At 38.5% G+C, this 50969-nt stretch overlaps 2 protein-coding genes across 3 annotated transcripts; one reads left to right on the forward strand and one right to left on the reverse strand.

Moving 5' to 3' along the window:
- The first annotated feature begins 5975 nt into the window (after positions 1-5975).
- Positions 5976-7737, forward strand: ankrd34ba (ankyrin repeat domain 34Ba). The gene has a single exon (XM_053646233.1). It carries the CDS (start codon positions 6097-6099, stop codon positions 7735-7737), a length of 1641 nt encoding a protein of 546 aa, XP_053502208.1. The 5' UTR covers positions 5976-6096.
- Positions 7738-17132: 9395 nt separating this feature from the next.
- zfyve16 (zinc finger, FYVE domain containing 16) lies at positions 17133-47305 on the reverse strand. 2 transcript variants are annotated; one of them, XM_053645228.1, is made up of 18 exons: positions 47160-47305; positions 46377-46475; positions 40621-42647; positions 38237-38333; positions 31891-32067; positions 31552-31691; positions 31028-31238; positions 27868-27990; positions 27592-27747; positions 27257-27481; positions 23052-23134; positions 21519-21623; positions 21277-21427; positions 21080-21160; positions 20612-20777; positions 20231-20336; positions 19952-20128; positions 17133-19697 (listed from the first exon to the last, which is right to left on the reverse strand). In XM_053645228.1, exons 2-18 carry the CDS (start codon positions 46444-46446, stop codon positions 19539-19541), a joined length of 4254 nt encoding a protein of 1417 aa, XP_053501203.1. In that variant the 5' UTR covers positions 46447-46475; positions 47160-47305; the 3' UTR covers positions 17133-19538. The 2 variants fall into 2 exon arrangements, with proteins under 2 accessions (XP_053501203.1, XP_053501202.1); XM_053645227.1 differs by having other exon boundaries at positions 31546-31691.
- Between the last annotated feature and the right edge of the window lie 3664 nt (positions 47306-50969).

Raw genomic sequence — 50969 nt, forward strand, 5'->3', positions numbered from 1 at the left:
CACTTATGGCTCATGGGTCCAAGAATTTAATTATGAGGCAGGTATCAGCAAACTACCATGTAAAATTCCTCATTAGTGAAATTTATTTTTTAAATAGTCTTGAAAGCAAATGTTTCTATAAAATGCAGCTGATTCCATCTTAAATAATCCCTTGGTTCTTTGTGCACAACCAACAATAAAAAGCAAAAATGCTATGGGTGGTTGCCATAGTGATGGCATTGCAAAGTTCATCAAAACTACAGCTCACTTTTCCATCAGCCTGTGATGAATATATGTAAAACATTCCTTCCTTTTGGGGGCTAATAAGGGTACATAAATCTTAATATTAAGTGTATGTTTGTGCATGTACTACATAAAGCACTATGTAGTTATTTCTGTTTATTTATTTATTTATTTATTTATCATCTGTTTAGCTGATGAACATTTAGATACTTATATTTGGAAGACTCTCTTATCCAAAGCCACAGGTGGCAAATGAAGCAAAATCAAGGCACAAAATTGAGCATTTGAGGGTTGAATGCCTTGAGTTAAAGGACTCAGCAGAGGCTCTCTGGTACTTCTGGGAGTAGAACTCACAGCCAGTCACTAGCACAGAATCTTAATGACCGAGCTACCATAATATTTTTGGACACAAAAAACATTATGAAGAACACCCACACTTATGAACACTTCTCATCAGACAGGGAAATAATTTTCAATCTAATCTCTTATCTAATCTCACATTACCAATCAACATTTCCTTTTCCAGTTAATAAATGTATTCTTTTAACAGAATTGTCTAGGGGTAGTGCAGGAACATAATATTTACAAATATTCATTCAAAGAAGAAACGTCAGATAAATGAATGGTACATTTAAACCAGAAAATTGTGCAACATGGTGCTTTCTCTGTTGTTTTTCATCTCTCCCTCCCAAACAGCTTGTGTGAGTAATCTCTACATTGTCACTCGGATCTGACCAACGTCACACCTGCTATTTACGCACCCACTCTTGCATTAACTCAACAGTCAGACAACCAGCCTGGCCAAGCAGCATTAACACAACTAATACAGCATCAATACAGCTACACTTCTGCACAAGATGTCAGGGTGAGTACTACTATACTGCATGCCTTTTTCACGTTTGTAATATTTTTGTCAATTATATTTCCCCCTCTTTCCCTTATTAGATTATTAGAACCAGTATTTTAAAAGAAAACATTCTGTGCAAGCCTGTGCAACCAAACGTGTTATTTATCCTCTAAACCTTCCTGTTAGCTGAGCATGTTGAGAGAGCATTTTTGAAAAGCTGTACCTTGATGAGAATAGAAACATTCGACGACCTCTTCAGAACCTCAAGTGCAAAATGAATATGCCTTTTAACACATTATGCATACGTGTTTCTCCACATACAGTCTTGCTTGAGGACTGTCATCTTGTATATGACATGCTGCTGCCAAATTCTTTGTTCTGACTGGGGAGGATTGCACACAGCCACTTGACTCTTTACTTATGGACCACTTGCCTATGTGATTCTCAGACTTCCCACAAGCCTGCAAACAAAGCCTTTCTCCTTGGAGCACAGCAGAACATTGCTGACAGGGACAGGAGTTGCTGCTGCCACATTCATGCAATGCACATGTGCTCCATGGTAACTGTGCACTCACAGCTAACAGCAACGCTTTTCTATAGCTATCATGCCTCCTGCTTTTCCATTGCATTTCACAATAATAAGATCTTGTGATGCCATAGGTGGCTATACACATAGTACTTCGCACATCTCATTTACTATGTGTTCTATGTAACCAATTTACAAAATGTTCTACACACATACAGGCTAACATACATGTTATTATTCTAGCTCTGCATATCTCTCATGACTGAATCTTTGATAACCCTAATTAAAAATAAAGGGCTTTAATGTATTTTTAAAAAAATCATTCTGGAGTCAGAATCAGATAATTTAAAGAAAATTGTCGAAAATTATTGTTAAGCATAGAAATCATTTTGTTGGATAATCATGGTGGATAATCATACAGTGTGGTTACACATCCCTCCACCTGAATTAAGGCTGGTTGCAGGAAAACCAACAAAAGCCCTCAGCCATGTTTGCCATGTGAAAGAAGACAGCCATTACTGATTCTTTGACAAGGGCAGCTGTGCAAGGAAGACTGAAACATAACTTTCTTTCTTAAGCTTTCGTTATAGAAGACACATTACATTGATAGAATGCCAAAACCAGTGTGGAAAGAATAAGCCTATAAATTGTTTTGGCTATTTTATTCTAGATTTTAGTGTATTATAGTAATATTATAGTGAAACAGGTGAGATGTCCGGTATGACAAAAGATCTCCTTGATTGAATAAACTGTGGAACCTACCTAATTGGAATACAAGGCCATGTTCACCAAGCAGACAAATGTGCACTTTTATTTATTTATTTATTTATTTATTTATTTATTTACAATTGCATGTTGGCCATTAGAAATAGACCAAGTGGTGAACCAGGTGCTTGAGTTGCATAGGAATACAAATGAGAAGCCTTTCACATATTTGGCAATCATGCTTTTTATTTTTCTTTTCTATTTGCATTTATTTAAATTCCTAATTGTGTACCAATGCCTAAATGCAATTCAAATATTTACCAAAAAACACTTGCAGAATCTCATTATAGTATCTGTTCTGCAACATGGCTTTAGCTAAGACTTGGTGAATAATTCACAAAATTTCCTATCTTAACAAATTTAACAAAAGATTTGTCATCTTCAGCCCAAGTGTTTAGACACATTTTACAAAATAATGTACTGATCTTAGACATGATGTTATGCAAGCATTGCATGCAGTACTGAGAGAGTACCTGTGAGGCCAGCAAGCACAATAGGCTTTAGAGTGAAAAAATGCTTTATGGCCTCAAGGTTTTTGCCTAAGCCTACTGAATTAACAGAATCTTGGGGGAAAAATTAACTGCAGAGAAACATTGATTGGCAGTCCTAAATCTGGCTGAATCTGTTTAAAGGCTAGGTTTGTCAAATTTCATACAAAACTGTCCTAAATATCATTAGAATTGAGTGCTTATCTGGCTTTTACTCACACAACAGAGTAACGGCTAGATATCTATGTATTAGATTGGAGTAGACACAAAAATTATTTGTCTTTGTGCAGTCAGGACTGACATCTGCTCTGTTTGGGATACAATCACCTATTTTTTTTTATTTCTGTAATGAATATGAAAAAGAACTACTATATAAATTATATGGCCAAAAGGTATTTGAACACCTGGCCAATTACATCCATATGTGCTTGTTGAACATTCCATTCCAGATTTAGTCCCCTCTTTGCTGTTAGAATAACCTCCTCTGTTCTGGAAAAACATTCCTGTAGATTTTGGCACGTGGCTGATGGTTTTTGTGCTTATTCAGCCACTAAGAGTATTAGTGAGGTCCAGTACTTATGTCAGACGAAAAGGCCTTGTGCGCAATCAATGTTCCAATTCATGCCAAAGATGTTGAGTGGGGCTGAAGTCAAGGCTCTGTGCAGGCCACTCATGTTCTTCTGCACCAACCTCCATGTCTTCACAGACCTCACTTTGTGCACAGGGGCACCTTAGTTCTTGTAAAGCAGAATTCTTAATGCTAAAACATTGTAGACAAGTATGTTATTCAAAATTTGTAGCAACAGTTTGGGGAAGGCCCACATATGAGTGGATGTTCAGGTGTCCACATACTTTCAGCCATATGGTGTAGCAAAAATGATTCTGAGAACTTACTCTCTTTCTCTAAACTCACAAGACAAAACTACCATCTTGTCACCTATGTAGTGTGATAAACTGGACAATGTCAATCAATAGCAATGTATTTCCCATTCTGTACATTCTTTATCCCCCTAACAAAGTTGGAGTGGAGGAAAATAGATCTGAAGATCAGAGAGGGTGGGTGTCAGATCAGCAATTACTATCTAGCATATACAGAAGCCTGAAGAACTGGCCACCAACCAGCCAACAGCAGCAACAAAAAATAAAACACATTACTGCACGTTTAGTACATATTCAGTGCCCTCCACTAATATTGGCACCCTTGGTAAATATGAGCAAAGAAGGCTGTGAAAAATTGTCTTTATTGTTTAACTTTTATGTCTTTTGTTCACAAAATTCATAAAAATACTCTGCTCTCAGAGATATCAAACAATTGCGAACAAAGCACAGGTTTATCAAAAAATATCTTTGTTAAATATAGGTGTGCAACCATTATTGGCACCCTTTTAATCAATACTTTGTGCTACCTCCCTTTGCCAAGATAATAGCTTGGAGTTTTCTCCTATAATGCCTTATAAGGTTGGAGAATTCATGGCAAGGGATCTGAGACCATTCCTCCATACAGAATCTCTCCAGATCCTTCAAATTTTGAGGTCCATGCTGGTGCACACTCTTCTTCAGTTCACCACACAGGTTTTCTATGGGTTTAAGTCAGAGGACTGGGATGGTCATGGCAGAACCTTGATTTTGTGGTCAGTAAACCCTTTTTGTGTTGATTTTGATCTATGTTTTGGATCATTGTCCTGCTGGAAGATCCAACCACGGCCCTTTTTAAGCTTTCTGGCAGAGGCAGTCAGATTTTCATTTAATATCTGATATTGGATAGTCCATGATGCCATGAATCCTGACAAAATGTCCAGGTCCTCTGGCAGAAAAACAGCCCCAAAACATTAAAGAGCCACCAACATATTTAACCATGGGCATGAGGTACTTTTCCATATGGCTACCTCTGTGTGCGCCAAAACCACCTCTGGAGTTTTTATGGCCAAAAAGCTCTATTTTGGTTTCATCTGACCATAGAACCCGATCCCATGTGAAGTTCCAGTAGTGTCTGGCAAACTGAAGATGCTTGAGTTTGTTTTTGGATGAGAGTAGAGGCTTTTTTCTTGAAACCCTTCCAAACAACTTGTGGAGATGTAGGATTGTAGTTTTGGAGACGTTCTGCAATTCTGAACTGCAACTTCTGCAATTCTCCAGCTGTGATCCTTGGAGATTTTTTGGCCACTCAAACCATCCTCTTCACAGTGCATTGAGACAATATAGACACATACTCTCTTCCAGGTTGATTCATAACATTTCCAGTTGACTGGAACTTCTTAATTATTGCCCTGATGGTGGAAATGTGCATTTTCAATGCTTGTGCTATTTTCTTATCGCCACTTCCCATTTTGTGAAGTTCAACAACCTTTTGCTGCACATCACTACATTCCTTGGTCTTACCCATTGTTATGAATGACTAAAGGAATGTGGCCTGTGTTACCTCACATTTATACACCTGTGTAATAGGAAGTCATGGTTGAACAATTTCCTGTTCCTAGTCACCCAGGTGTACTTCAATACACTTGAATATACTTCAAATTTATTTTTCTCATATGAATTCATAGGGGTGCCAATAATTGTTGCACACCTATATTTAACAAATATTTTTTATAAACCCGTGTTGTGTTTGCAATTGTTTGATCTCCATGAGAGCAGAGTATTTTTGTGAATTTTTCAACAAATTATCAAAAGGTTAAACAATAAAGACAAATTTTCACCGCCTTTTTGCTCATATTTACCAAGGGTGCCAATATTAGTGGAAGACATTCTATATACTTTAATACATTCATTTTTCTTAGGTAACTGATGTATCCTGGTCAGGGTAACCTGATTCTGAGACCATCTTGCTCCATCACAGGAAAAAAATCTCACTGATTTCATCATAGTGTAGCTATTTTTCCTAGTTTACCAAAATTGAACTCTCATAGCTACAGTATATGTAGTCTTTCAGAAGAAAGCAGCAATTAGACATAATTCAGAAATGAGGACGACACATATTTAAGATATCTTGGGTATGTTAAAAAACATTTGTAATAAAATAAGTGTAGAAAACTCGTGTCAATCTGATTAGGTGAAAACAATTACATTTATTTAGTAACAAAACTGAAGGGCAAAATTAATCTACCTAATGTAAGAGGTTAAGTATGGGGACCAAATGATGAAAAATTAAGTAATGCAAATATTTGTAAATAAACTGTGTATCTTCTTACAGACTTTGCAATGGCAACATTGTTGTCTTCTGGCAGGTGTGAAAGACCGTAGAAGAAGCAATGATGAATGGTGTGCAGAGTGTTCAAACAGACAGTAACTCTCTGCTCAAAGCAGTCTATCTGGGCCGACTCCGCCTGACACGCCTCCTCCTAGAGGGCGGGTCTTACATAAATGAGAGCAATGAGCACGGGGAGACACCCCTGATGATTGCCTGTAAAAGCAGATACTCTGACACTCAGGGGGTTCCAAAGGAAAAGATGGTGGGGTATCTTCTGGAGAGTGGTGCTGATCCAAACATACAGGACAAAAGTGGCAAGACTGCTCTGATGCATGCCTGCCTAGAGCAAGCAGGACCTGAGGTGGTGTCCCTACTCCTGGATAGTGGGGCTGATCCCTGTCTGGAGGACCACATAGGCTCCTCTGCTCTGATCCATGCCATTAATTCCAATGATGAGGAAACATTGAAGCTGCTAATAGATGCTTTCAAGGCTAAAGGTAAAGAGGTCATTATCATCACCACAGACAGACTTGTCTGCGGAAGGCAGATGGCCAAACAGTATCTTAAAGTTCCTTCACTGCCAGAACTAGACCAGTGGAATACGTTGAATTGCTCTTCGATACCTTGTGCTTCTCCTTCTGAGATTCACCTTAGCACATCGCCCCAGGAGACACTTTCCTCCAGCTTCTCAGATCATATGTTCTCTTTCCAGGACTTGCAGATCATGGCCAACTCTCAGACAACCCCTCCCTCTCATCAGCCACCTTTGGTAAACAGGAGACTGAACAAGGTCCACCATCTGCAGAGACTACACTCAGAACCATGGCTGAAGGTCCCCCAATCCTTACTATCACAACAACAAGCCAAAGGTAACTCTCAAAAGGAAGCACTGCATGACATAACACCTGAGGAAGAACTTGCTTTCAGCATCAACAGAAGACTGGATTTTGACCGTCCTCTTTCATGTCAGGTCAACACTGACCTCAAAGAAGCATCTAGCTTGAGCCAGTCTCAGCATCAAGAAAACAACACAAGTAATCATGGAAATTTAAGACCAGAGGGAACACTGTCTCACAACATGTCCTTCAATGGTTTATCTTCACTCTACTCTCTGTCCCACCCAGATCTTCACTCCAAAAGCAGTGAATTCTTAACATCAGAGAATGACCCTAACCTGGCAGTGTCCAGTCTTATCAACATCATCCAACGTAGAAAACTTGGAATAGACCATTACAGCTCTGATTCACAGCTTTCAGTGTCGGGTAACTCCCCAGCAGATGGTAAAAAACAGCTTAACAATAGGCAACTATTGACTTCACGATCATCCACTTTGATAAGCTCAGAAGAGTCCACTGAAAGCACTTTACTGGGAAGCATGCACAAGAGGCACCCAACCAACCTAGAGAGGAGGGGATCAGGGGCTCTTCTCACAGATTTAGCACTCAACCCTCGACCAGGCTTTCTACCACCACTGAATCATCATGCCTTAATCCCACAAATTACTGGAGCAAGCAGCTCTAGTGCTATCTGCTCCAGCAACAAGCCAACATGTGGTTTGGTGACAGGGATAAGGCAGTATCTACCCACAGCTCCTGCTGGCTTACCAAAGGATCTCAAGACCAGAAGAATGCTGATGAGAAGGCACTCCATGCAGCCTGAACAAATCAAACAGCTAGGTAACTTTAAGGAGATCTTTGGTTAATGATATTGGAAATGTAGAGCACTGTAATGTAATATATAATGTAGTGGACTGTACAAATGAAAACATACTAAAGGTTCAGGCATTTGATTTTTTTTAAATGTATGAACAGTACTACGGCATCATAATAAATTGAGGTATGGATTGCAAGTTTCATATATTGCTATCAGCTTTATGCTGCAGGTAGGACAATGCCTGAACTCCAGTCCCAAACAATTTATACACTGATCATTGTCCATCAGAGCCTAGCATTATAAAAGCATTACAGTCTCACCCTGAATGTTCAGCAGTTGGTAATCTATAACAATTCTCAAGTCATGAGTATATGAATGTATAAAAATATGAAATTAGTTACTCTGTGATCACAGTACTCATGGTTTTGCAAGACAGAATTTGGAACTACGCTTTAAGATCTAAATGAAAATCTTACACGAATTAACACAGTTCTGTCTTTTTCTGGTCAATAGTTCCTATTCCCAGTGCAAAGGACTATATAATTTGGGTTACATGACAAGATAATCTCCTAATAAATCAGAAATGTGTACTGCTTGGGGTTAAAAATTAATAATAAGAGAGCAAATGCACCAATGCTGCATCATTGATAGAGTTATAGTCTACAAAATCGTGCTATTTCTATGAACATTTATAGTGAATTAGACCATAACAATGTTTTTTGCAATGTTTTTTTTTTCTTTTCCCCACTCTGTGCACTAACTTTGACATGAAACAATAAACATGATCTATAATTAGAGGATATTTACATTGTGTGAACCATATAAGAGTTGTAATCTTCACAATAACCCCACTTAATGTAATCAGGAATATTGTCAAATTTGTGGAGGTTTTCATTTTCAAATGAGAACCTTGGTATAAAATATACTAGTTGAATAATAAGCTCAATTATTCTGACTAATATTTTGCTGTTTGTTAATATGGATTTTGGTAAATTTGATTTTTCAATGTGTAAACCAACCATGGTCAATCTTAGAGTTAATCAGAAACTGTGAACAAAATTATTTTCTGTAATATTTCTATTAAAAAATATTATATAATTTTCATCATCCCTTTAAGACGTTAATACATAAGTTACTTTTTTTCTGTGAGTATTGTCAGGTTTCTCTCAAATAAATGTTTTCAAATGCTGCTTTGAGATCTACCTACTTGCACACCACAGTTCCAGCTCTACATTTAAACATGTTCATATTAAACAGATTATCTTAAGAGCCTTTATGACCTAGCTCAGGTGATGGAACAAAACTGCACAGTAAATTGCTTTGGATACCAGCCATATAAATATCTAAGAGGCGCACTGCACTATGAAATTAACTAAATCCAACTAGGTGAATGTGCATTGTAAGCCAACAAACTTTGCAGTATTTATTTCATTGAAAATATTGATACATGCATGATCAATAGCTTAATTTAACCAATTTAATTATATACATAGGCAAGGCCACAAAATTTGTGCTAAAAAATGAAAATCATGATATACACCAATCAGCCATAACATTAAATCCACCTGTCTAATATTGTGTAGATCCCCCTTGTGCTGCCAAAACAGCTCTGACCAGTCGATGCATGGACTCCACATGAACACTGAAGGTGTGCTGTGATATCTGGCATCAAGATGTTAGCAGTAGATCCTTTAAGTCCTGTAAGTTGCAAGGCACATCCAACAGATGCCTGATCTGATTGAGATTTGGGGAATTTGGAGGCCAAGTCAACACAGTGAACTCAATGTCATGTGTCTTAATGGCCACTGTCATTAGGGAATATGTTGCCATGAAGGGGTGTACTTGGTCTGCAGCAATGTTTAGGTAGGTTGCATGTCTCAAAGTAATATCCATATGAATGCCAGGACCCTAGGTTTCCCAGCAGAACATTGCCCAGAGCATCACACTGCTGGTTTGCCTTCTTCCCATAGTGCACCCTAGTGCCATCTCTTCCCAACATGTAAAAGAAAACGTGATTCATCAGACCAGGCCACCTTCTTCCATTGCTTCATGGTTCTGTTCTGATGCTCACGTACCCATTGTAGGCGCTTTCGGTGGTGGACAGGGGTCAGCATGGGTACTCTGACCGGTCTGTGGTAAGGAAGCCCCATATGCTACAGTACTACAGTGCTAAAGTAGCTCTTCTGTGGGATCATACCAGACATACTAGCCTTTGCTCCTCACACACATCAATAAGCCTTGGGTGGCCTTGAATCTGTTGCCGGTTCACCAACTATCCTTGGAAAACTTTTGGTAGGTACTAACCACTGCATGCCCTGAACACCCCAAAAGATTTGCTGTTTTGGAGATGCTCTGACCCATACGTCTAGCCATCACAATTTCGCTAAGATCCTTATGTTTGCCCATTTTTCCTGCTTCCAACACATCAACTTTGAGAACTGAAAGTTCACTTGAAGCCTAATATACAGTCCCCTCCATAACTTTTGGAATGGCAAGGCCAATTCATTTGGGTTCAAGATGAATATTTGGATGAGAGTTCAGGATTTCAGCTTTTATTTTTTTTTTACTTTTCTATCAGCCCACCTGATTTTTAGGCAAGCAAAGGTATAGTAACAGGTACGTCTTGAATTAAATGAAAGTAAATAACACTTAATATTTGGTTGCATATCCCTTGTTTGCAATAACTGTATCAAGCCTGAAACTCACTGAAATCATCAAATTAATGGTTTCTTCTTTTGTGCTGCTTTTCCAGGCTTTTACTGGAGCTTCTTTCAGTTGTTGTTTGTTTTGGGGGGTTTCTTCCTTCAGTCTCCTCTTCAGGAGGTGAAATTCATGCTCAAATAGCTTAAGGTCTAGTGACTGACTTGGCCGGTCTAAAACCTTCCACTTTCTCCCTCAATAGTTCTTTGTTGAGTCGGCAGTGTGTTTTGGATCACTGTGGCTCATCTCTGCATTTCTTTGCAAATTCCAATCTGGCATTCCAATTTTTACTGCAGGTGTTTGCATCTTGTGGTTTGGCCTCGATATTTCTACTCTTGAAGGCTTCTTCAAATGGTGAATTATACCTTCAACCCTACATTGTGGCGGTTGTTGATGACGTTACTGACTGTTGTTGTGGGGTTTTTCTTCACAGCTCTCACAATATTTCTGTCATCAGCTGTTGTTTTCCTTGGCCGACCCATTCGGTGTCAGCTGTTCAATACACCAGTGGTTTCTTTCTTTTTCAATATTTTTGCATGCCTACAAATTCTGTAGTCTGATACAAAACATGCTATTTTTTTTATACGTTTAACACATCTACATATAAGTACAAGGAAATAAAAGCTGAAATTCTAAACTCTCTTCTCATGTTCATCTTTTGATCTCAAACCCAAATGTCTTCAGTCTACAACAAAAAAAAAATGAATTGGCCTTGCCGTTCCAATAGTTTTGGAGGGGACTGTACCTCACCCCTTGACAGGTGCCATTGTAATGAGATAATCAATGTTAATCACTTCACCTGTCAGCAGGTATGGGAGGGTTACTTTAAAAATGTATTCCGTTAAAGTTACAAATTACTTCAGAAAAATTTAATCAGTAACGTAATCCAAGTATCACAATATGAATGTAATGCAATCTTATTACTTTTGGATTACTTCAAGGCCACCTATAAAAATAAATTCAAGCGAAAAGCTGTATGATCTAAAAGACTTTTATTTAGAGCTTATTTTAAGCTTAAAACATGTTCAATATTTGGGTTGTGTTAATAAAATGAATAAATAAATAAAAGATCAGTCAATGAAGCAGGTAACATTACATCACAAAAGCAAAACATTGTTACTATGAATGCAGACTTTAATACACTGAAAAAGGCACACTATTACACATACAGTTGCAATCAAATTTATTAAACCCCCATTGCAAATCAGGTTTCTTGTCAAAATTATTTACAGACTTTGTTTGTAATGAACAAATCAAACAAAAGCAACTAAAACAGTTAAACTATGTGATTTCCCCAAATTCAACTGAAAATGCAACTTATAATGATTTCTCCAGTTTCTAAATTATTCAACCCCCGGAATAGACTCTCTCACAATAACACAAGTATACAAAACAAGTGTTGTCTCAAGCACATCTGATGCAACTAATCAAGTGCTTCATTAGCTGCACCAGGTGTGCTTGAGCTGGAACACATGAAATACCTGAACTGGCTAGGGGTAGAAAATGTATGGAATACCTGGATGTGTGTGTACTGGGGGAAATAAGTATTGAACGCATCAACATTTTTTCAGCAAATATATTTCCAATGAGGTTATTCACATGGAATTTTCACCAGACATCAGTATTAACTCAAGAACTATGGAAACATAAAGAATTCACAACATTGAAGTCCATAAATAAAGTTATGTGTAATAAAGTGGAATGACACAGGAAAAAAGTATTGAACATGCTAATGAAAAACAGTTCTCCAAGGCAAGGTAAGGCAAGGAACCAGCTGAAATCCATAAATAATTATAAAGTAATTATACCTCCTATCTCTGCAAATTAATATCAGCTGGGTTAGTAAATTGATGGTCTATAAAAAGGCTTTTCGTTACCAAGGTGTCACACAAGAAATGATCTCATGATTGTTAAAAGCAACGAGCTCTCCCAAGACCTTTGCAACCTTATTGTTGTGAAACATATCGATGGAATCGGATACAGACATATTTCAAAACTTCTGAATCTTCCAGTAAGCACCATTGGGGCCATTATCCCTAGGTGGAAGCAACATTAATTGGCCAGGCACAGGAGCTCCTCGCAAGATTTCTGACCAGGGAGTCAGGAGAGTAGCCCAAGATCCAAGGACCATTCGGAAAGAGCTCCAGAAACACTTGGAGACAGCAGGTGCCATACTCACAGAGAAAACAATAGGCAATGCACTCCACTGCTCACGCTCACCCCACAAGACTCCATTACTAAAGAAAAGGCATGTTGAAGCTCATTTAAAATTTGCTACAACTCATTTGGACAAGCCTATGAAATACTGGGAGAGTGTAGTCTGGTCAAATGAGAGCAAAATTGAACTTTCTGCCTATCATACTACACACCATGTTTGGAGAAGAAATGGTACTGTCATCACCCTATAAACACTATACCAACAGTGAAGTTTGGAGGTGTAAGCATCATAGCGTGGGGCTGTTTTTCATCGCATGGTACTGGCAGACTTCATATAATTGAAGGAACGATGAACGGAGCCCTTTACCGGGAGATTCTTGATAAGAATCTGCTGCCATCCACCAGGATGAAGAAGATGAGATGTGGGTGGACTTCCAGCAGGACAACGATCCAAAGAATACAGCAAAGGAAACTCTCAATTGCTTTCAGAGAAAAAAAAATCAAGGTGTTAGAATGGCTCAATCACCTGACTTGAATCTAACTGAACAAGATTTAAAGACAAAATGTTTAGAAGAATGGGCCAATATCACACCTGAATACTGTGGCCGATTAATTTCTTCATACAGGAAGCGTCTTGAAGCCGTCATTACAAACAAAACGCTTCTCCACTAAGTATTAAATACATTTCAGTTATCGTGTTCAGTACACGTGTCATGTGTCATTCCACTTTATTACACACAACTTCATTTATGGACTTTAATGTTTAGATTTCTTTACATGTGTGGATTTCTTGAGTTAATACCAAAGTCTTGTGAAAATTTCATGTCAATAGCCTCATTGGAAATATGTTTACTGAAAAAAAATGTTGACGTGTTTACTTATTTCCTCCACTGCATATATAATATGCAGTGGGGGAAATAAGTAGTTATATATATACATATATACACAGTATCTCACAAAAGTGAGTACACCCCTCACATTTTTGTAAATATTTGATTATATCTTTTCATGTGACAACACTGAAGAAATTACACTTTGCTACAATGTAAAGTAGTGAGTGTGCAGCTTGTATAACAGTGTAAATTTGCTGTCCCCTCAAAATAACTCAACACACAGCCATTAATGTCTAAACCGCTGGCAACAAAAGTGAGTACACCCCTAAGTGAAAATGTCCAAATTGGGCCCAAAGTGTCAATATTTTGTGTGGCCACCATTATTTTCCAGCACTGCCTTAACCCTCTTGGGCATGGAGTTCACCAGAGCTTCACAGGTTGCCACTGGAGTCTTCTTCCACTCCTCCATGACGACATCACAGAGCTGGTGGATGTTAGAGACCTTGTGCTCCTCCACCTTCCATTTGAGGATGCCCCACAGATGCTCAATATGGTTTAGGTCTGGAGACAAGCTTGGCCAGTCCATCACCTTCACCCTCAGCTTCTTTAGCAAGGCAAAAGACGTTATCATGCTGGAATACTGCCCTGCGGCCCAGTCTCCGAAGGGAGGGGATCATGCTCTGCTTCAGTACGTCACCGTACATGTTGGTATTCATGGTTCCCTCAATGAACTGTAGCTCCCCAGTGGTGGCAGCACTCATGCAGCCACAGACCATGACACTCCCACCACCATGCTTGACTGTAGGCAAGACACACTTGTCTTTGTACTCCTCACCTGGTTGCCGCCACACACGCTTGACACCATCTGAACCAAATAAGTTTATCTTGGTCTCATCAAACCACAGGACAAGTCGACCATGGCCAGGCCTGTTCTGAGTGGAACCTGTCCTGTTAAACCGCTGTATGGTCTTGGCCACAGTGCTGCAGCTCAGTGTCAGGGTCTTGGCAATCTTCTTATAGCCTAGGTCATCTTTATCTAGAGCAACAATTCTTTTTTTCAGACCCTCAGAGAGTTCTTTGCCATGAGGTGCCATGCTGAACTTCCAGTGACCAGTATGAGGGAGTGTGAGAGCGATGACAAAATTTAACACACCTGCTCCCCATTCACACCTGAGACCTTGTAACACTAACAAGTCACATGACACCGGGGAGGTAAAATGGCTAATTGGGCCAAATTTGGACATTTTCACTTAGGGGTGTACTCACTTTTGTTGCCAGCGGTTTAGACATTAATGGCTGTGTGTTGAGTTATTTTGAGGGGACAGCAAATTTACACTGTTATACAAGCTGTACACTCACTACTTTACGTTGTAGCAAAGTGTCATTTCTTCAGCGTTGTCACATTAAAAGATATAATCAAATATTTACAAAAATGTGAGGGGTGTACTCACTTTTGTTAGATACTGTATATAGTAAATAATAAATATAATATATATAATAAATAATTTATATATATTTACATAAATGCTTTACACCACTCTATCCGCCACCTGGCATTGTGCATAGTGATCTTAGGCCTGTGTGCAGGTGCTCGGCTATGCCAACCCATTTTTATGAGGCTCCCAACACATAATTCTTGTGCTAATATTATTTCAAGAGGCAGCTTGAAACTCTGTAGTGAGTGATGCAACAGAAGCAAGATGATTTTTAATGGCTACACACTTCAGCACTCAATGGCCCAGCTCTGTGTCTTCATGGCCTACTGCAGCAGTCACCCTCTTCATTGAGATCTACCTTCCTGTAGGTTTCATCTTCAACCAAAATCAAACACACCAGTTTTAGTTGATCAAGAACTTCTTAAGGCAATGGTTAGATAGTGAGGCATGATTACGGCTGTAGCTAAAGTCTTCAGAAAGGTAGATCTCCAGGAACAGGGTTGGTGACCGCTGTTCTACCACATTGTGGCTGAGCTGTTTTTGCTCCTAGATGCTTCCATTTCACAATAATAGCACTTATAGTTGACCGGGGCAAATCTAGCAGAGCAGAAATTTCATGAACTGATTTCTAGCAAAGGTGGAATCCTATGATTGTGCCACGTTTAAAATCACTGAGCTCTTCAGTATGACCCATTCTACTGCCAATATTTGTCTATGGAGTTTGCAGGGCTATGTGCTTGATTTTATGCCCCTGTTAACAATGGGTATGACAAACACCTGAACTCAATAATTAGGAGAATAGTACACATATGGCCATATAGTGTATATGATACATGCAGTCGTGCTTGAAAGTTTGTGAATCCTTTCAAATTTTCAATTATTTCTGCATAAATATGACCTAAAACAATCAGAAAACATCTTCAGTCCTAAAAGTAGACAAAGAGAACCCATTAGATAAATGAGACAAAAAATATTATACTTAGTCATTTATTGAGGAAAATGATCCAATATTACATATCTGTGAGTGGCAAAAGTATATGAACCTTTGCTTTCAGTATCTGTTGTGACCCCCTTGTGCAGAAATAACTGTAACTAAATGTTTGCGGTAACTGTTGATCCGGCACATGGACTTGGAGGAATTTTTGGCCATTCCTCAGTACACAACAGCTTCAACTCTGGGATGTTGGTGGGTTTCCTCATATGAACTGCTTACTTCAGGTCCTTCCACAACATTTCTATTGGATTAAGGTCAGGACTTTGACTTGGACATTCCAAAATGTTAACTTTATTCTTTTGTAATCATTCTTTGGTAAAAACGACTTGTGTGCTTAGGGTCATTGTCTTGCTGCATGACCCACTTTCTCTTGAGATGAAGTTCACAGACAGATGTCCTGACATTTACCTTTACAGTTCGCTGGTATACTTCAGAATTCATTGTTCCATCAATGGTGGCAAACCACCTTGGCCCAGATGCAGTAAAACAGGCCCATACCATGATACTACCACCACGATGTTTCACAGATGGGATAAGGTTCTTATACTGGGATGCAATGTATGTTTTTTCTCCAAACATAATGCTTCTCATTTAAAGCAAAAAAATTATTTTGGTCTCATCCATCCATAAATCATTTCTCCAATAGCATTCTGGCTTGTCCATGTGATCATTAGCAAACTGCAGAAGGGCAGCAATGTTCTTTTTGGAGAGCTGTGGCTTTCTCCTTGCAACCCTGCCATGGACACCATTGTTGTTCAGTGTTCTCCTGATGGTGGACTCATGAACATTAACATTAGCCAGTGTGAGAGGGGCCTTTAGTTGCTTAGAAGTTACCCAGGCTTTCGTTGTGACCTCGCAGACTATTACACATCTTGCTCTTGCAGTGATCTTTGTTGGTCAACCACTCCAAGGGAAGGTAACAATGGTCTTGAATTTCCAATCTGTTCAGAGATGGTTTTGTAACCTTTTTGTAACTCTTTTTCTAAGGTCCTCAGAAATCTCCTTTGTCCATGCCATGATACACTTCCACAAACAAGATCAGACTTTGATAGATCCTTGTTCTTTAAATAAAACAGGGCGCTCATTTCGCACCTGATCGTCATCCCATTGATTGAAAACACCTGACTCTAATTTCACCTTCAAATCTCTAATCCTACAGTTCACATACTTTTACCACTCAGAGATATGTACTATTGGATCATTTTCCCTAATATCTCTCTCTCTCTCTCTCTCTCTAATATATATATATATATATATATATATATATATATATATATATATATATATATATATATATATATATATATATATATATATTAATTGGGTTCTACTTTGGGTTCTACTTTTAGGACTTAAATATCTAATGATATTTTAGATTATATTTATGCAGATACATAGAAAATTCTATAACTTTCTATAATTCACAAACTTTCAAGCACCACCATAAATATAGTTACATGTGATACATCACTAAACAGATACATATACAGCATTTTCATTTTTGCAAGTTCTAAAATATTAATCTGTTTATTGATGATTTATCAATTAAATCAACATTATACATGGTGAGAAAAATAATTTAAACCACCCCAAACTCAACCTCCAGATATAAATGAGCAGAACTTCATATAAGATGCATTACATCTTAAACTATCCATAACAATGATCTGTATTTACATAGTATTAATTTTGCATGTATTTAGTATGCTGGATACTGACAAACCCGTATCAGGAAAAAAATGGGGAAAAAAAACACAACACGACCTTTCCCAAGTAACCCACCAATAATAAAATAAAACTGTACATATAAAAAAAAATGCACACACAATTTAATTATTTAATTTGGCAGGCTCTTTTATATGGGCTCATGAAGAGAGACAGTTCCTAGAAATTATGATGTAGAATTATACACCATCTAATGACAATCGTCTTCAGGCAAAAATCACAAACTGAAAATGAGTATATACATTACATGAAATCTAATAAGAATATACAATCACTTCTTGGTCATTAAGTTTATGTTATGAAAGTGCATATTCTGTATTTTGGAACCTGTTGATGGCTGGCATCCAAGAACTTAATTTTATGCTGGTTTTCTCCTTTCTCTGGACTTACTCAATAAATTAGCTCAATGAGTTCTCATAATGCAAATGATTCTCTTTTCACTGTAAGCCACCACAGAAATGAGCAAAAAAATCAAAAACTCATTGGCACTTTTTTTTTTTTTTAAACTTCCCCCAATGTGATTGGTGTCTATTGATTTTTCATTCATTTTGTAATGCAAATAAGGCCTAATATATTTTGTTTAATAATATACTATAGTGTTCTCTTCCCTTTTAAAACTGTATAAAAAAAAAAAAAAAAAAAACCTGTAATAGTTAGCTTGTCAGCAGTATGAGTAGCTCTTTCTCACAATCTTGCTTACATGTCCTCACACACAAAATCAATCTGCTGTGTAAACCATTATTTCACTGGATGTCAGTGTTTGTCTTGTGTGCCACCGAGAGGAATAAGATGCCATTCATGGCTCTTGCAAAACAAAAATTTTCATACTTATACAAGCCAACTTCAAGTTTAGGCTGTTTCAGCATCTGGCAAGTTGGTGTAACAACAAAAATCTTTCTGCTTGCAGAATTATATATTGGAGTAATATGGTAATACTGTAATGTTGGGACAAAAAGAAATACAAAATGTGTCATATTATAAAGTCAGCAAGGTCTTAAAAGATCAGACCAGAGGATTTATGAGAGCTACATTATTTATCACTTCAATTGATATGACTCAAATCAAATACATATTCACTAAAACAATTTAAAACAGCCTTTATGAAAAAATAATAGATCATTTAATTTAAAATATTTGTGGTTTGTAGTGTTAAGGTATGGAGTTGGTTTTGAAAATTTTGTTCCACTTTAATTAGCCTACTATTAAATAGAATACTGCATACTGCAATAGAATAGGAGCAAAATGCTATTTCTAATTGAGCAAATTATGCAATTTTTATTTTATTATTATTATTAATGCTTTATTCGACAATGTGTAATGGATGAGTATGACAAAGTTATGGTCCCCATAGGACTTGAGTTCAAAATCAGCTCTTTTGCAATGAGACTGCAAAACTAACATAATGGCCTATCAAAAATATAGTCTTTATTTAACATGTGTAACTATTGCAAAAATAGTCTTTAAGCTTAATAAAAGCTTAACAGAACTGAGAGATGAATCCATGTACAAATTTTGGAAAAATTTGAGAGCTCAATAACCCCTGTGTATTAAAGGAAGGGCCACATGTTGTATTTAAAGAGACGATGAACGTTCTTCATACAGAACACGGGATGAAATGAAGCTTCTTCCAAGAGTAACACCAAGAATGTACCAATGAAAAATCATACCGCAGATTCAAAAGCTACTGTCTCAAAAATCCTTCTGATTAAAGAATGTAGTGGCTCTCATTCTCTCTAATCTCACAGAAAATACTATTAATTTTATGTGTCCATAAAACATTAACAAACTGCATCCAGTATAGACACATTCAAATCCAATGTAATTCTTTAGAACTTTGATGAGCTCTGATATCAATTACAGCCAATTTGCACACTTACCAATACCTTGTCAAATTTTATCATGTCTACTCAGTTATTTGGCTGTGTTTGTCCAGCTTTGCTATTAATTGGTCTAAAGGAGGGACAACATCCCTGTCGATGGAGGGCTCTGCTCTCATGCTTCACACTCACAGGGCCTGTGTAATATAGAAGAACAACTCCATGTCCATGGCTTGGTGTGGGACACAGGAGCTTCCACCGTGAATAACAGGTATCAGAGCTCCATCTAACTCATTCATATATTTCTGAGGCAGAAGGCTTCCGCCTGAACCGGCCTGGTACTCAACCTAGAGAGGAAAAACCAGTAAATTTATATAAAATATAAATTACAAGGAGAAATTACTGCTGATTAATAGTGCTGTTGGCCGCAATGTTAAAGCATGTCATATCAACGTTAAATTAATATCCTGCATAGGCAATGCAATATCAAAGCAATCCACACTACTACAAAGTCATATAACATTGCAGCATTTCTTGTCTTGTTAGAAAATGGGCTATAAATCATCTTTTTACAGTTTACTTTACTTAAGACAACAGTTACCATGTCAGTATCAGTAGAGACTCGAAGTGCAAGATGGTTAAATCCATTTGCAATGAGGACAGAGAGGTGAGGACACAGCGCTGCACAGCTGGCAGTGGCAATCTCTCTCTGGAACTGAGAGCAGGAGGAGAAAACGGCAGACTGGGAGCAGTCTGGAGTCTTCAGAAGGTAAAAGACCTTGTTGGAAGAAGTGGGGGAAAAAGATCAGGTAAATCTGGAGTCACATTGGGCTTTTTCCCTCATTAGGGCTTATGTAGCCTAAATTCCATGAGGACCCACCTCTGTGCACTTGATAGACCGCCCATCCATCTCAAACTCGGAGTCCTGCTGGATGTGGATACTGGTTACACCCTCTAGCGACTTCCCATCTATAGGGCTCATGATGCTGAAAATACAGCACACATACAGGTGGGTCACTGAATGGATTGAACTTTCTTCTAAATAAACTGTGCAAGCAATGTGATTCTGAAGCTGTAGGAGGTAAAACCATAGAGTATACTTAATCCATGTGTTTGACACAGACTCTGTTAATGCACCTAGCAATCATGAAAACCATTCTAGTAGAACTGGACAAACTACTCAAGGAGACCAGCAGTGGATTTACCACAAGCTCTCAATTAGTATTGATCTGCGTGAAATTTAGCAGACCATTTACATTACCCTGTATTGATGGGAGCCGTCCAGTCTATCCAGCGTATGTTGACATTTTCTCTGTCCTCTGGCGCCGTGTCAGTTTTTCCACAGGTGATTTGGAAATCTGTCTGATCCCGTAGGGCCTGGCGCAGAGCCTCCATTGTCTCCGGGGGGATTTGCACCATTAACCCATCTGAATGATTCCCAGATAGAGAAACAGGTATTCAATAGCTATTGATGGCTAGAGCTATAGATATTTAAATCAATTCCAAATGTACCCTTCAATAAAAACATTTAAAGGTACTAAAAATTATTACTCATAATGAATGCAAACAGGGGCTGTCTAATGCCATACAACACATATCCTGTCCTATCTAAATTAGATTTAACATGACGCCTCACATTAGCCAGAGCCTACATTTGTTTACCTCGTTATTGCACATGTGTATTTAAAGCTAGCCAAAGAAGACTCTTAAAGAGCCTTTGACACAGTACCTTCAACAATGCTAGATTTGGCAATATATCCTGAAGAGGCCTTCAGAGCACCATTAAAAACCACAAAGCTCGCTCCAGTTACTGAAAAAAAAAGAAAACATTAAATTAAGAAGTTGAATAGAATAGAAGTTGAACAATAGAATGTTACCTTAGGAAAGGACAAGCCTACATGTAGGAAAGTATTAAAACCATCTAACCTCTTCTGGTCTTTCCCTGAATGCTGTTGGCTTGTGTCTGGTAGCTTCCATCCTCATTTTGAACACAGATCAAGTGCGAGTCTGCTTCAGTACTGAAGCAAGCCCCAACGCTTATTACATGCTCGTTGGAAGAATTCACCACTTTCAGCATCTGCAAGTGACACATTGTTTAGCCTAACAATCAACTACCAAGGAATATTTTAGAATGATGTGAATGTATAAAAGTATTTTTGGGATACCACCTCATTAAACTTTGACTTGGGTATGTCAATATAGCTGTTGCCCACTTCCATGTGGATCCTCAGGTTGTCGACTACAGGCACACTGTACTGGTAGTTCCTCAGGTCCTGTGGTAAAATTAATAAATTACCGTTAACACCCGCATCAATTTCTAGGCAGTATGACTACAACTGACAGTCAAGATACTTTATATGGATTATAATTTAATACGTATTCATATACAAGTATTCCAATATGCTGTATGTACGTGAGCCATTAGTATGGAACTGATAGATTAGATCTGGGAAATATAAAGACTGGAGAAAAGGACCAATAGTCTTAAAAGCTAAAATAGGACAGACAGCAATCAACTGAATCGCTATTTAATTATCATTAATGAATTATTTTCTACATCACCTAAGACTAAAAGTGTTGACAACATAATTAAAGCTGAAGTATTGAACTTTTTTTGGTTAAAAATGAACAAAAATCAATTATTGAGCAAATACATAAAAAAAAATCAGTGTTCAAAACTATCTCCTTACCTTACCCTGATTCGCAACATTAAGCTTAAAATAACGATTTATAAATTGAGCTGTCGGGTCAGATTTTGAGGGAAATGTCAGCTGACGTCATTCGTCTTTGTGTGGTTACGTCACGTCCGTAAACAGGAAGAAGAAGACCCGGCTACTGTATCGCGTGTGTGGGTGCCAGGGATGGTGGAGTGTTTGTAGCTTGTACTTACAACAGTTGTTTAGAATTTAAACTTGTCACCTAGATGGCTGCTTTTGATCTGGATATATCTAAACAGCAATCATTGTTGACATCTGGGGAATCACCTGTTGTCAAAACTAGGAAGCCTTGAACTGCAGAGAGCCTACAGTCAAAAAGGGAAAGCGACAGAGCCCGTGCTAAAACGAGAATAAATATTGACATGGCTTTTGAGAGGTGGTGGCAACTCCAAGATCTGAACAGACTGAAGACTGACGCAGAGATGGCTTTTTTCTGTTGAACAGGTAAGACATTTCAGTGGCTCAATACGTAGCTAGCTAACTTTAGCGCACTTGTTCACTTGATTTAGCTAGGTATTGAGGTTCCTATGTTGTTTTTTTTGTTTTGTTTTGCTATGGTCAGTGTGGTAAATTGCAATTATTTTCTGCTAGCTATGAGAGAGAGAGAGAGCGCAATTCACCTCTAATCCAAGAAAACCGTATCCGCCGCCACCTCCGTTGTCAAGTACTGGAGCAAATATACAACCCATACGATACCTCAAACAATCGTATTCATCTGCGCAGAGGAGCAGTGCTGAAGCACAACCCACATAAAAATGAAAATATAAATAACTCTGCAAGTAACTTGCAATTTTGTGTTTCAAACAGAGATGGCGATAGAGGCCCAAAAGTTCAGTACTGCAGCTTTAAGTCCCTAAAATCTTTAATGACCATATGCTGGAATTGTGAGATATAGAGAAGTACTTTATGTGAAAGACTGTGTGGTTTGTGTCTCAGCAGTGGAAGATGATGTAAGGGAGTATGAAGTGTGAAGGTGGCACTTACTGCAAGTAGGTTCATGATGGTATGTCCTGTCTCTTTGAAGACAGATTCACGGAACCTGACACTAACCAAAGGACAGGGATATACTGGCAAGAAAAAAGGCAACATGTGGTGAAGAAGGTTGAAGGAAAAACAGGATTAAAACTTTAATAATTACGAGTTATGAGTGAACAATTAAAAATAATTCTGCCCAAAATGCATATATTTTTACCTGAATACAGAAATAAGGGAACATATGAGTATAGAGTGGTATCACGTGGTAAAACCTTTCGGTTTGCCAGAATTCAAACTAGCTTGGTAAAAAGGCACTGTCAGTGGACACAAAGGGAAGGAACAGCCGGACTTACAAGCAATTGTACTATATGTAGCCATCAACAACCATCCCAACACATTCTGAATTAATGCAAAGTGGCCGAGCTAAAAGTTAAAAACGCTCAGTATGTTCAGAGTGAAATTATAGAGCATAATTATATAGCGTGCTGGAAAATTAGTGTGCGGTGTTTTAAAAATTGTGTGGTTTGTGACAGGAAAGTTAAAAGGTATATATCCATTTTATTACACTGTGATAACTCCAGAAATGTCCCAGATCAGTTGCATTACTTCTCAGTTTATTTAGTCATAGCTCCTTGAATGTGTTTTGCTATAACTGATTATATGGAAAATCTGGCTGGATTAAAATGAACAACCCTACAGTATACAACAGAAGTGAGTGCACCCCTGTGTAAAGTCACTTAATAGTCAATTGATTCAAAATTGTAACACTTCTCGATAATTTCATTATTTCTAAGTTGATGAGTAGAGTATTTTCTCTTATGAACAATGAAGCAGTAAATCAGGAGGTACATAGTACCACTAATCAGTTCCACAGTGGCTGTCCTCCTAAAATGGTTGTCCTCCTAATGTGCGCTACTTGTACAATCTAGCTCTGAAAAACAGACGGGCAAGTGCTTCAGATTTGGCACAAGGGTTATCAGTGGAAATCTGAGTTTCTGTGACATCTCAGACAGTGTGAAGGACATTGCAAAACGTCAAACTATACAGAAGATATCCAATAAAAAAAACCCTTGCTTGCTCTTCGGCATAACACTGCAAAGATTTAACTTTGCTAAAGAACATGAAAAGAAGCCTGATGAATATTGGGAGCACATTCTTGTTCAGATGAGACCCAGATAAAATTTGTTCAGCTCAGCTATAGTCCAGCATGTTTGGCCTGAAACTGGCCTATCACAGTGAAGCACCGAGGTTGGAGTGTATCTATGTGCATCATGGCATGCACAAAGGAGATTTCTGAGGACCTCAGAAAAAGAGTTATTGATGCTTATTAGGCTTGGAAAAGGTTACAAACCCATTTCTAAACAGTTTGGACTACACCAGTCATACAGATTGTGTACAAATGGAGCAAATTCAAGACTATTGTTACCCTCCCCAGGAGTAGTCAAACAACAAGAGAAAGACATGTATTATAATAGTCCATGAGGTCACAAAGAAACCCTGAGTAACTTCTAAGTAACTAAAGGCCTCTCTCATATTGGCTAACGTTATGTTCATGAGTTCACCATCAGGAGAACCCTGAACAACAGTGATGTGCATGGCATTATTACAAGGAGAAAGCCACTGTTCTCGAAAAAATAACACTGCTGCCCTTCTGCAGTTTGCTAAAGATCACATGGACAAGCCAGAAGGCTACAGGAAAAATGTTTTGTGGATAGATGAGACCAAATTTGAACTTTAATGGTTTAAATGAGAAGTGTTATGTTTGGTAAAAAGAAAATACTGCATTCCAGCATAAGAACCTTATCCCATCTGTGAAACATACCACCAGGGTAATATTAAGGTTTGGGCCTGTTTTGCTGCATCTGGGCCAGGACAACTTGCCATCATTGAATTCTGAAGTATACCAGCGAATTCTAAAGGAAAATGTCAGGACATTTGTCCGTGAACTGAATCTCAAGAGAAGGTGGGTCATACAGAAAGACAATGACTCTAAAAATAAAGTTAATGTTTTGGAATGGCCAAGTCAAAGTCCTGACCTGAATCCAATAGAAATGTTGTGGAAGGACCTGAAGCAAGCAGTTCATGTGAGGAAACCCACCAACATCCCAGAGTTGAAGCTGTTCTATACTGAGGAATGGGCTAAAACTCCTCCAAGCCGATGTGCAGGACTGATCAACAGTTACTGGAAATGTTTAGTTGCAGTTATTGCAGCTCAAGGGGGTGACACCAGACATGTTACTCATGTATGTAATACTGGATCATTTTCATCAAAAAATGACTAAGTATAATATTTTTGTCTCATTTGTTTAATTGGGTTCTCTTTATCTACTTCTAAAAATGAAATCTTGTTTTAGTTCATATTTATGCAGAAACATAGAAAATTCTTGCTTTCTAGCACCATTGTATCAGGCAGCAAGTGAACAGTCAGTTCACGAAGGTGATGGTTGATGTGTTGGAAGTAGGAAAATTGGGCAAGCAAAAGGATCTGAACGAATTTGACATGCGCCAAATTGTGATGGCTAGACAACTTGGTCAGAGCATTTGCAAAACTGCAGGTCTTGTGGGGTGTTCTGCAGTGGTTAGTACCTATCAAAAGTGGTTCAAGGAAGGACAACCGGTGAACTGGTGATGAAGCAGTGTAGCCACATGTGGCCCTGTTCACCACCGAAAGCACTTACAATGGGCAGCTGAGCACTGTGAATCATGCTTTCATCAACTTTTACATCAAGTGGATAGTCGAGTGCGTCACTTACTTGGGGAAGAGATGCACTACTATGTCACTTACCTGCACCAGGATCCACTATGGGAAGAAGTCAAGCTGACGTTTTGCTGTTCTGCTGGGAAACTTTGAGTCCTGGCATTCATGTGGCTGTTACTATCCTCTAATGGCAGTGGCCTCTTTCAGCAGGATAATGTGCCCTGCCACACTGCAAAAATTGTACAGGAAGGGTTTGAAGAACATGACAGAGTTCAAGGTGTTGTCTTGGCCTCCAAATTCCCCAGAGCTCAATCCGATCGAGGATCTGTGGGCTGTGCTGGACAAACAAGTCCGATCCATGGAGGCCCCACCTCTCAACTTACGGGACTTAAAAGAACTGCTGCTACATCTTGGTGCCAGATACCACAACGCTCCTTCAGAGATCTTGTGGAGTCCATGCCTAGATGGGTCAGAACTGTTCTGGTGGCACAAGGGGGACCTACACAACATTAGGCAGGTGGTTTTAATGTCATGGCTGATTGGTGTATATGGCACCATGAATGCCTGTGTATATACTGGCCAAAATGCTGGCTGACAAGGGGACTCCCGGTCTCCAGAAGTGTGGCAGAAGACGAATATTCCAGCATAATAATGATCCAAACCACAATGCCAAAATCATGCAAGAGTTTCTAAAGAAGAAAAAAGTGAGAACTATGACCTGGTGCCTGAGTTGTCACCTGATTTGAATCCAATAGAACACCGTTGAAAAAAAAATTGTCTCTGAAGTATGGCAGATCATCTGCCCAGAAATTTGTGCAACACTGGTATCCTCCATGCTGAGAAGGATTAGGTCTGTCATCAAAAATAAAGGTGGACATATGAAGTATTGAAAAAATGAAAGATTTGAATCTCAGTAATGAAAAGTGTTCTGATTTTAGTTGCTCTGAGTTTCCACTTTGGGGCCTGTATATATAATATAGTAAACCAAAACTGTTAGTTTTTATTTTACATAAGAGAAAATACCCTACTGTTCAACTTAGAAGTAATGCAATTACTGTAAGGTGATACAATTTTGAATCTTTTGACATTTAAGTGATATTGCACAGGGTTGTACTCACTTCTGTTGTATACTGTACATATTAAATTGTAGACTGTAAAATTGAGAAGCTCTATCCGTATTTCCTTCTCATATTTCCTGTACTTAGTGTTCATGAAGTTACTTACTGTATATACAGTATTGTTCATCATAAATTGAATGTTACCACATGTTTATCAATCGAGTGTTACTGTATATAATGTTTCATAACAAAGTGAATTACAGTATATATTGTATTCCTCTATATAGTTCTTATAATGAAGTGACTGTAGCATTCATAACAAAGTGACTATTCACAGTAACAGTGTTCATAACAGTGATTGTTACTGTATATACTGTAGAGTGTTCATAATTTGCAGAAGTGATCCAAGATGTTGGCTAATTTCAAAAGGAAAAACTGGGAGAATACGTGAGACTCACCACTACATTCTGCTCCCATACTGAGTACTAAGCGGAGGGGGAACACTTTGGCCCAGGGTACCTCCAATTTATGAACGAGGACCCCAAACAGGAAGGAGCTGTGAGGTAGGCCAAGACCCTCCGTAGGCTGAAAGCTCAGAGAAAGAAAGAGGAAGCCACCATGTTCCTTACTGCCCAGAAAACTGTCTGCAAACATCACATTGCCAAGTTCCTCAATATATTTCCCTGTAGTCAAAAGAGGTCATCAAAAACAAAACTCAGAAAGAGAACAGAAGCTGTAGAAACAACATGATCTTGATGTATTCTTTGTGCTCCGACAATTGCGAATAATATACCCTTCTGAGCATCTTGGTATATGTTTACATAAAGACTGAAGATGTCTCTAGGCACACTGTTCTCTTCAGGGAGACGCTCAATAATGAACGCCAGTTCTCTCTGACCGACTCCCTTAAGACCGTTAGAGCTCAAACACCAGCACTTCCGCCCACAATCTAAAACACAAATTCACAGTTTCAAAAAAAATTTAATAAAAAGAACAAGCATCGTGAGATAAATAAAGCAATCATGTATTCTGAGATATATTTCATTAATTCACTGCTCAAAAGACATACATGCAGTCAGCTTCACATTGACCAAGAGGTTGGCATTGAGCACAAATGTCAAAGGTCTTGGACCTCCTTCCTCTAAAAGCAGCATAATCTGACAGGAAGCAGGACGCTCCTCCACTAACAAATCTGCAACAGGGAGTAAAGTTACATGTTACCATGTATTGTATAGTACTTATTATTTATAAAAAAAAAAAAAAACCTTTACCTGTCTAATCAGTTCAATTTGATTACATTTTATTTGTATAGTGCTTTTAACAATGGACATTGTCACAGAAACATATAAACACAGGATACAGATTTTTAGTAATGTGAATTTATCTCTATTGAGCAAGCTGTTGGTGACGGTGGCAAGGAAAAACTCCCTAAGATGATATGAGGAAGAAACCTTGACGTTATTACCATCTGGGTAACATAGGATAGTGTGAAAGTAAAAGAAAGTTCATTATATGAAGTCTGTTTGTTGAACTAGTCCACTGTTCACTAAAGGAGACTTGAGTGCAAAATTATACGTGGTAATTGCAGTCCTAAGGCCACAGTAGTAACCGTAGTCCCAGCAACCACAGTGAGAATGTCCATGTGGAATTGAGGTCCAAAAGCATTTCCATGGTACTTCAAGAGGTACCATCCTCATCAAGCTCCAGGCTGCACTGCTTGGAGTCATCCACAGTGGCAGAATGTAGCCTCCAGTTGATGCAGTGATCAGTGTCTGTTAATTTCCCCTTTACATTTTGCACTTAAACAATGACTTATCTTCTTATTATATCTTATCCTATCTTTTAGCTTACTGTTATTAATTCAGATATACAATATATGCTATAAGCCTATTAATCTATAGGAACACATATCTACACAATGATGTTTGTTTCTATTAAGGATGCATCACTGCTGATATTGGTATAAGTATTGATAGGATACCATGCTCATTTACTCATAATTAGGGATGCACCGAATGTCGGCAACCGAAATTATTCAGCCGAAAATAGCAAAAAAAAGCATTTTCTGTCAGGAGTATTCTGTCACGTCGCGAGACGTAAGGGAGTAGAGTACGGAAGCAGGTAAAGACGTATTTATTTAAGGGCAGGCAGGCAAATCCAAATCGTAATCCAAAAAACTTAGTCAAGACAGGCAAAGGGAATCAAAGTCGCGGTCACAGAAAACAGAGTCAAAACACAAAACAAGAAACATGAACTAGTACTATGGACTGGGAGCGGAAAAACCAGCGGGGACTAAATGTACTAATCTATAGTTTAAACTGACTAAATCTATCAAGGAACATAACATTAACAACGTATCTAACTATACTATATCTACTATAATACTCTGCGAGGTGTACAGGGACGCGAGCGGTATATATCCCCAATATAATCAGCCGTATAGAACCGAATAGAACCATTTTTTGCACTCTTGTCAATGCACTTTTTTGTTGTAGGCTTCAGAGTGTTACATTCTTTCAGCAGTCAGTTATAGGCCTAACATAGGCTATTCAAGGGGGGCTCAAAGATGACCACGATGATTTTTATTTTACTCATTTATTTTTTTAAAGTTATATTGTGCCTTGTTGGTAGCCTATGTCTGCTGGATTGAAAAAAAATGTTCAGTGTTAAATAAATATTTTGAAATTGTAGTTTTTGTAATTGATTTTTTTCTTTGAAAAGCAAGACAAAATAGTAAAAAGCACATTTTGACTATTTAATTTATGCAATGGTGAAAAAAATGGCAAAATAAATGGAAAAAACACGAAAAAACGTGTTTGGTATTCGGTAAGTTTGCCATTATATTCGGTTTTGGCCAAGAACTTTCATTTTGGTGCATCCCTACTCATAATCATAAAAAATGCTCTGCTACCAGATACCACATGATACTATGGGGGCTTTCAGACCGGCAGTTTATTCCGAAATAAAGCATGGTTTGTATGAAAAATCGATAATGTGAAAGCTGTCGTGCGGACCGGGAATCGCACAGCGGTACTGAACAAAAGACTAACTGTAGGAAGTGGTCTGAGTTCGGTTGAACTGGAACTGTGCTGCTATTCCTGTGAACGCAACTCGTACTCTGGTCTGCACTTGCTCAAGAAGCAAAGTAGCCTGTGCATGTGTTTTAGCCGATGACGACATCATTAGGTTCCACAACACACGTGTACCAAATGAATTCCTTACAATCAGGCTCCTCAAAAAATACTGTTTGCGAGGATTAGAAAGCCACCTTCTCCTGGTCATCTGATGAATTATGCCATGCGACGCACATAGACAAGTGTCGTTCACTCTGCTGCACATAATAATTAAAATTTTGTAAAAAAAATTTAATATGGTGATGCACCCGGTTTCGATAGAATCAAGCAAGTCTGAAACTAGATCAATGCTGCGGGGGGCGCCGGGAACAATCGCACTCGGGTTTGGACTGCAGCAAGCATGCCCAGTGTGAAAACCACCCAAGTTACATAGTAGCATGATCATTAAAAATGAGCGCAAGGTGCAATGAATTGCGTGCATCAGTGTTATGCGAGCACTGAGTACTGAGACACATGGCTTGCCAGAGTCTACACATTGCTTGCAAGTCAAGGAGCAATTCACATCAGTGCCACAATATCTTAAACATAATCAAACAGCGTTCATTACCAGCAACCAATCAACACACCGCAGCAACCAACATTGCAGCAAAGGCTGGCTAGGCAAGAAAAAATGTCTACAGACAACACTAGGTGAGTGAAAATAATAGCTCTTACCCAGTGTATTGTTCTTAATAATAAGTCACTGGTAATTAGCAACAAGGGATTCATCACAAAGAAATCAATGAAAGTTGCTTTACTTACAGCTGTACAGAAGTGCTTTTCCAAAGCTAATGTTATAAAGAACAAGATTAGCATCCTACGTGCATGAACACACACACGTGCTTTCATGGCCACTATAGGGAAACATAACGTGAGCTACACCCATACATCATTACACCCCTGATGCCCCTGAATGTATGTACATGTACCTGAAAGAAGTGGTATCCATTCATCCCTAGTTTCATATATAATTGGCCTTGGGTGAGGTGTAATAACACTGAGTGTATTTCATATAATAGCGACATTTCTAGTATAAATTATCAAAACATACTGCAATATTACTGTTTTAACTACTGATGTGAACACACAGAAGGATTATAAAGTAGCTGTTCTCACCCCCTTCATCTTCCTCTCCTGTGGTGATAAGCAGCGGTGGCAGACCATCATCATCATCAGGCAGGAGACTCTGAGCCTGCTGCACACAGCTACCCAGGCCACAGAGTAACGCAAAGTCCCAGGGCCCACTGAGTGCCTTCCTTGGTGTCTCTGAACCAGTCTCAGAGCTTTGTGCCGAACTCTCATTTCCTTCTGGGAATTTGCTAGTAGGCTGAGGAAGATGACAAGCAGTTCAGATAGATCAGCAGACAACTGAACCTTTTTCTATTCTGCTGCCAATGTGACCTGGAAAGTGTGTATGCTTTTTTTCTTTCTTCTTTTTTTAAACATAGCCTCTATCCATACAGTTTTCTAGACACCAAGGTTACTCTGTGCCTGAAAATCTGCGCCATAAAGACAAACAGCTAGTGTTTATTCTGGTAATACTCATCAGTGACAGTATAAAACTATGACTACTAATATCTTCAATAAAATGAAACTTAACTTAGACAAATGTATTACTGCACAGCTTGTTTTACCCATACTGTGGGAGGGTCTGGCGTAACAGGGCTGGACTCCTGAGAGGATCTCCGTGGCTTTATGGAAAGCCTAGTGGTATCTGCCACCTCGCCATTAGGCAGTATTCCATCAGCAAACCAGACATGCTTCTGTTCTCTCGGGAATCCTAGCAAATTAATAATAACAATGTACATATAGATTTAGCTTACCATGAATTTGCCAAAAATGACAGAATCAACCTGATCTTAGCCCAGTTTATAATGAAATGTTTTTCCTCATACTGAGCTGGGGAGAGCCAGTTAAGACACAGCTGTTAAGCACCCTCAAAACTGGCTCACTGAAGCAGGATAGAAGTGTGTGCATACCATCATTACCAGGATGTTTGAGAACAGAAACTGGCACCATGACGGTGGGGGGTGGGGAGTTGAGGGTGCCTGCTGCTCGAGCCTGCTGCATGGGAGGAATCGTGGAGCAGTACTCGGATGGGATGTTAGGATTTGGACTAGGCCCGGTAGGGCTCATCATTCTCTCAAGGGCCTGAGCTGCAAAAATACAAAACCATCAATCAAAAACACACTCTGGGGATGCACCAATCCCACTTTTTTCATTTCCGTGCCATACTCAGTGCTCGAATTTAGGGGGAATGTGAGGGGTGGCATCCCCCTTGCTGAAAAAAAAATTACAAAAAGAATCCGCTCTGTAAAACCACCATCCACCCCACCATCCCCTTTAGATTAATATTAATATCGTATTATGTAAAACTTAAGTCAGGTTTTAGTCCCTAAAGTGTTGAGCTAATTTCTTATGCCACTGTTTAAGCAATCTGCACAGAAACCACTCAAGCCATCGCTAATAGCTCGACATCAGCACTCAAGCCACCATTAATGGCTCAGAAGCGGCACTTTTGATGGAAATTCTGGCCGTTTCTATCCAGTTATGGGATACATACTGAATGTGAGACTGTGAGGGACTGAGAGACAGCAATTCTGAGTGAGTGAGTGAGTGAGTGAGAGAGAGAGAGAGAGAGAGAGAGAGAGAGGGGGGGGGGGGGGGGATGCATTCCATTTGGAAATTATCACCTTATTCCCTTTGAAGTTTTTACCATCCCCTATGAGAGCTTTGGAGTGCTGAAAATTGTGGGGCTCAAAAATAATGGTCATTTGGAACTCACTTTTAAAGTATTTTTTTTTTTTTAATAAAAACTCTGTTTAGAATGACTTTAGAGCATGGCAATAATGATTTGACTATAAACCCTTCAAAGTGCCCTCCGAAGGCATCGTTCAGGTCTTTGGTAGATAGGGAGAGTGTGTGTATGTGTGAGAGAGAGAGAAAGAGAGAGAGAGAGAGAGAGAGCGCTATTTTTTGTTTTATTTTTATTATGTTTATTATCAGCACCAGATTACATTTCAGCAATAAGCTACCCAACACTGCTGTACAGGAAGTACATATGATGCTTGGTTTAATTATTTGGGTTAAAAAAGCAGAGCTAACATTGGTTAATATGTATTGACGCCAACAGTATTCAATAAACTATTCCATAAACAGGTCTATAAACTTAACAATAAAGATGGCTTAATATAGATATTTAACTTTGACACAAATATTTTAAACAAAACAATTAACTAAACACACACAGTTACAGACAGTGCATTAAACTGGAAAACCATAGCAGACCATGGCATGTGATTATACATTAAGTAAGTAAAAGTTGCTTTTGAGATCTAGTGCCAGAGGTGGCATTCATAGCTGCTGACTCCAACCAAAGTGCTGAGTAAGCCTCGCCTTGCGGTATATTGATTAAGCATCATAGAACCTCATCGACTCGATCACGTTGGCACCAGTTCTGATGAGAATGAACACGTAAACCATAAGTATAAACAGAAAACACAACACAACAAAGACACTCAAATGACTCATGATGATAATGGCAACCTATGTCAGACACACTGCGTGTCCTTCAATCTTTAAATCTGACTGTCCTGAGCACAAGCAGTGGCGGAAGACGTTTTGCCAGTGACAAAGAGACTTCAAGGAACTTGTGTCATAAAGCCTAGACAGTATTTATAAATCTACTTGGCTTTTATATGATTAGCAATTTACCTTACCTTAACTATGACTCTGAATTTTCTTTCATCTTAGTCATGGTGTGCGTGTTCAGTTCAATCTCCCTGAAGCATTTCAGCATGAACTCAGCAAGGATTGAGAACGAGAGAGAGAGAGAAAGACAGAGCAGGCATTCTGTCGTCTCAGAGTCTCTTTCCAGATGGTGAGTGGCCCACTTTCATGCGATCATGCCGTGCTTCTTTCTGTCCCGGATCTAACCTCCACAATAACAATCATAGTCCCACCTTCCTCTCGCTATCAAATGCCTGCTAAGATGGACGAGTCTGTATTAAATGGCTGTCCTGGACTGAGAAACGACCGAAAGGAGCAGAGGGAGGTGACGTATGCCTTCCTGTCCTGACGCTAAAAAGGAGGGTGAGAGAGACTGTGTGTATGCGTGTGTGTGTGTGTGTGCGCGTGTGTCTGAATCTCTGCCCAAAGCTGAAGCAGAGAGTCTGCGAGCACTGTGCATCCCAGGTGGATCTATGCCACACACAGTCAAGGACAACTAGAGCCCAAAGGCACCACCCAGCAAATAAGTCTCTCTAATTTTCTGTCTTGCTCTCTCCCACGTGCCAGCACTGGTTATTAAATGTGCAAATGGACCTGTACTGACAGAAACCTTTTTGTAGACTCCACCTGACCTCATCAAAACAAACAAACATTCTTATTCATGACTACATTTTCACTGCACACAATAAAATGTTTCCCGGCAAACCAAAAGGGATAGGTTTGTGTTTACCACAATCTATTCTTTGTATCAGTTAGCAAATTAGCAAACTAACAAATTAGCACAGGCTATGAAAAACATATGCCTTATTGAAGCCATCAATGGCCCACCTAATGTTCTTGTATGTAAATTAATGAATCATTCTAGCAACTACAAATAGGGCTTGGTAATCAACGGCATGTGCCGCATTATAGGATCATTCTGCCATTTGTTTAGGTTCTTTGTTTATATACCTGTTCACTCTTACACACACACACACACACACACACACACACACAAAGCATTTTGAAGTGCAAGAGTTTGATTGATGGTGTGTAGAGTAGTGACCTGGATATGCTACTGTATGTCCTCTTACATTTCCTGAATTTTTTTCATATCTATATGTGTATCTTAAGTGTCTATTAATTTACATAATTTAAACATTTAATGTAGTGCATGTAGAAGATGAATAAGTACAGGATCTACAAGTAGCCAAAACACATTCGTTGAAACGGATACATGGAGTTACAGTGCCCTCGTTTTTCTCCACAGCGCCCTAGTGTGCGATTGATTAACACAAGTAACACAATTAACACAAATATACATGTTTAAGCATGCAGGTATATATTTAAGCATTAAATAAGCAAATATTAAGATAAGGGTGCAGTATTCTGTACACTTAATAGTTTACTGTTTTATTAACAGGAAAATGTTGGGCATGTATTACACTTGACAGTTTATTAGACTAAACAAATTGTGATTTACCTAAAAATCTCAGTAGATAGTGACAGAACCCATACATGATGGGTGTTAGAGACGTGGGATGATGGGGAAACCTTTTGCCTTGGCTAAATAAGCATCCACATCAGCATACAATTTCAATTCTCTCCAAACTTCAAATGTGAAATGTTACATACATAGGGAATATAACAATGGTTTTTACATTAGATATCAAAGAAATCTTATAATCTAATTTCACCTAACTATGTCTCAGTCGCACAAAGTGATATATATATATATATATATATATATATATATTTTGATGGGGATGTTTTTGCCATTTTCTTTAAAACTACTGAAGTAAATTCTATCAGTCAAAATACATTTGTATTTGCTATGTAGATTTTACAGTTTTATAAAATTAGGTATTTCCATACAAACCACTGAAAGGCAGAAAAAGTCAATATAGCCTACAGAAGCGTTACTGTATACTGTATTTTACCTCTGAAACATTCCTTTCTCTAGATTTTAGGTTCATATTTATTTCATATTTAGGTTCTGTGTCAAAAGCATGATCAAATACAAGCTCTGCAAACAATTTGATACTAAGTATAAAATCTAACAGTAGATGGAGCAAGTGTACCAAAAGAAATAAATAAACCAAATCTACAACTCGCTTGTTCTTAGGAAAGAACTGGACTTGTTTCTATGTTTCCGAATTTTGTTACATTTTAAATTCAGTTGTCAATTGAAATATACATCTACACAGTAATCTGAGCCTTAGCCAATGAAATAAATAAACAATACCAGTAAAGAACATTAGATATCTGCTATGACTGTCCTGGAGAGGAGGAATAGATTAAAAGGTTTTTTTATTCTATATTTCCACAGAACATATCAGTCAGCAACAGATTAGAACACTGGAAACAAATAGTTTCAGGTATTAAGAATAACTTTACATTTTATGAAGAAATATCATAATTTGATGATACGCTTTATTTCAGTTTAATTTTACCACCTGTAGTCATGTTTTCCTGCCACTGATATCTAGCAAAAAGGTTGTTTTTTAAAAAAAAAGAAAGAAAAAAAATATATCTTCACATAAGAATAAATGAGATACAACCCCAAATGGGCCCTTACTCACTAAGCATTACACTCCCTTTCAGTAAGTGCTTAATCCTGGTCAGGGTTGCGGTGGATCCGAAGCCTATCCTAGTAACCCTAGTGTTTTTTGAACAGTAGGGGGAGGAAACCGGAGAACTCAGAGGAAACCCATGTGGAGAGAACACGCACAGAAACTCTGCACAGATTCAGTGCAGAAAAGCTGTGGACCCTGGAGCTGTGAGGTGGCAATGCTACTCACAACACAACCATGACTAAGGAATTCATGATGGACAAAAATAATAAAGTAATAATTTTAAAAATGTTCGTAGTAAAAAAAAAAAACAAGGGGGGGGGGGCTAAAAATAAACATACTGTAGGTATGATGATGGGGCTATATTACAAAAACATTTTTTTATTCCACATTTTGGTGGTTTTTAGACTATGAGGACTAAATATGAAATCAACCTGGTGTGGTTTCGTCCTGCTCTAAATCATACACAGAGATAAAGTAGTGCGATAAGATTATATTTATTTGAATGAATTATAATGAACAGTTATTAGAAAAAGAGAGAGAGAGAGAGAGAGAGAGAGAGAGAGAGAGAGAGAGTGTGTGTGTATGTGTGCGTGAATTACCTGCGTCTGCGCAGTATCTCTACTTATAATGATGTTGTGAGTTTAACTGTATGTTACTATGGTTACAGTTGTTTTTAGGCAGCATATTAATTGAGAATGGTGATTAAAGTGACTCGAACTACCCATGCATTCAACCGTCTGAACGCACACCTTCCAGCCAATCAGAATCGAGTATTCAGACAATCAATGTCAACAGTTATATGTTTTTCTTATATATATATATATATATATATATATATATATATATATATATATATATGCCATACTTAAAGTTCTAACTACCACTGAGCATATTTCATTGTGTTAAACGTTCTTTGAACAAATGTGCTAATGCATGTTTAAAGTAATCGCAGTGCAAGAATGCTCAATGCTCAATGCTCTGCCTACATTGACGCACATAAATTGTGCCAAAAGACATGACGTGTTTAGGTAAAATGAGGTTTAAACAATTTTAATGACAGAAAAAGTGGAGGTAAACACCAAATTTTATTTGCATATCCCTATGAGCTGAGCATTTGCTTGTTTTCTAGTATTTGTCACACAGATTCTTTAGACCCCTGCACATTTTGAAAATTAAACATTTTAATCGCTTGATTAAAATGACCAATGCAGGAAAATAATGTATTGTATGAACAAAGCAATTGAATAAAATCTTATAGAAAAAAGCAAGTAATTCATAATTGACCATATAGGGGGAAAAGGTCACTATAGTGAGTCAAATTACCAGATACCAGATCTATTTCCATCTAATTAATATTATTATCATTGGGGGTCTACTTAAGAACACTACTGATTACTGAAAAATCTCTGCAAAAATAGCCTCTGAGAACAGAGTAAAAATCACTTGTTTCATATACACTCTTATTGCCTCTAATGGCGACTCCAATATTATCCAGCCACACAGCTGAGCAACGACCCTGACCACAAACCTCTTTTTTACTATCATTCTTTTATCATAGACTTACTACAAAATAATTATTTCTTTATTTTTCCTTTGGAAAATATATTATATATTATTTATATTTCCTTTCCTTATGGAAGGGTGTCTTGTGTAAAAATAAGAATGATAGATGGATTGAGGAAGCTTTTGAGATTAAACCTGTAACAACCGGCAGTAAACATATCCACAGCAACTCAGTTTTCTCACATATAGTATATGTGGCTACAAACAACCTAATCAGTTGATTAGAGAGAATCCACTTTGCTGTTTTATGCCCCACTCAAAATTCAACTTTTACAACATCAGATAGAATTGGATCACATGAGATATAACCTGCTTCAACCAACATATTCCTGAGGAAGGAGGTCATTTTCATGAGCTACTTGCAACTTAAATAAACAAACTTTCACAAATCCAAGAACAACTTCAAGGTTTTGCAGCTTTTTGTCAAATTTTGTAGAGCATTAAATGTAAAATGGCGAGGACAACAAAAAGCACTTACCTCTTTGTATAGTTTCATAGCAGACGACACAAACTCTGGCCTCTTTCTCCATGTATTTCAGTTTGCATTTACGATTGCAGCAGATGGCACAATATACCTACAACCAGACACATAATTCAGCAAAAGCTTAGAACACTGGAAACAAATTGTTTCTGGTATTAAGAACAACTTTACATTCAAGCAGCGTCAGAAGATCTAGAAACGTGCCATAAATAATACCCACTGACTCATCTACTGTCAAATTAAGGAAAAAATAAAGTCACAAGCCACCAGAATGGCTTCAACATGCCTTGGCATCAATTCTCCAAGTATCTGGAATTGTACTATAGGGATAGAAAAAAAAGAAAGAAAGAAAAAAAAAAAAAACACAGTTCGGTTGGTGGAGGAGGGCACTGTGTAACCACTTGCTCCAAAAGTGCTCAACTGGATTGAGATCTTTTGACAATGAAGGCCATTGCATATGATGTGCATCATTGAAATCCTCATTTGACCATTCAGTGAGCCCTATGGAGGACCGCCCCAATAAGGACATAAATGTTTCATCACAAGATAAAGGTGATCAGTTAGAATAACTTTATAATGATTTATAGTGACCGTCCCCACTGAAGCCAGGCTTACTTCAGTTTTTGTAATAAATCACTTCATAAAGGTGTTCACACGGGACAATACCTCACGACGCAGGTGTGCAAGTCCAGTCCTGAAGACCCCTGTTCCTTCAACACACCTGGCCGACCTCATTAAGGGCTTAATAGTTAGGTGATCAGTTGAATCAGATGTGCTGCAGGAAGGAAAACTTTAAAGTGTGTAGGGATTGTAGTTTTACACTTGTCGAGAATAGGATGAAGGATGACTCATCTGATCATAGCACTTTTTCCACATCTCCATAGACCAGTGCCGGTGGTTTTTGCACCACTTAGGGAAGTAGTTGTATATTCTTTGTAATTTTCATTTTAGGTAAGCTAGCTACCGAACAATAGAATCCTTTTGTTTTTTATTTTGGCTTTGGCCCACCCTGAAGTTATGCATGGTTTGGTTCTTTGTAGAGTTGTGTGTGTATGTGTGTGTGTGTGTGTGTGTGTGTGTATATATATATATATATATATATATATATATATAATTCTGTGTTTTACAGTATACCACAACTTTTTTGTGTTGTTATTCCTGGCTCCTGCATTTTTAAAGGTCAAATCCCATTGAATCCTGAGCTGGTTACTCTGTGCGGCCTAACCTAGACTGGGCCGTAACAGATTTATTTATATGACTTTGAGCCGATTTTCTTGTGCTTTTGGGTCAGTAGTGGTGTACGTCTTGGAGTTCTGGCATGGAAACCTTCAGTGTTTAGTACGTGCCTTACTGTGTACACTGAAACCTCAGTGCCTGTTGCCACCAAGTCTTGTTGCAGGTCTTCTGCAGTCACTCGAGGGTTTTTCACAACCTGTCTTCTCAGAAATCTGGTTGCAGCCATTGATGGCTTCCTTTATCTGCCCCGTCCAAGTTTTTCATAAATTTTCTGCCCCTAGCCAGTACAGGTATTTCATGTGTTCCAGCTCAAGCACACCTGGTGCAGCTAATGAAGCCCTTGATTAGTTACATCAGGTGTGCTTGAGACACCTGTTTTTATATTTGTGCTGTTGTGAGGGATTCTATTCAGGGGGTTGAATAATTCTGAAACTGGAGAAATCATTATCAGTTGCATTTTCATTTGAATTCGGGGGAACCACTTGTAGCATTCGATGTGTTGAACAATTTAAATTGCTTTTGTTTGATTTGTTCATTGCAAACAGCTGAATGTCTGTACTTTTTTTTTTTTTAACAATAAACCTGATTTGCAATGGGGGTTGAATAATTTTGATTCCAATTGTATTATGTTTCTCCAGACTGTTCTCCAGGTATTTCCTTTAACATGTCACCTGTGTGCATTTATTAGTGGCAGAATACATGCACTATCTGACTCTGTTCTTTCAACAGGGGTTTCAAATACATTTTAATTACACCTATTCCAATGTCAAGTAGGTCACAGCAAAATAAATAAATAAAATATCAGTTTAACAGACAAACAACACAACTCATCTGGCCTGTGTTCATTTATCAAAGTATCTGTAACTAAACTGGTCTTAATTGGGATTTTATATTAAATGAAACTTAACTGGGGTTATATGTTAAATTTTTAGCTTGCTAATGAAGAAATACACATCATTAGCACATTTTGTCAGAAGAGGAGTTTAGCACCAAGTTTATTTCTTTCTTTTGCCACCTGTTGGAATAACATGGACTAGTTCCAGCTCCTCCCACACCCCTTCAATCCAGCCCCATCCCCAACAGCCATCACTGCACATTTTAATTTAATAATTTTATTTAATAATAGAGCCAAGAAAGTGACTTACTTTGCCACATGCTCTGCAGTGATGTCTCCTCTTGGTAAAGGTGAACTTTTGCCCACATTTCATGCAGTTAGGTGCCTCAGAATCAGGGACCCAGGGTGGCTGCCTCCAGCCAAGGCCTCCATCCTCTGCTCCTGACTGATCAACTGCTTCACCAGAAATCTCTCCTGGGTAAGGAGGTGGCTCCGAAAGCTCTTCATGGCCATAAATGTGTTCACAGCTGTCACCATGACTGGTAGTTTCAAAGTTACTGTTGCTGTGGTTGGAAGCTGGCCTCACTATGGGAGTTACAGGAGAGGTGTTCTCCTCCTCAGAACTTGATACATTCTCCTCAGATTGGCTATTCTGGCCCTCTTGTGGTAGAAATGGTCTTATGTTTTGGTTGGACAGCCGCTTTGGTCGGGCTCCACCATAACATGGCGACTGGTTTGTATTGCAGACTGACTGAATCTCAGTCAAATTCGGCATATCCTCCATATTATCCGTTTGCATGGTGTCTGGTTTCAAGGGGCTACTCTCTTGAGATGAGGAAGAAACATTGGAACCTTCACTCTCATCTAAAAACCGAAGAGATCTATCACTTTCAGGTGAGGCAAATGAATCAACGGGGCAGCTTCGTAACTCTCCCTCTAAATCCCCATTAAATTCAGAAAAGCCTTCATCCACAAATTTCTCAGCTGATATCTCAGAGTTGTTTCTCTGTGCCTCACCCATCAGATAAGCATCTAGTTCTTCATCGGTTACTATCATCATATTTTGCTCACTTTCAGGAAGGTAATCACTGGAAAAATCAAACTCTGTTGGGTAATCAGGGCTCTGCGCATTGCTGGGAGCTTGGCTACTCTCAGGCGAATCTCTAGAGATGAGATTCTCTGAAAGAGATAAGCTGCACTCAAACATCCTGTTACAGAGAGAAGTCATATGAGTTGTTGACCCTTCTGGGTTTGACATTATTTGAACCAATTCAGGATCATCCTCAGGTGAGGAATCTGGCTGGCTAAGACATAAGGATGCCTCAGCTTCTGCAGATGGAACAATTAAGTTCTCAATCTCTTCAGTGACTGTGGTCTCATTAGATTCAGAAGGAGGGATTTCTGTGCTGTCTTTGGTTTCAACCGCCATCGTCTCCTGATCTAAAGAGGCCACAAGAGATCCACACATGGATACAGTCATGGGGAGGCAGGACGGAGAAGATTCTCTTTCACTGGTGGGAACGGCTGTGGTAATTTCATGGTCCTCATCACTGCTGTTCACAGAGTGTTCCTCATCTGGTACATTAGGCAGACTTGTACTGACATTAGTTGTTGTGACCTCCTCTGTTACACTTGAAGAAATTAGGCTATTGGGGGTTATTTCAGGTTCTAAAGTGCACTGGGAGTTGCTTTGGAGTTCAGATGAATTAGACACTTCTGGACAGCTACTTTGAGGCACCTCAACTTTATTATTATCTAAAGGCTCGAGGTCATTTGAAATATTCTGAGGTTCAGCAGTCCTCTCCACAGCCGCTGGCAATATAACATCAAGCAAACTAAAACAGTTTGAGGGACCATCAAAGTGGCCACCAGCATCGAGTCCCTGTAAGTCATGTCCGGGCTTAAACACGTTCTCTGGATATAATACAGCTGGACTATCAAAATCTACCAGTAGTTCCTCCTCAAACTGTTTCTCAGCAACCTCTAACTCTTTGAAGGCATCATGACTGTTTGTGCGTGAGAGACTAGCCGATCCTGTATCATTAACAAGGTCGCATATAGGTTTCAAAGATCTATCTGGACAAGGAGGAGTCAAGCTTTTGGAAGCTCTGCGGTCAACAGAGGATAAGAGGTCAACACCAGTCAACACCCTCCCTTTTGTATCTAGATCTCTTTGGTCAGGGGCACTAATAGGTGCAGTTGGACCATAATGCAGGGAATTAACATCAGGGAGCGTTTGTGAAACTGTAGATGGCTCAGGTACAAAGCACTGGGAGTAGAGGGTTGGGTCCTGGCATGCAGAATTTGTGAATGTCGTAGACGTGTTCTCAGCCTCCTCTGGAAAGAGGAAAAAAGACTTAGTTTATAATACGAATTGCTGTGTAACCATAGGTCATCATTTAAAAAAATTTTTTAAAAAATGATACAACGGTTTACTATAGCATCTATTGTGCTGTGGTAAAATCGTAAAAAAAAAATTTTTGAATAAGCAGCAACAACAACAAAAAAAGACAAAGGACCTGGGACTCTTGCTAGGATGTTAGGATGAACGGCTTCATGGACTTTGTCAAGGTTTGGAACATTTACATGAAAGGTGCTCGGCCTCTGTCCAGAAGCTAAAACTCTGCTATTGATCTCAAAGTAGGAAAGATAATCCAAAGCAAATCCACATCTCTTACTTTACTACAATAACATATTTAAAGGTCGTTCACCCTAAACGACTTGCACTTTAATCTTTATAATTAATGTGATCTTCAGTGCGGTCTAAAACTTATTTTGTAATGAAATTCTAAGTTGACCTTGGTTTAAACTTATTTCACTGATATAAAAGAAGTTCTTCTTATATCAATATTTCACTTTGGTTAATGCAGGGGTGTCCAATCTTATCCAGAAATGGTGGGTGTGGATGCAGGTTTTCATTCCAACCAAGCAGAAGCCACACCTGAGTTTACTGAAAGCCAAGCTCAACTGAAATAGATTTGATCAGGAGTGTAAGCTTGATTGGAGGTGTTTGAATCCTTGATTGGAATGAAAACCTGTACTCACACCGGCCTTTTGCATATAAGATTGGACACCCCCGGGTTAATGGTTTCTTACATTATCATTATCTGGTGAGTATAGCGAGTCCAATCTGATACTTGTATTTTCATAGATGATACACACTCCAAGTACATTTAAGTTAGTAAAACCAATCCAATTAGGGCAAGATATGCTTGAGCTCAAATAAGTCTGCATTAAGAAAATCAGCTATATCATTACAGCTTTCCTTGAAAGTTATTTTAAGTAAAAACATCAAAATAAATAACAGAATTGCCAACCACTCTTATGAAGACCAGTTCCTAATCTGTTGTTCAGTTGAGCTACTGGGTTTTTAATTCTGTATTATGAGTGAAGCCTCATACATAAGTAGGGATGTCACAAGAACCGATACTTCGGTACCAATACAGTACCAACATTCTTAAAACATGACGGTACTTGTTTTTCTGGAGTAGTGTTAGTACGAATGGTAATGAAGGTACTGTGGTTGCAATACTTCCAGAACTGATGGGGGCAGCAAATACACGCAAGTGTTTTAGTCAATCAACAAGTGGTAAAGAAGAAGAACGCCTACAAGTACATGAGAAAAACTACAGTAGAAGGTGATAAGTTTAGCTCCGACCCGACTTGTTGAGAGGAAAGGTGGTATGGAACATGGAAATACTTCGCATTTGAGGCGGATGACAACAGACATATAATTGATGCTCTGAAGGCGGTGTATAACCGATGTTATCGTTCATTTCAAACAAAGCAAGGAAACACCTGGAATTTGGCAAAGCACCTGAAAGACGGGCCCCATATTATGTTTGTTTGAGGCAGCTGGCATTGTGGCCGTGAAACCAGATAACGCTAATGTTTGCGATAGCCAGTTATTTGTTAACGATGCTAACGCATTGCAATGTTAAACTACCTCCTAATGGGCCACCATGCATCGCCATTCAGTCCGTGTCCTGTCAGCAAAATGTAGCCTAATGTCACTAATAATTATTCAAATGTTCATGCTTTTAATAAATCTTTTTGGTCTGCCACCATATCAGTGAATTTAAACTAATGCTTGCATTCAGAGTATAAGGTGTGTGTGTGTGTGCACACGCATGTTTAGGAGTGCACTGTAGCCTCCACTGTTGTATTAGTCATTGTCAGAGTGTTTGATAACTAAAATATCCCTCTCTCTCTCTCTCTCTCTTTTTGCCAGTATTAACCAGAGGTTAATGTCCACCAGGAGAGTTTTTAATGTAAATTTGTTAAAAATTATTATTTTTTTCAAACCAAACTGTGGTATCAACTTTGGTATCGAGTATTGTGTACTTTTGGTGGTATCGGTACCGACTACTAGATTTTTGGTATAGTGACATCCATACTCATAAGTGAAGCTTGTTTTTGGGGAAGATCAGTATCTTGATGGTTTCACTTCTCTATCGACATTCTCTACTACAGAGATTGGCTGGTCATCCAGAGCAATAAATTCAACTAAATCCTCAGTAATTGTCCTTGCCTTGTCACTGTTTTGAAGAAATTTCTCTTGCTGTTTGAAAGCATCCTCCAGTGTTTTATGCTTTAGTGAAGTATTTTCTTGGGTGACCTGTGTGTACTCGCTGTATTCTATCAAATCTTTCCATTCAGATGCTTTATCTTGTTTAAAAGCACCACTGCTGCTTCCACCACACAAAATACTGGCTCCGTATACATTGTATGTGGCTGTTGTACTGTTTTCATTTTCTACTTTGAAATAATTCCACACTGCAGACATTTTACTGCACATGCTCTTCTGATAACTCGCTTCACTGCGGCAAGTTATGGATGTGCGACAGTCACATTAATGATACAAAACGACACAATGCCATAAAATAATGTTAACAAAGGATTGGACTTGGATCAGACTAAAAACAGCCAATCCCAGGCCATTAGAGTGTGTCAGGATCAGCTCTGAAACCAATACTTCGAATCAGCTCGGGAAATCCCTACTGCCCTAAGTGGTGTCACTGATATATTCTGCAATCAGCTAAAACTTGTAACTCGGACCACGAAAAACCAAAGCGAACGCCCCCTCAACTCAGAATTCCAATCCAGAAAGCCTGGAAGGTCTCCTCAACCCCAAGTTCAACAAGTGACATCAAATCAACTACTCACAGCATCAACAGTAAACAAAAAAGTCACACTTCTTTACTTTTAAAAGTGTTAAGCTGTACGTACGACTATTTGCTTTAGATCAAACAACATACTGTACAGACATATTCGCTTATTAAACCTATAACACGGACTATACAGTCCGCTGTATCGAGGAGGTGAATGTACATTCCTCATCACAGCTGGCTAGCTTGTTGCTAACAAAAGATGAACCTAGAGGTCTCCATGAACATGTCTGTTCAGCTCTCTCACCTCCTCATCTGTATACTCTGCTCAAACAGATCAGCTTCCAAACCTTCAACTTTCTTTCTAACACTTCTATCCATCAACGCCATTGTGCCTGTCATCTTGTAAATCATCATCTAGCTGAGCCGAGTCTCTGGAACTTTCAGTGTTGGCATCTCCTCTGTTTCTCTGCTGGATTTCTTATGAATATGATATTGAACGTTGCTGGAAAATGTGGGAAAAGTGAGAAAAGTTATTTTCCCCCTGCGATGTCAGCGCAGCACACAACCAAAAGCTTCTCACAGGAATTACAAAAATACAGCACCGACCAACTACTTCGCATCAGAATCTCTAAGTTCATCGCAAATATCTCACTCATACTTCAACATGTGTTTCCCAGTGGTGTTTTCCTTTAATTAGACATATCACTGGACATTACACCATCACAAACCATATTCTACATGGAGGAATGATTTAAAATCCCTTGGTGTTTTGTTTTTGTTGTTGTCCCCCCACATTTCATTAGCTATTAATAGGAGAAGGTTAGTACAAAATTAGCAGGGAGTATAGCTGTGTCTTGAATAGAAACATATAGGGAAGAAAGCATGAAGAAATTGCAAGCTTCTCTATTTCACATGAGGCTACAGTCTAAACTGTAAACGAGCCAAATCTTCTAACCTGTGTTTAGTTCAAAGTCATCCAAGAGTTTGTCCAAGTCACATACAGCAGCTTTGAAGTAATTGTCCATCCTAGGGAAGGAATATGCTTTGTTTAACCCTGTGGAAACAATGAAAGTAAATTTACAGTTTAATCGATAGTAAAATCCACTGTACAATGGAACATTATGTATAGCATACAGTCAGTATAACCACGGATAATCACTTAACCAAAGCAGCAGGTTACTTAGCTAGGCAGACCCCTGTTATAGCTCGCTGGTTTATTTACAACTTGCCTTTAACAAGAGACAGTATACATCAACTGTCAATGTGTCATCAGGGAAAATCCTACTATTAATCGACCTGAACAACAAGCTACAGATTCATAAAGTTTTCTGTTCCTAAGCAATCTACCCAACCCGTAAACCCGTCTCTTTTAGCTAATAACGGAAATTACACAATGACATTAGTGTTAGAAATATTCATCAGAATATCTAGATAGCAAACACATTTAACTAGCAAGTTAGGGGATTTGCTACTATCTGTAATCAATAAAACGCAGAAAACATGGTAACTGTACTGCATCAGCGTTTACATCATTTAGAATATATACATTTTAGAATGCTGCTATGTAAAATATACGTTAGCTAACCAGCTAAAGAGCTTTCGCATAGTTAGCCAAGCTGTTGGAAGCGCGCTAGCTACTCAGCGCTTTTAGTCGTTAGCTGGCTAGCTAACCATTTACTGACACAAATAAATCCCGAAAAGATGACAAGTGACGTCTCTGTTTTCGATTGTTAGCTACCGTAAAATGCTTCATAGTCCCAATCCTCGTTCTTCAGGGAGTTACTCTGTTTTGTCCTACAAGGGATTCAGCATTGAGTCCAAACAACCTATTAATAATTCCACATAAATTCCACAGTGCGACCATTTCCACCGCCGGTGTGTAGAGCAGGAAAAACTCTCTTAAAGGGACAGGGCACCTTTTTCACTGAGCCTCAGCAGATCCCTTTGTTTATACATTCTTTAAAATTAATTCTATTTTATTTTTATTTTCCTAAATGATTACAAAGCTATTATTTAGGTTTAATAGTATCGTGTTATTCCTTTTTGGCTGTTAGGGTTTAGATTTTTTTTTTTAAATACTGTACTTTCAGTCCTCTACCTGTTTTCATTTCCTAGTGTTATTTCTTTTCATTATTTATTTAGCATATAAAGTCAAGTAAAACGTTGTAAGCTCACGATTATATCGTGATATGCAGATGTAGAACACTGAGTATTGCCCATGTGCATGTTTGCTGTGTCGAAGTCCTACATATAAGCTACAGCAAGTAAGAAATAAAACATGTTGATTTGTGCTGTTATAGGAAAGTAACCAGTGACCAGGTGGTGTGATGTGCCCTGACACAAAGCACAATTATTGTTAAAAAGTTCACTATTTTCCAATAAACAGCACACTGGAAGTGTATTATACCTCTTATACCACAGCAATTTGCCAGCAATTAAAATATTTTACTTCTTCTTTTTTTTTTTTAAACATAATTTGAATCATTTTATAATTACACATAATGTTCCTGTTATCACTTACATTTAAGCAGCTACTAACAATCTTCCCTCACCTTCCTCCCTTTATTCTCTTTCTTGTTAAGATAATAAGAAAAAAAAAAAAATTAATAAAAAAACCACACAGGTTGTTATGTTACCAAGAAACCAGAAATAGCAAAGTCCTCTGTCCAAAAGACTTTCCTGTAGCTGAAAACTTACTAGCCATCACAAAGCCCTGACACTGGAGACTCCTTTCATACACATTAAATAAATATCTCCTTACAGAAACCTTCACCATATAAGCGATTTTATGGTTTTCTTCGATAGATGACAAACACATTTGAATTCATTTATTTTTTTTAGCCCTATATTATGTAGAACGCCTGCCATATACATCCCTGTGCCAGCACTACTGTCCAAGTACTACTGCTATAGAAATTTAATCAACACCTTCTAACCAATCTGGTTTGAGAATTGAACAGCTCTGTGTACAAGTACACATACATTCAGTAATTGGTGTAAGCTTGGTAACGTGAATACTGCCACCACTGTGTGTGTGTAATGTTACAGCAATGCATGAACATGTTTGCTTTTGCATAAAATCTATTAAATAAATTCCTGACTTATGACATATAAGATACTTATTAATTATAAATTAATGAATACTGAGAAAATTGGTAAACTATTTGGAAAATCCTTCTTTACTTTTAGAATGTTGTAATCTTGCTTGACGAATAGTCTTTCTAAAACTTGTAATAGCTTTTGATTATTAGATACGTTACAGTACCCTGTATGTGACCTTTTATGCGTCATTGTTTTTTGCACTGATAATGGCAAATACAATGATCAGCAACAGAATACTCTAGACCTGGGACCAGATTCTGTGTATTCACATGTAACAATTTATATAACAGAAACGAACAACTAAGTAAAAGTCCAATTACAGTATAGTTTATGAAATTACATTGTTATGCAACCACACCTACATGCAGCCTATAGTATATCTTTAGAACATTTCATAAAAACATAGGCAGTGGAAGCTCCTCAATTTCCACTCTGCTCTAATGACTGGAAAGCTAAAATCATTAGGTTACATAAGAGTGCCAGAAAACAATGTTTAGTGCATTTATATGCAGGCAGCAAAATAATGACCAAATTAATACCAAACTCACCGCCACTAAGAGTGAAATAACAATCAAGTGTTGAGAAAAGACACTAATGACCTTGAGGTAACAAAAGAAACATGACACAGATATGATGCAGAAAGTCCAGAAAAAAACAGGAAAAGAATGTTCTCCAACCCAATGCTTTGTCTACAGAAATAAGAGAATGAAGTGAAAACATGAAAGAAAAAACAAACTTCCAGTTTAGACTGTCCAGATTATATGTGACACATGAATACTTAAGTAACTAGTGTCAATTCCTATGCCCAGTGGTTAACAAGAGGAAAATTCACCACACAGATTCTTTTTAATAATAAGATGTGTTGACACGTTCACCCTCACTCTGACCTCTATGACTCACACTCTGCACCCCTGTGTGTCCCCAGAAAGAAACTGCTTTATTCTAGGTTCTGGAGCCTATCCTTGGGACAGTCGGCATAATGCAGGAATACATCTAGAATGGAATGCTAGTGCATCCCAGTACCACGTACACACACACATTACTGCGTACACCAATCCACCTGCCAGCATTGTTTTGGGAGAAGGGAGGAAACTAGGAAACCTGGAGAAAACCCACACAAATACAGCAAGGACATGAAAAACACTGCACAGACATTGCTGTGACAGAGCTGTAAGGCAACAACACTACACACTGCACCATCATGCCATCCTCACTTTAAATAGACAGTCCATCCATCCATTTTCTATACCAGTTATCCTACAGGGTCGTGGGGATCCTGGAGTCTATCCTAGTGAGCATTGAGCACAAGGTGGGGTACACCCTGGATGGGGTGCCAACCCATCGCAGGGCACAAGCACATACACATTCACACACCCGTTCATACACTATGGACACTTTGGACATGCCAATCAGCCTACCATGCATGTCTTTGGACTGGGGGAGGAAACCAGAGTACCCAGAGAAAACCCCTGCAGCAGGGGGAGAATATGCAAACTCCACACACACAGGGAGCAGGAATCGAACCCCCAACTATGGCAGTGTGAGGCGAATAGAAATAATAGAAAACCATATGTTCTGACTGAAAGCTAATCTCTTTTTACATCCTGAGCTGTAAAGTTAAAATTGCAGTCACAACTGTAAAACTGCAGCTGTGATAATTATGATAATGTAATTATGGTATACAGTGGATATAAAAAGTCTACATGTACAATGGAACACCATGAAGGCCATCATCAACAAGTGGAAAAATGGGGCACCATATTGATATTACCAAGAACATTATGTCCCTCCAAAATTGATGGAGGGACAAGAAGAATTTATCAGGGAGGCTACGACATTATTAAAGCAGCTGCAGAAATATCTGGCAAGGGGTATGGTGGCTAGATGGAATAAAAAAATCCAAGCCTCTCTAAATCACCCAAACCATGTGGTAAAATGTGTTATGAGGCCAAGGTTGAAACGTTTTGAGCATAATTCTAAAAGATAAAATATGCTTGTTGCAAAAACAAAACATCTTATAACCCAAAGAGCACCATACCCATGGTGAAGCATTAAGATAACTGAAATTTTATTTAAAAAATTACCTTCCAGCATGGCAATGACCCAAAGCACAAATTAAAATCTACCAAGGAATGGCTTCAGAAGAGGATAAGTGTTTTGGAACGTCCTAGTCAGAGCTCAGATCTATTACTCTAGAATCCTATCAAAAACCTGTGGAGATCCCATCACAATTTGATAGCTCTGGAGCATTTTTCAAGGAAGAGTAGAATAAAATTGCAAAATCAAGATGTGCTAATTTGATAGACCCTTAACCAAAAAGATTGAGTGCTGCATTACATGCAAAAGGCACTTTAACTTTAACACAGTATTAGGCAAGGGGTGTACAAGTTTTTTTCTTTTTCTTTTTTTCCTAAAGTGTTTTTATTTGTTTTTCACTTGTATTTTA

This window comes from Ictalurus furcatus, chromosome 16 (genome assembly GCF_023375685.1).
Source record: "Ictalurus furcatus strain D&B chromosome 16, Billie_1.0, whole genome shotgun sequence".
NCBI lineage: Eukaryota > Metazoa > Chordata > Actinopteri > Siluriformes > Ictaluridae > Ictalurus > Ictalurus furcatus.

What these genes read in the sequence shown, in the direction of transcription:
- zfyve16 (XM_053645227.1), bottom strand. Translation starts at nt 46,446, where the DNA reads ATGGACAATTACTTCAAAGCTGCTGTATGTGACTTGGACAAACTCTTG. An exon ending in TATGGGAGCAGAATGTAGTG is followed by an intron (nt 23,135 to 27,256) that starts GTGAGTCTCACG and finishes TTTTCTTGCCAG; the next exon opens with TATATCCCTGTCCTTTGGTT. An exon ending in TCTCTACTGATACTGACATG is followed by an intron (nt 19,698 to 19,951) that starts GTAACTGTTGTC and finishes TTTCCTCTCTAG; the next exon opens with GTTGAGTACCAGGCCGGTTC.
- ankrd34ba (XM_053646233.1), top strand. Translation starts at nt 6,097, where the DNA reads ATGATGAATGGTGTGCAGAGTGTTCAAACAGACAGTAACTCTCTGCTC.